This window comes from Anarhichas minor, unplaced genomic scaffold (genome assembly GCF_050575085.1).
Source record: "Anarhichas minor isolate MPS153535 unplaced genomic scaffold, ASM5057508v1 ptg000045l, whole genome shotgun sequence".
Classification (NCBI taxonomy): Eukaryota; Metazoa; Chordata; class Actinopteri; order Perciformes; family Anarhichadidae; genus Anarhichas; species Anarhichas minor.
In genome coordinates, this window is record NW_027466491.1 from 5,136,091 (window position 1) to 5,198,240 (window position 62,150).

Genomic DNA, 62,150 nt, shown 5'->3' on the forward strand with positions numbered 1-62,150 from the left:
TTCTGTATTCCTGGAGTGTTCCTGGAGTGTTCCTGGACCTCCATTTACTCTGGAACAGCTAATACTCCCTTCTCGTCAACAGTACATTGCTGTGAAGAACAGCTGTGTTGTTTGAACTGTGTTGTTCTTTGAAACGCTGCCATGGACCGTCACCATTCATCCCACGCATTAAAAAAAAACATGCTTCAAAAACATGACCATATATACAGTATAAGCAGAAAAATAACACTACATTTTGGATTGCAGATAACTCACATGGTTCCTTTTTTACCACAAATTCACTATGGGTGTCACACAAAACATAACAGAGGGGCTGATGGAAACTGTAATTAGACACACTTGGTGTCTGTTACAGATTTGCCACGGGGCTACATTCTTTTGACCAAGTGCAATGTAGAAAAGCGCACTCACACATTGGAAGCGATTAGCCATGCTGCCCCGGCCTTAGCTCTGTAGATAATCACCCCTGCATTGTGTGTTCCAGGGCATTGCAGGCCCTCAGGGAGTTTAGATAATCCTCAATCTCGGACAACGTCGTCCAGAGGTTTGGCTGACCAGTCCAAATATCTTTTGCACCTGTCGACTCATACAAGAGCTCCCTTGAGTGCATCTCTACCCTTCAAGCTACTTGAACTGGAAGCTGTCCAGTAGCTACTGTTTTGTCTTCAGTCCAAATGGTATATTCACCAACAGCACAAAGAGTTTAAACTAGGATTTTTCTTCACTTATGAACAGTGTGGACAGTGACATCCATCCAGGTCAGCCTTTATTGGTGTAATAACTTTTAACATTCATGTATGTTAATAATGTTTACACTCAATAACTGCTTTTAATACCCGGGTTGTGGACAGTTTAAAAGCCTTTTTGATGCTTTTATTTCCATGGCGTCATCGGAATCTGTTGTAAAACTGTTTATAGGGAATGTACACATAATGATGGGAGTGAGTGCAACATTATGCTAACCTCATGTGCATTGGCCTAAATGACTACAATAATAATAATTTAAAAAGATAATAATTGTAGTTGCACATGGTCAAGTTTCATGAAAAGGTTTTATTGACCTGACATGTACTCTTCAGGATTTTCTTCAGAAAATCCTTTCCAAATTAAAAAAAATTGCAGATTGTATTTTATCTTTTCGTGCCTCTAACGACTGTTTTTCCACTCTCTATTCATCTGTGTGCTTTCAGATAACAGGAAAGAAGAACTGGAATTGATGATTGTGGAGTGGAATTTAAGAAGGGGATTTGTGAAGAGAAGAAGAACTGGGTGGAGGAGCAGGTGATCGAAGGAGGAAGAGTATGGGCCGCTCTTCAGTGTGGGTCTTTCTACTGTCCCTTTCTCTCTCTCATCAAAGTGTCACAGCACAAGCTGAAGGTAACGGTTGACAATCCTACACACAAAGGATACACTCAAACACACAATTCATGAATTTGCCTCAAATGATCCTTTTCTATGTTCTTTTCAAATACCCATATAGCACCATCAAGCTTTTTTCTTTGTTTTTTCCCATTCATTTAATCAAGATTTCCGTCTGTGACTCACTCCCTCAGTCACCTTTTTCTTTGTTTCGATATGTGTTTTGTTTTTTTCTAACCACGTGATATACCACCCTATAGCACCATCAGTTTGGCACCTTCAGTTACTGAATTCTGAGTCAACACCATATGTCTGATTGTCAGCAGTGTGCACAGATCCATGAATTAGATGACTTGATTTCTCCGGCCAAAGAAAGGGCAGGTGCTCAACGAACACAGTCTGAGCGAGTGCGCCATCATTAAATCTCCACACATGGATTGATACACGGGGCAGACACTAACCCGGCTCCACTTTCCCTCCAGACTGTTAAACATCTGCTAGCCTCATGTAGAGTACAGCACTCTGTCTGCCAGCCTGCCAAACTCATCTCCCAGATACAGAACCTTAGCCGCAGGTGCTATTGGATGTCGCCAAAAGGTCAATCAGCAAAATCAAAAGTTAGATTTCCAACACATGGAGTGTCGGTTGGCAGAAAGTGATTGGTAAAGTTGTTGGGCAGAGTTATGGAAGGATATAAATAACCCAAGGACACATTTGAAGCTGCTGTTACCATTTAACTGTAACCATTGTTTATTCTTGTCAGTGTCATCATATGACTGTCTAGCAAGTAGGGGCATGTGGATCGATTTTTAAATGAATGAGCCATTAATTCAACACAATGTACGCATGTGCAGTGATTTAAAAACTGCGCTGGGCAGCAGTATTCAGCTGTAAACATCACACTCACGTATCACCTTATAAAGTTGATAGCAGAGCAACATTAGCATTCACTTGGAGTCATGTTTCTTGTCCCCCAACAAGACATTATTCCTTCTCTTCTTATCTATGTTTTGGTCTCCACCAACTTCAACTACATAATCTTTCAACTACATAATGGACTGCATTGAATTCAAATTATATCCATAACATAATGAGGAGAGTAGTAGACTGACTTACTTGTTTAAACCCCCTGACTGTCCAACAGGGCAGGTACACGTCACTAAAAACACATCTTGGAGTAATGACTGCTCCTTAGTCACATCTCATTTAACATTTATGTCCTACGCTTTGTAGCTTCTCCCTCCTGCTATTACTTTATTTCTTCTTCTTCTTAGATGAACTTTTACTTTCATTTGTCTGGATAAAATCTGATCCTGACGGCCCTTTGAGTTGTGCTCTCTGATGGTTTGCAGCAGTGCATCATTATTTCGTGGGCATTTTCTTTTCCTGGCAGAATTTTCTGCGGCATATGAGCTAGATCTAAGGCGTAAATCAATGGTCTAACAGGTGTACGCAACTTTTGAGATACCAGCATAGATAACCTTCAAGAAAACCGTTCCTAATCCCTTAGCATGTGATGTCTCCTTATCCTTGCCATGTGGTTCTCACCTGCCTGCCCAGACAGACAAACCCCTGGTTAATTTATCTTTTTTTTCCACCTCAGTCCGTCTGTCTGACAGGGACCAGCCTCCAGTCGCTTCCCTGCTCAAAGTCTCCACAATGTGGAAAGAAAATGTATCCCAATATATGGGTAGGCCACATGTGTATGCAAGGATTGTTGGTGGCCAACACAGGATGGAGATGACCAACATTGTTGAATCCTGCATCAGTGGTTTTAACCGTGTTCATCAATGATGAATCCACTATTGCTAAAAATATGACAATAAAGCTTCCATGTGGTCATAGATAGTAGCTCAGCACCAGAGAAAGGCTCCAGAATGGTATTCTCAATGATATTTTGTTTCCTTGGTGTGTGGCCAGAGATGTATAGGTGTGTGAGGGAGAACATAATGTTAGGTCGCCACGGGCTGGAGACATATGTCTCCCCCAGTGAATCCTGGGATTGCAGCCAAAGGAAGAAGGGCGAGATAATAGAGGCGGGAAAGCTCCGTAATGAAATAGAGGACAGCAGAGACGCTGAGTTATCACTTACAGAACAATCAGTGGTGCCTCTCTCTTATTCACGAGCCTAATCAATGCTGTCGTCACTGTGGGTTATTGCATATGTAATGCCAGAATATTGACTCAGAGGACGTTTTCACACGCAGCAGATTTCTGTGAGGACTGTGTACGTTTGCTGGTAAAGTACTGTACATCTATGGAATATGTGCAAGGGTGTGCATCTGACACAGAGTTGCAAGAGCTAATGTATGTGTGTGAGTGTGTGTGTAGTCAATGCATCAGCGTACCTTTTTTGTGCGTCTGGCTTATAACTACACATTAAAACGCATCTGAATCCTGCCAAACGCAGCAGATCCTTGCGTTTAAAGCGCTTGTTTGCTCGAGCGAGGGGACTGACCCTGATTTTGGGTGTGTTTACCTTATTATTCTAAGCGTTCCTCTTCGCTGTACTAAAGTTTTATTGCTGGAGTGCTCAGAATAGTGATAGTCTCTTTGGCTCACTTGTGTCTCATTAAACATTCATGGGGATTTGTGTGGTGCTCTGGCTGCCTGACAGAAGCAAGTAAAAGGACAAATCTTATCACGATGGAACATGACTGCCATCTGGTGGTCAGCGTAGGGATATTTCGGAATGACCAGCCTCACCCTTTAACCTTAAAAAAAAGAAAACTTATTTGATTGTACAAGGTTAGGGAAAGAGCATGCAGCTATCTTCATTTTTTAAACATGCATCCCCCTGCACCTCACTCCTTGGTGTTTGTGCGCACACTAATTCACACATTCTTCTTCCCTCAGCATGCAGGACGGTGGTGCAGGCAGACATAGTGTTTCTGGTGGATGAGTCATGGAGTGTGGGCCAGACCAGCTTCACCAGGGTCAAGGACTTCATCTCGACCATCGTCTCCTCCTACCAGGATAGTGTGATGGGCAATGAGGGGGTCCGCTTCGGAGTCACCGTCTTTGGCGATGTGCCAAGGTAAAACTCAAACACAAACACGCGCACAACATGTCGATGAGTTACACACACAGTACAGACCTCTTTAACTAGTCGCCATCACGACCGTCTCCTTTAACTTTTACCACAGATGATTGTTACATCAGAAAGACTTACTTTACTTTTACAAAATGTTTTGTTGACTTCTTTTATTTTGCATTATACAATGCATTTACATGCTTAGAGGCTAAGGAACTTTATTCAGAGAAACAAGATATACACATAAAGCAATGTTTGCATTAGCTGTTCCATTATTTCTACTTGATCCAGTTGTGCTTTCCCTGTCATTTGTTCCTTGTAGGATGCAGATTGCTTTGACAGACTACAGCTCACTGAAGGAGGTTCTCAGAGCCATCAAAGACCTCCCCTATGAGGGGGGATCCAGGAGGATTGGCGATGCCCTCCAGTTTCTGGTTGACCCCGTGTTCAGCCCCGTCATGAGTCGAGACCATACCCCAAAGGTACAATGCTTCAACCAGGGAGATGTGAAAACCAATCCAGGGTGACTGCGTATAAGGATTGCAGAGAAAAAGCTATCATCTACCCTTGAAACATTCCCACAAACTGACTACGCCTACTGTACTGGTCTTAACTTTGGAACCTAACCCAATTGCAATCGTCATCAACTGAATTAAACTTGTCTCATAAGTGCGTCGTCAAATATCCAAATGCTCTTCCAACAGCTCTCCATTCCTGTCGGCTACATTTCTCTGAAAGTCGAACACTGTAGTGTAGCCTCCGTATAGAAACAGCTGGTTAGCATTCCTCTCGATCTCTGAGTGTGAATCATCTTGCAGCAGCACACTTGAGCACATGCAGAAAAGCAGCTACATTTTCATATCGATCATATCGTCTTCATTGACTGAGAGGTGAACTTTGAATGAACTGAGTACATTTTTCTTTATGGGCAAATGATCCGTTTCTGTTGCAAACCAGCATCATTGAATTCCACTCTGTCTTTGGGTTCGATTTATTTAATTATGTATTCAATTATGAGTTAAACCATCTCAAGGTGGGGGCTTTTTGAGCATAGCTGTGATTGCAAGGATATGTTCTCTTTACCCAAAGGAAATGTTGTGTGGAAGGAGGATAAACCTCGCAAACCAGAGATTTGGCACAACACATTTTCACGCAATCTTTTTGTTCCTCTCTCTTTTGTACAGATCGTTGTCATGATCACAAACGGACGTTCGGACGACCAGGTCGACGCCGCGGCCAGAGCTGTGGCTGACAATGGGATTTCTCTCTTTGCAATAGGTGAGTGTGGAAGTTGGTATTGTGAATTCCTCCAACACCCTCACTGCAGTGGCCCCTCACATTTTATCCGAGCTTTGCCAGCTTATCTGCAGTGTTTGCGGTCAGAAATTCACATCATACATTTGAATTCATTGGATTCAGTGTGGGTATTTGTGAGCGTGTGAGAGATTCTTGTTTTTTGAATGCAGGTATATTATGCACTGTATATGTATTCAGCTACACTGTATATGTAAATGTTCACTGTCTGGTACCGTGTGTTGCATCCGCAAAGCTTCTTTATCCTATATAGTAAGCCTTTCCCCCACTCATGAATACACACCGCTGTTCACCCACAAGTGTACTTACACGTATCTTTCCCTTTCCCCTACACACACGCACGAGCACACAAGCCCACAACTTACTCTCCTCAGCTGGGAGCGGTGCAATAATTACTGCTCATTAGCCGATGGTGTGCTAATCGCAGCCATTATTCATTAGACGATTCAGTGTCCTCCATCTGCACCTCTGACACTGCGGCTTGCTCCTCTCGTTCATCACTCCCGCAGAGAAGCTCCGAGTGCACTACTAGTGCAAAACCAATATGCCTGTAGGGCCTGTATAGCATTGATAACACATTTGTACAGATACGTGCATCTAAAGGCTGCGTATGTCTGCAGTATGTATGTGTAGCGTGTCAAATATTAGCAGAATAAGTGTGTAAAGAGTACTGATTTTTTTTTTTACTCTGCTGTGACCAGGTGTTAGGGGAGCTGATGAGTCAGAGCTGAGGAGGATTGTGTCAGAGCCACATGAGGAGCACCTATTACTGGGCACTGACTACGCTCTGCTTCAAACCATCCTTCCCAAACTGTCACGCAGAGTGTGTTTTACCGCCTCAGAACCACCCCTTCCTGTGAAAACAGCCCCGCCTGGTGAGTCAATACACACGCAGTATGAAAGCAAAGTCTTTCATAACAAGCTCAGACATCCTTTCAAAGCTTCCCTCATACTGACAGCTGTTTGCATTTATTTATTTTGATGGTTTATAAAAGCTTGAAAAGTAAGATGTTTAATAGATTTCTTTGATTTCACTCTGCTGTGCAGTTTACTCACTAAGATGGATTTATCTCGCTAACAAATTCTTCCTTCCAGACCGACGTAAATGTTTTACATGCTCCCTGCTCCTTTTTTACATATATATTTCATATCTATTTTCCTCCCATCCCTCCTTCTCCCAATCCTAGTTGAAGAACGTGTGGTGGGTCCCAGGGACCTGCAAGTTAGCGAGTTGGCCCACAGTTCCCTCAGACTGACATGGAGCGAGGCCACAGGCGACGTCACCGGATATCGTCTCCTGGTCGACCCTCTCGGCTCCAGTGGACACCTCCCCCTACAACAGAGACAAGTGAGGCATTACGCATATGCATGATAATAATTGAGCTGGACTGTAACGGAGCGTAGTCTTATTTTCCACTACGGTACATCACTCAATGCTTCTTCCTCAGGACTGCTAATGACCAAAAACTGCATGCCACCTTTGTGACCAGCACTAAAATGCAGTGAGTCATCTCTCAATGCAGCCTGAGTGATTTGAGTGAAAATTCAATCTGTGTGGCTCTCCACAGCTGGCAACAAAGCATTAATAGGACCAGTATGATATCCATTTCTCGAACAATATCAGCGCTTCTGTGTTTATGCTTGTGCATACTGTTTTCATGATAACACTGTGGTTGTACCCTTGAAAGACAGATAATTATGTTACAGTAACAAAAGATGCATGCACACATGCACACGCTAAGCTCCTTCCATTGTCTTCCCTGTATGTAACAGGTTGATCTGAAGGCAGATGTTAGCACAGCAGTGGTGACGGAGCTGACTCCTACAACCAACTATTCCCTCACTGTCTACGCCATCTACCCCAGCCTCATAGGAGACTCTGCAACAATCACCGTCCAGACAAGTGGGTTCCACACGCCGTTGCCTGCTCATCCACCTTTAAGAAAATACACAAATACTTCTGCACATTTGTTTTAGGATTTACCTTGCTTCCCTGATCAACAATGTTCTGCCTTGTAGCCCCTTTGCCTCAGGTGTCAAACTTCCGTGTTATTGAGGAGGGCCTGTTCTCTCTGCGCCTGGGCTGGACGCATCCTCTAGGGAAGCTCAACGGATTCAAGATCTTCATCCCAAGATGTATGCCAACATTACACCGTGCAATTATTATCATTTGACACCAGACGCATTGCACAAAAGTATAGAAATGTTTTTGCAGTATTTGTAATCATAATCGTGTTTTTAAATCGTTGGTAAAGATGAATAATTCAAATTTAAAGTTGTTTGAATGTATATTTCATGTATTCTTCTGGATTTTGTTCCTCTGCAGCCAACCGACCGGGATTTACTTATGAGAACTTGCTTCCTGGCGACACCTCTTCTCACGTGATTGACAGCCTGGAGGAGGATAAGAAGTATACCATCAGTATTTATGCCATTTACCCCCAAGGACAAAGTGAAACGGTTTCAATAGTGGGCAAGACATGTAAGTTTATCGGCGTGAAAACCCCATAATTATACACCATAATTATATTAGTTTACTTTCCAACTTTCTCACACTTAAGTTAATTTCATTTACCATATATAACTCTCTACACTGACTAAACACTGACAGGAAAACAGCTTTGATAGCTGTAACTAATCAACAATTGCAATTGTAATAGAGTATGAGACAAGCTATAATACAAGGAAGCAAACGCCAAGGTGTAATACCATAATAACTCCACAACATGGTGCTGTTGTTGTAGAATAAAAATACCAGCATTATGTTTATTACATACGTAAGACTCTTCTTTATCACAATTTTAATTAATTGACATTTGTGTGCTTTTTTTTATTTTACTAGCTTACTTTCTGGCATTACTATGATTTGTTGATCACTGTATGAACTAAAGTGAAATGTTGAACTTGTGTATGTGACTCTGTGTATATGTGTGTGTGTGTGTGTGGGTGTGTGTGGGTATGGGTGTGTTTCACAGTAAAGCTGGTACAAGTTCAGAAGTTCCTGGTCCAAAACGCCACCACAGACACCGTCCAGGCGAGGTGGGCATCAGTTAAGGGTGCCACAGGATACCGTCTGACATGGGAATCCCCAGGTACTGTGGTTCACTCTTTGCCACATAATTGAATACAAGGGTGTAGCAAAAAAGAAATAACCTTGGTTTGTGAAATAAAGCCTAAAAGTGTGACATTAGAGTCTGTGTGCCTCTGTGTGTCTGTCAGACCGCCACATAGAGAACATAAACCTTGGGGACAACTTTAACTTCTACATGATCCTGGGCCTCCACTCAGCCTCTGAGTACACCATCACCATCAACCCCATCTTTGGAGACATCGAGGGGCCCATCACCTCCACCAAATTGAAGACATGTAACTAGGACGCTTTCTAGGAAGAACAGAAATACAGGCATGAGTGGATAAAGTATTACAGACCTAGACTAGGTTAGATTTGAAGATGCCCTTTCTCTCTCTCTCTCTCTGTGTGTCAGTGGAAAGCAGCTCAGTACAAACTTTGAAGGTGTCTGCTGTGAGCACCAGTACTGCAGTCATCTCATGGAACAGCGTCCCAGGAGCCACAGGATACAGACTGGCCTGGGGACCCACCCCAGGTGATTTACTATGTCCCTTTCTCTCATTTTCATCCTTTCTGATTTGTTTACATCATAAAACTATGTCCTGGTTCTTCTTGTGATACATCTCAGGACTCTTGTACACTCTTGTATATTTAAATGAGTGAGGAATAACCAAATGTGAGAAAGAGTGATGTGACTGTGCTGTCAATGTTGATGTTATTTTCAGAGTTTGTTGGTCGGGACCGTCCCAGGCAGTTGGCCCTGAATGGCAGCACCACAGAGTACCAGCTGAGGAATGTAGCGCATGATACTGAATACGTCCTGTCTCTCTATGTGCTGTTTGGACCTGTGATGGGACCCGGTATCAGTGCTACCTTCAAAACTTGTGAGTAACAATACGTGTGCCTCCCACCTGAAGTACCGCTGAGGTTTAGGAGTGATTATTATGGATTTTTACAAAGTTTTAATCACCTCTGTGTCACAAAATGTAAGTAGTGTAATATTGTATGTCGTTTTCATTGATAAAATATCAATTTAATTTGAATCATTTGCATTTAAAGTGACAGACCACAGTCGCTTTGAGTGAATTAACAGGACAGGAAAACAGGAACTTTAGAACTTACAGGTTAGAGAAACGTTAGAAATCAATCAATCAATCAGTCTGTTTAATTTGTCATGAGTATTTCTGTTGCATATCATCGATGAGATTATGTAATTAACCATGTTTTCACAAGAACATGTTATTCACGTTTCCTTCTCCTCTGTCTCAGCTCCTTTGGGCTATGTGTCCAACTTCAAGGTGTCGTCGTACACCAGTACCTCCGTAGATGTAGAGTGGAGTCCGATTGTTGGAGCTACTGAGTACAAACTCTCTTGGAACACCGGTGATTACATTTACTCAAGTTTGTCTCTGCCTCAGCCCAATATGGGGACTATTAAATATGTTTTCACAGGTCAATCAAACAAACTTGTCAGACAACCTGTCAGCAATCTTAAAGCCTTTATATCCATTTTTGTCCAAAATAATGAAGACAAATTGTGTGCGTAGATAATCCCTACTCTGTACGTAATATTGTGTTGTGTGTATGTACCTGCATGCAGGTGACAGCAGCCCTCAGTCCCATTACCTGGATCGCGGTGTTCTTTTCCATCGTATGGAAGACCTGAACCCACAGTCCACCTACACGATCACCATCTGTGCAGTTTATGGCAACTCAGAGGGACCAGAAATCTCCTTATCTCAGCTCACAGGTACAGGAAGTGAGGTCTCCCAGTTTGTTTTAATTGATCGTGATTCATCTTTAGATCTAAATAGCTCTGTGCAGCAGCTGTGCGCGCCATTGTAATTAAATGGGTAGGGAGAACGAAGTTCCTCATCCCGTACCACAGCACCCTCGTGCTGTCTCTGTTTGACTGACAAGTCATGTACTTTGGTCTTCCCATTTTAACCACAGTTCCTGTCGTTGTCACTTGTAGTGTGTGTGTCCCTGTGTCTAAGTCAGCAGAGCTGCTATCACTTCATCACTGTCAAAGTTAAGGTGTTTCACCAAGCTCCAAGTGCTACATTTACTACAACGGCAAATGATAGGGTGTGTGACCACCAGCTCATCCAGCTCAGATGAAATGTATTGATGTTTTTATACCGATTTTTGTTGCATCATGATTGGAATTGATTAGGACGAGTGTTTTGATACTGAAAAAACACATTTGAATGTTGTAAAATCACCTAACATGGTTATTTGGTGTTTATTTTCCAGCTGCTGTCTCAGGCTCACAGCCAATCCAGGCAGTGAGGGAAGTGAAGGTTGTGGACATCGGAGTCAACTCTTTCACGCTGTCGTGGAGGAAAACATCAGGGGCATCTGGGTACAAAATCTCCTGGATCCCCTTCCTCGGTAAGGGACCACATGAACAGTCAACCATGTGTGCTTACACCCTAATACTTACATACTGTACATGTATTGTCCCCACACTCTCAATTTTATTAACTGAAGATGGAAAACATTTCTTGCATAATGTTTTCCAATCACAACAAATTGTTACTGCCATCGTGCATCGTTTTGGTAATTACTAGCTCCTCATAGATCACTCTGTGGACTTCTAACTGTAACTGAGCACACAATCATATTGTTTCACGCTCTCGTTATCTCTACATGTTGGATTTGTATTATTCCCTGCTCTAGGGGGTGATGAGAAGTCCCAGGCGGTATCTGCTGCTTCCACCACCTACACCATCAACAAGCTGCGGGAGAGCTCGGCTTATAAGATCCAGGTGTCCTCCATGGTGGGCAATAAGGAGGGAAGCCCAGTCCTGCTCACTGCACGCACCTGTGAGTCCTGCCTGCCCGAAACAGTGAGGAACAGTATATGAGATGATGGGCTCTCAATCAGAGGTTTCAGGGAGATATTTATACAATTATACGTAAAGCAAATAGTACAGAGATGTCTGTAGTTTTGTAGTATAGCCAGACACATCGGATCTTTTTATTGTTTCGCTTATTTATTCATTTTTATTTCATCATTCATGCGTTTCTTTCTGTTTCAGTGGATCTTCCAAAAGTAAATGGCTTTGCTGCTCTGAACACCACAGACAGCAGCATTGTTCTGAACTGGACACGTGTGGCTGCTGTGTCTGGATACCTTCTCTCCTGGAGGCACATCTCAGGTCTGACAAAGTTTCACCTTTAGTTAATCATCACGTTGCCATCACGCAATTTAACTTCTTCTTCTTCTTCTTCTTTGTGTCTCTTTTCAGTGTTGGAGACTAAAACAGAGACCCTGGGCCCTGGTTTCAGCTCCTATAAGATCAGGGATTTGCTGTATGGAAGAACTTATATTTTTAGCATCAGACCTTTGTATGGAGAAGTGGAGGGCCCTATAAGCACCGTGTATCAGAGAATATGTAAGACACTACTTAAATGGTTTGATTAGCTCTGTGAAACATTGACAAACCTCTATCTTGCATACTTATGCTTATTGATTGTGAAGGATATACGATGTAAGTTGAATATTTTTTTTTTAAATGTAAAAGAGACTTATAAACACAATTTTAACTTTTTAAAAACACACAAGTACATCCATAACAATTCTATGTAATAACTAAAACTATTTATAATCATGAATCTCTCATTTTAGTTCCCTGCAACAATGAACACCACCTGTTGCTGAAACCCATTTGTTGCTGCAGCAACTGCTGCTGGAGTTTGATTTCGTTTTTTGTAATCAGTGATGTTATGTCTCAGTGGGACAGGAACCCCCGGTGGTAACAGTCCAGTCTGTGCCAGCCACAGTCGCCCCTCGTATCACGACCGCCTCCATCGCCGACACTACCATCACTCGCACAGCCGCGAGGACCACCCGGCACCCCATCGCTGTGCCACCAACTAAATCCATAACCACCAAGAAGCCTCCAGGTCAGCCAAGTGTCCCTGTAGCAAAAGCAGCAGAAGTCCCCTCTCTTCGATTGCCCACACTCCGTGCAGAGACAACAGCTCCACCAGGACCAGGTATTGTTTATTTTATGAAAAAATAAAGGGTGTATATAGTTTCCACATCACACAAATGCATTATAGACATTAAATGGTGAATATGTATTTACGGTATGTGTGTTTTTGTGTTTTTTCAGTGTGTGGTAAGACCAAAGCAGACATAGTATTCCTTGTGGATGAGTCCTCCAGCATCGGTGTCAACAACTTCATCAAGATGAAAGACTTCATATTCCGGGTGGCCACTTACTTCCCTATCATTGGTCCTCAGGGCACACAGGTTGGTTTCTCAGTAAAACTTTCTTTGTTTTATATTGTTCCAGCTTGAGATTCCGGTCACGATATGGCTCTTTGGCCCAAAGTGTGTTTCGAGTGGTAGGACAATAACAATTAAAAACTGGATTTTAAATGATAATAGCTGCTGCCAGTTAGCAAACTGCTCCAGTGAGACGTAAGCCAGTGCCATTAGCAGGAGCATAATGTGCCATTATTTCACCTGCCCAAGTGGGAAGAATCTGACTCAAACATTTTCAGAAAGGATAAACAGGGCACAATGCCACATGGCTTGTAATCATAAAGAGTGGCAGCCAACTAAGAGGCACATGCAGCAAATATCTCTCTCAATATATATATATATAGTATATGTGAGGAGGAGGATTAAAATGCAATTCACAATTATAGCTCAAAGTCGGATGCAATTTAGATGATGTTATGATGATGTGTATTTTCTCTCAGATAGCCGTGGTTCATTACAGCGATGAGCCTCGAATTGAATTCCATCTACATGACTATAAAGACAGAAACTCTGTGCTCAGGGCGCTCAGAGCACTACGTTACGGAGGAGGCAACACCAAAACAGGTTAGTGAAACTCAATCAAATGTGCACACTACTTTGCCACCTATCATCCGTTGGCAGGCTATTCCTGTAACACTAATTAGGTCCTGCTTTTGATGTCACAGCCTCTAACAGCTAATACACAATATTTCTGGCATGTGCATTGCTTACACTCTATATGGTGCATGTCCCTTGCAACGTCACTGCAGTACCTCAAAACAGTGCTGTTCAGACAAGTACATTTCATCTACCAGCATATAACGATGTAAAACTCCCAAAGGTTTAATACCTCTGTGCACCACCAGGAAAAGGCATCAGCTACGTTCTGCAGGAACTGTTCCAGGAGTCTCTGGGGATGAGGCAGGATGTGGCCCATGTCCTGGTTCTGATTACGGATGGCAGGGCCCAGGATGACGTGCTGCCACCCTCCAGAATTGCACGTGCTCTGGGTCTGTGAAACCATTGGAAAGAAAAATTTTAAACGCTCCAAAATGGTGTTTCCAATGAGTTTTACTGTAGAAAAAAGCATGCATATAGCAGAGCAACATTATATTTTTTTCAAATGAATATATGATGAATAGGACTTTGAAAACCTGATTACCATTGTTTCTCTCTAGGTGTCAGTGTCCTGGCAGTTGGAGTTTCTAATGCAGACATGGAGGAGCTGAATAAGATAGCTGCACCCACCAGCTACAAAAACATCTTCTACTCGCCAACCTTTGATGACTTCCCTTCCATAGAGAGAGAATTTATCAATATCATCTGCAGTGAGGAGGTCCTCTCCGAGTTCAAACTTAACGATGAGGCAAGACACAAACAAAGCAAGAATATTGTCTGTCACATTATTGTCTTTCTTTGTTATTACACCGATATCTGTTATAGGTGATACTCACTATATTAAAGCTGCAGGGTTGGAGATGTTGCCCAAACCACCACTGGAGATGGTGATGCATGAATAATCACCTTTTAATTGACTCGCAAAGACTGGAAGGAACACTGCAGCTGACTTGTCTTTATGTTGACGTCAGAGCGGTGGAGAGTGTGACTGGAGCTGCATTACACAGCCATCTCCGCCACTTAATTCTATATTCTGTCAGTTGAATATCTTTAACTAGTCCATAATTAATTCCTTTTTCCTCGTGTCAATTTGCAGTCCACTCAGTTGGACACCCCGACTGAGGACCCAGAGGAGCTGCTTAAGCCTCAGGGTCCCTGCTCCTCCCAGTGTGTGAAGGTTGGTAGAATCACATTTTTTTTTTATTCCCTCGTGCATTCAACAGCAGCACAATGTGTCGTTTCTGTGTTTGCATCCTGGTTTAAAGATCACTGATTTCTCACTTAAACAATAGTTTGATTCTTGAGTTCTTCTCTTGATTAACCAACCATCATTTCTTTGTTTATCCAGGGTCAGAAAGGGGAAAGGGTGAGTGTACTGAAATGCGTTATTACAAATTACAAATATACCCAAAAGCAGTGTTATTTATATTTTGTATTCTTGTTCTTTTTGTTCAGGGAGATGGTTCTGGTCTCGGCGGTCTGGTATGTTTTATCAAGTGTTCTTCTCAACATTATGACACCCATTAAGTGATAATACTTTGTTGCCACTATGACTGTCCCCTCTCTGTCCTGCATAAATGTACCCTCATTGCTATTAATTCAACTTTTAGAATAACTTGTAGTCTTTGTTTTGTTTATGTAGAGATTTCGGCAAAGCCCTGGACAGTATGATCCTTTTACTTCTTCCAAAGGAGAGAGGGGAGAAAGGGTAAGAATCAACATCCAGTAAACACAAACACACCCAAAACACACTACCACCATTGTCATCATTGTCGTCATTAATTGTCGAGATTGCCTTACCTGTCTGCTGTCTTTTTTTTAGCTTCATCTATTATACATTTTGTCATATACGTATGTAGCAGTGACAAGCACGGAAACAAACAAAGATGTAAAAGTGCTGTTTATATATATATATATTTGTATTTTTTTGGTTCCCCCATTTGTGCATTGTGCGCTGCAACAGATATTTACTACAAAGCAAGGGCGAGTTAGCCAGTACAACAGCATTAGTCACAGTCAATGACAGGGATGCACAAAAATGAAATAAAATAAAATAAGATGGAGACGCAGCAGACTCAATTTCTTAAATTAGTCCAGTCATTTTCAGTCCATCTAGAGCTGAATGTCAGTGTTGTTATGGCTTTTACTAAAGTACATTTTCATGTTGTGTTACATTTTTTGATTTTTTTGTTATTCGTTCTTTGACTCAGTTACAGTGCATGTTAACACAACTGCTCTGTCTCCATAGGTCCAGTATATCAAATCATTGTTGTAATTACTTTTTCATTTTCATTGTATCCAATTTGATAGCAGTGGCTGTGTGGGTGAGTGTGGCTTTGCTGTGTATGTCTATTATTCTATTTTCCAGCACAGACCATAATGTTTTGATATGACAGGGGCCTCCTGCAACAGATGGTATACCTGGATTGCCAGGACGACCAGGGAGACCCGGATCCCCAGGTTCGGCCGGCCAACGGGTAACTTAATTCAGAAAAAAACAAAAACTCACACTGTGACCTGGTTAAAGTTTATTTAATTTAGGTCTGCCTCTGAAAATGTTTATTGTTGTTTATCATTTTTCAGGGCCCTCAAGGCCTACTCGGTGATATGGTAAGACCGACATGACGAATACATTTAGGGGACAAAACCTTAACCCCTAAACCACCATTAACACCATTAAACAATCAGATTTTCTACACATCTATCAGAATAATGACTTGTTCAATATTGTTTATTCAAATTCTTCTACTAATCACTCTTCCTGTGTCTCTCCGTGGCAGGGTCTACCTGGACTCACTGGTTCAAAGGGACAGAGAGGAGAGAGAGTAAGTCTAACATGTGCAGTTACTTTAGACTGATTGCTTCCTTGAGCTCATAGGATGAAAATCATCTGTTGTGAATACAGGTTCATGCTTTCTTTACTCTTGTTACCACTTAGGGAGAGGCTGGATACGTTATAGCTGGCGCAGATGCAAATTTCGTTCCTGGTCGAAAAGGAGAGCCAGGATCGTCAGTGAGTCCTTCAAAAAAAACGAATTTGGAGTTTTCCAACAGTTAACTTCAGGACAGTTCAAATGTTTCACACTGCATGTTACAGGGTCCCCAGGGGCCTCCTGGCGTATCGGGGGTCAATGGAGCTCCAGGCCTACCTGGCCAGTCAGGACCAGCAGGCTCACCAGGAATATCTGTTAAGGTAACTTCAGAGTGATCGTTTTTTGGGGCCTTAACCCAACATTGCAATGATGATCTGGTGTTGTTTCATGGTATCATATTGCATAACATAAAGTCATTCTAGAGGAAGCAGTATGAAGTGTCACAGAATGCACCAATCATCGACCAGTTATTTCTACTGTTTGCACTCCGTAGGGAGATCTTGGGGAGCTGGGAGCAAAAGTAAGTATCTATTTATTAGTCTTTTTAAAAGGTTGCACTGGAAAATGTGATTATAAAATGCACCATACATGGTGTCTACATGCATAATGGGCCTTATGCCCAGTGATTTAATGAATCAGATGTTACCAGCTATGAAATGTTCATTGTTTCATTTTTATCTGATAATTATTTTTGAAAGGGCTTACGTGGGAAGCAGGGTGTGAAAGGAGACAAAGGAGAGTCGGGAAGAGATGTAAGCACATTGTTGACAATATTATTTGAAGAGGCAAAAGACATTGAAAGATAAACCAGAGTTGCTTACTGAAAGTGTTTTTCTCTCCTCTTTGTTCTTTTCTCTCTCTCTCTCTCTCTCTCTCTCTCTCTCTCTCTCTCTTTCTCTCTCTCTCTCTCTTTCTCACACACATGCATGCAAACTTCTGTAGGGTATTGCAGGTTTGCCTGGTCCCATTGGCATTGATGGGGTGCTAGGATTACCAGGCCAGAAAGGGGAGACGGTAAAAGTGTTAATGATTTTTAAAAAATACACATTTTGAACCATTAAAAATACTTAAATATCAAAGTAGTGAGTAAGCAACTGGCTTATAAATGGCTAATACATATTCTTTTTTTTTTGCAGGGTGAAGACGGAATTGGTATACAAGGTATTCAAGGTCTTCGTGGAGAGCCGGGAGAGAAGGTACTTTGCAATGGACTTGCAAAACTAACCATAAATATGGACTATTATAATTTTATTTAGGGTAGAATATACTGTTCAGTGTCCACAACGCCACATAGCGGTTTCTATCAACTAAGATAATGAGAACAACAGGCTGATTGTTTTTTATGGGGAAGATTGTTAAGGTGGGGCAGGACGCAATAATATAAAATCCCATTTTCGTTTCAGTGTTTGAACTGTTTTTTTGCAGGGATATATTGGTTTAACAGGAACAGCTGGCCCAAAGGTAAAAAAAAACATGAAAAAAAACACATTTGAACACTCTGAGTGTGACATTATGGTTAAAAGCCAAACACCTGTTTGTAAAATAACATTTGTAATTCATCTTTTAAGGGTGATCGTGGAGAGCAGGGCCTCCAAGGAATCATCGGACTTCGGGTGTGCATTTCATCACTATGTTCTGTTCAATAGCTAGCTATGAGTTCATGCATATTTTGCCTTCAAATGCATATTTTACAGCTTAGTCTAATGAGAGCAAACCTGTTTAAGGGTGAATATTGTGTAAGAATCGATGATGAAAGAATTCAGAACCAGTGATTTTTTTTTTTTTGACCTGCAGGGAAAGAAGGGATTCAATGGGGAGCAAGGGGTCAAGGTGAGTTCATCCCACACACGTGTCCACTCTCTCTTCATCAGTCTGAACATAATTGCTTTATAATTAATATGATAAAGTAAAAGAATCAATTTATTTCAGCTAGGAGTTATGCTTGCAATTGATTGTGTGCATCCATATTCATGCAGTTTTCAGTGTTGCATACCTATTTCTTTTGTCTTTTTAGGGAGAACGAGGAGAGATGGGACCGATAGGAACACAAGGACCCACAGTGAGAGAGGATTACATCTTGACGATACACATATATACACATGTTGAAGTGCTAAGACAAAATGTTGCTTACAATGTCTTACAACTTGCATATTGCCTGCACACTGGAGCATGTCATAATGTCCCACTAAACCAACATAATCATATTTGCCACTGACTCACCTGAGCATATTTAAATCCCCTTTTTAATTCGTTTTTGATTAGAAATAAAGCCTGAGTCAGAAGCAATATATTTATCAACTGGGACCAAATGGCGGGAAATGCTGTCGATACACCATCTATTTAGACGATCATGCGTCAAATTCTCATACCTCAGTGGGTCTCTTTATCAAATGGGCCATTCTGTCATGCATCGCTGATTTTTAATTTGATGCAGTTCGTCTTTTGGAAGTGACTATCGCAAAAGTATTGGCGTCATGAGGACCATGTTCCTGTCCTTTGTAATACAGCTTTGAACAGAACAGCTAATAAAGTGCTGGCTAACAGAAGATAGCAGGGAGTGATAGTTTGTTTATATGGCGTTTTAGAATTGATTAGAGCTGAAAGTAAGTCGAGGAATAACAAGAGGTTTGATGTGTCGATAGGCACAACATATAAAGTAGCAATCGTAATAGAAACGCCAATATAGAATAAAGAAATATTTTTAATTGACCTCGATCTTTCCAGGGACTGACGGGGCCATTGGGGTTAAAAGGAGACGAGGGTCCGAGGGGAGCCGCTGGAGATCCTGCCAAGGGCGTAAGAACACTACTTTACTACTTTACTTTAGAAATAGAAGAACTTTAGACTCACAATCAGTCTTACTTTTTTCATCCCAACAGATAATTGGCCCAACTGGAAAAAAGGGTGCCAGGGTAAGTAATCAAAGTCCACTTTGGTTATTAATCCAGGAACACGTTTTCTGTTGTACCATGCATCACCTCTCTTTGTTTTTTAAACACCTCTGTGCTGTGGAGCACATCTACATTCTTCTGTAATGTTGTTTTCCGCAAAATTGACCACGAATTTGGGGTTTTGAGAAGTTGTTGGAAAGTGTTGCTTGCTGGTTAGGTTTTCCCAATTAGTCCAACGATTTAAACTAGTGACATCATCTAACCGTGTTCAATTTAGTCACAACCTTAGTTGTTTGCCAGAGGGAAGTGATTCTGTTAATGTTTTATTCTGTCGAGACATTGTTAATTAATTGGTCGGGGCATTTCTTGCACACTCAGACTCAGTCCTCTGGGTCGACTTATCAAACACAATTAAGATTTTCTCTCATTAGCTTTTGAAGTGGGACTGAACACTCCACTGATTGGGACCCCTTTACTCTCTCAGTCTACAGGGTGCCATTTAAAGTGAAGAGTTTTGTTTGGGAACTGTTGTTTGTTCTGGTAACAAGAGTCATGTTGACTGATGTTCCGTGTTTGTGTCCGTGTGTGTGTATTTTTCCTGTCGGTCAGGGAGACATTGGTCCAGTCGGCTCCACAGGCCCCCAGGGAATAAAGGGTGAACAAGGAGACAAAGGAGACAAGGTTAATAATGAGAAATAATTATCATAATTTCAGCATGTTGTCATTTTTCAGATTTACTAAGAAAATATTTAATCAGTTCGAGCAGAATAACTGTTTTATAAATATATAGGTATGGTTTGTGTTAATGTGTGCAGGGAAGTCCTGGTTTTGGGATTCCAGGACAGCGGGGACCAAAGGGAGAAAATGGCGAGAGGGTGAGTCACCTGAAAAAGTTAAACCTTGTTCTCGTCATATAACACTGAAGCAGAAAACAGCTGGTCATTGTATTCATGTTTAATCCTTTTACATTTCATTTACAGGGAAATGTTGGTTTGTCTGGAAAACCAGGACCTAAAGTAAGAGAAAATACTTCTTTCTTAAAGCTGCTCCAATCAACATTTTATATATTAAAAATGAGTCAAATGCAAAATGAATGTGAAAGCATTCGCGAGTACCGACCCTACTAGTGACCCTAAACTCTTCCTTTCATGTCATTGTTAAAATGTTGCTGTTTTGGTTCACTTTGACCGCTCTCATCAACCTCATTGCAGTCACAGCAGCTGTGTTCTATAAAAAAGCTGTAAAAGCCTAAACGTGCATTACTAGCTTAGCACTAAGTAGCAGACGGGCAAAGTTGGAAACTAGCTGGTGAACAAAGTGGAGCATTTAGCGGCTAAAGAAACAGATTTTTTGGGGTTATAGGAGAACAAATCGAAGCTAAAATAAGATTATATATTCGATTTTGTCAGGTGGTCAGTCACATGACTCTAAATTAATGCTAATGTTGCTCCATGTCTGCTCAAGGTATAAATATTGTGGGAAACTAATGCCCAACAAGGGTTTACCTCCTAGTGGCTATTTTGTTTTTAACTTTCGGTATATGAAGGATTCCATTGTAACGATCAAAATCCTTAAAACCTACTTAAAAAATATTTTCATTTCATTGTTGTTAATGTTACTAAAACACAAGTCATCTGTTTGTCCAGGGGCGCGATGCCTCTAAAGGTGACAAAGGCACCATTGGGTTAGCCGGCAATCCTGGAGAAGCAGGATTAAGAGGTAAAGATGTAAGTAAATCCTGAGTGGCTGTTACAGCAATGATACAAGTTGTTTGTACTCTAGAGCACATTTCATATGTATTTTCCTAATGAGGTTTTTATTTCGTAAACACATCAGGAGAAAGTATTTATTAAAATGTGAGACAAACACAATATGGGATACGTGTGATATGTACGGATGAGAACTGGAGCAGGGAAATTTATTGAATACAAGTATTAACAGTGACGGTTGACTTTGTGTGTAGGGTGCACCTGGAACTGGAGAACAAGGAACTAAGGTACAGTCAGGATGTTTAATTGATGCTTTAGTTTGGTTTGTAGGTCAGCGATGTTGCTCAGGAGGTTAGCTAGTTCCATGGTGATCCATAATCAATGCAGTCGGATACTGAATTTACTTACTTTAAGTGGTTACGTTGTTTTGTCTTTCACAGGGAGAGCAAGGATCACCTGGAGAGCCTGGTGACAGAGGAATTAGGGTATTTATTTTGTATTTTCCAAGATTAAAGGCAGAATAATACACATATTTTACATGTTTGATTTTGTATCTACTAAGACTTTTGATACAAACAGCAATATGAGGATATGCTCTTTTTAATTGCTGTTGATCAGGGTCCACTGGGGTTACCAGGTCGACCAGGGGACCCAGGAGGCAAAGGAGACACTGGGACGTCTGGCCTGTCTGTAAGAGTTTCATTCGACTTAAACTCATAATGTCACTTCTGTGGAAGTTGTCTCTGTTGAACCAAATCATTTTTCCGTGAAAAAAATCTGCCTAAACAGCAATGTTTCAAGATAACTTTTGATTTTCTGTTCTTGAAGGGTACTGATGGAAAGAAAGGCGACAAAGGGGAGCAAGTATGTTATTGATCAGCATGTTCATTGTTTCTCCTGGTTGATCATCCTTCTGTTTCGGTCACCATCTTCAAAACTTGCTATCCCTCTGTGACTTGATGATTTCTATTTCGATATGTTTACTAATTAAGTTGGGCTCTTTGTGTCTGCCACCCTTCAGTGCACCTACTGCTTTTCCTTTGTGTTGCAAATATGGACCGTGTTTAGCAGTGTGACATGTTAGATTTTTAACTCTTGTTTTATTGTGCTCTTCTGTTGATCGTGCTGCCATTGTCACAAAGGGAAAACCTGGACCTCCGGGAGGACAAGTAAACAAACCTCTATTGTCTTTTTTTTTTGACAGCCTCTCATCAGTTCAGCCATGTTTGACAAGTGCATTCGTTGTAACGAAGCTTATAAAGGGAAAAAGAAAAAACACCAATCTCCCATAAGACCGTGCAAAATTAATCTCTGTTCTCAATCTGCTGAAATTGTCCATCAATTAGCAAGTTAACTTTTTATTTATGATTTTTTTCCTACCAGATTGTTGCAGACAACAACATACTGACCAGCATTATTAAGGTAGCGTGAAGAATAACTATGCTATATTCTATTTAACTTATTTTGAACTATTAATTGAACACCTCTTCTCTTATCTTTGCTTCAGGGTGAACCAGGAGAGCCTGGTCAGCCTGGTTTGAGAGGAGAAACGGGTCTGCTTGGACCAAGAGTGAGTATCCCACAAACATAGAAACTGCCAGTTCAGAATCCTGCTGATCCCGATTACCATCGAAAGCTGGGAAATCTTTTAAAGTATGAGATAGTACTGAAACAATCAGTCCATTAACTGATTAGTCAACTTGCAGACAATGAATCTGCAAATATTTGGATAAGAAAATAATTGTTAGTCATTTTTCAAGCAAAAAAGTGCCATTTTTTCTGGTTCCAGCCTCTTAATTGTAAGGGTTTGCTAGTTTTCTCTGATTTATATAGTAATTTGAATACTTTTGGGAAGTTATAGTTGGTATTTTTTGTATTTGGTAGGAGACAATTATAGTTAATTACCCCAATATTGATCTCTCTCCACAGGGTCCAGAGGGGAAACCTGGACAACCAGGACCATCTCTGGTACGTTTATTTAAACTTTATTGTGATACCGTTTGTGTCAGCGATGATGTGTTTGTCTTGATGTAAGAAACTGTTTGTTTTGCAGGGTGGTTCTGCAAGAAATGGACTTGATGGTTTATCAGGGACACCTGGAGTGAAGGTAATACCAACTTGTGCTCACAGTTTTACTTGTATCATTACAATCTGCCCATGATAATTCCATTGAGCTTTGTGCATTTACAGTATGCGCTTACACTCACAAGTTGTTTCATTATAACTACAGGGTGACCAGGGGAAAAAAGGAGAGTCTGGTCTGGTGAGTAACAACAATGTTTTATTTGTAACTTTATATTGTTCATACATAGTTAACCATGACAAAAAAGGTTTTGCTCAAATCAGAAATAGATTCTTTATTTTGACGGATGTGTGTATGGATATGCCATTTGTGAGTGTTTTGTACCAGTACATAATACTATTTAATTAATACTGTCAAGAGTATATTGATTAATTAAAAGGCTTGTTTTTTGTATGTGTGCATGTGAACAGAGGGGAGATAAAGGAGATCAAGGACGGGCTGGGATTGCTGGAATGCCTGGTTTACCGGGAACTCCAGTGAGTATCACTCTGAATCACGGATCCTGCGGCTAAACATTACAAATCCATAGTTTACATTTCTAATGGTGACATTAAGCCAATCTAACATAATATATTGTTGTTTCAGGTGTGTAATTTGCACAAGCCTTCTGCTTTTCCACCATAATAATCCATTTAAAAAGCATCTCCAGAGATTGTGATTGCTTTTTTTCATCTGCTCTACAGGGGAGACCTGGCATTGACGGCAAGAGAGGCCTGTCAGGAAAAGATGTGAGACACATTTTCATCAAACGATTACAGCACTGTGCTGAATGATACCCACTGGATTACTGTTACACTTACTGACTGTACTATTTTGACTTTTCAGATGTTTTAAATGTGCTGCTATTGTTCAGTGAATTATGAAAATCGAAAATGTATTTTCTTCTCACAGGGAGAGCGAGCACCGAAAGGAGATGACGGCGAAAAGGTCACTGAAATTTATTACAACGAACTTAAACATTTATGAAGTTTTTTTTTTTTTTTTATACAATTGTAAACTTTCCTCTCATTCCAGGGGGGCCATGGAGACACGGGTGCAAATGTAAGCGGTTTTGAGATAAGACAAACAGACATTTATGTTTGTGAGAAAACTGAGTGTTTCTCTTCCTTCTCAGGGTAAAGATGGCAGTAAGGGGGAACCAGGACCTCCAGGTCTGCCTGGTAGGCAGGTGCTTGTCACATCCGAGGTAAAAATCACCACCTTGATAACATTGATAAATCAGGACCACCTAGACCTGCCAGACAGCTTAAAGTTGACTGATTTGTACATGAATCCGTTCTCAGGGCGCCTCCATTGATGAAATCCGAGAAGCATTTCCAATCCCAATGGGTCCTCCAGGAGCTACTGTGAGTTTTGATGAGAACACAGAACACATTTCTGAATATTTATAGCTCATGAATAATGGCACTTTAATTCAGCTGTTGCATGGCGTAATTCATATTTTGCCTTCATGGCATCTGAGTCATCATTCAGCGATGACTTTAGTGCTTTCATTGTGGGGTGCAATGAATCGTGCCTTTATCTGATATGGCAAGCTTGATGTCATGTATTGTAGATGCATGTTCCCATGTCTCGCTCCTCTGTTTCTGTGTGTTTAGGGTTCACCGGGAATGAAGGTAAGATGGTTAACGTGGCTCATACTCAAACTGAGTTCTGAAAAAACTTAAATGTTGGCTCTGTTGCTCATTTGTCTTTTTTCATTTTTTTTTTTGCAGGGTGATAAAGGAGAAACGGGCCTGAAAGGAAACACGGTAGTGTATCATTGTTAACACACAAAATCATACGTATATGGAAATGAAATTACATTATGATCATTTAATTGAATGTCTCTATAGGGTGATGCTGGAGCTCCAGGGAAATCTACTGAGATGAAGGTAAACACAGGGTGTACAAATCTCTCCTCTGGGATACATGTTCCTGTTTTGCACCTTGAACATATGTTTCCCCTCTTATTTAGGACATTGAAGTGATGTTTGATGCCTACGGTATAAGGGTGAGCTCTGAGCATTGTTTACATTTTCAGTTTGATAGAATTTGTAACCGTGTAGTACAGTTTGACCTTCTCAATGAACACTTTCTTTTCCCCAGCTGCCTTTGCTGAAGGCTTTGATTGACAGGCTGCTGCAGGATGGAATAGAGGAGCTGCTTCATGTGCTTCGCAACTCCAAGAAAACAAAAGAAAACACGGAAACTCACACCTCCAACGTCATCACTGAGTTCACGGTACGTAAACAGCCGTTTTCAATCCCGAGTCCTTCGTGTCATTAAAAAAACGTCCAAAACAAAAGAGCAGTAAGAACAAATTGATACTTGTTTTTTTTTATTCATTTGTTTCAACAGAGTTCAGTGAAGTTTGACCTCACCAGCCAGCCGCTGAAAGAGTTGGACACCATTGAGGATCCTGATTTAGATGGACCGCCTCCAGAGTCTTTGACAGTTGTGAGTAACTTAAAAATCTTCGTCTTGAATCTTTGAACCCTAAAAAAAATCTAAAGAAGTCTTTCTGTAGGATGAGATTATTAATCTTTTGTCTCCAGGATTTTAAATAGGAAATAAATAAATCTTTGAAATTGCAGCCAGATGTTCACCCACTGTGCACTGTATATCGTGACTCACTTGCTTTTAGCTCAGGCAGACGCTACTAGTCCAAAATATTCTGTCTTTTGGTTTAAAGGACCCTTCAAGTGAAACTGCAGAGGGTCCGACATTATGGACCGGGTCCACCCTGAACGGAGAGCGGGAGCTCGACAGGATTCACACCAAGTTAAAGGGCTCCAGAGAAAAGGAGATGGTGGATGGGGACAGTGGAGACATATCTTCCCTCAAAATGAATCTGACACTAGTCAACTCGACGTTCAATTATACTGCGACACAGGAGGTGAGGGCATTTTACAACAAAGTATGCTAACTTTAAATGTACAATTTACTAAACTGTTGAAAACATGCTGAGTACATTAAACATGTTAATATTTTTTTGTTTCCACAGAGGTAGTTTAAGATCATTTTTCAGCAACATGGGATTAAACCAAGTTGTGCATATTCACACCCGGCAGTTTCTGGATGTTAGCGCAGTGGGATCTCAGTGTTTTACATTACTGATAACATTATCATTGACATAAAATAATAATCATTATTAGCATCCTTGAAACCAAAAATTCGATTTTCATGAAAGGTCTCTCCCTGTGCTTAGCTCTCACATGCTTTGCCACGTTTTTGATTAAAAAAAAAAATTGAAGTACTGAAAACCTGACAAACCTCAGATGTCAGATACAGTTTATGTTTATGTTCTGTTGATTACAAAAGGATCAAAACAAAAATGTGCCTGTCAGACGGTTTCAGGGTTGCCAGAAACTGTGGCGGAGACTGTCCTCCTCGCTCAGGAAGACTCCCTGAAGAAGAACTCGGGACAAAAGAAGAAGAACAGGGAACGTGGGAAGGTAGAGCAAACATGGACATCTTATTGGTGACTGCGTTTGACACTGACTGATCAAAAACACGCATGAGTATTGTTTCATTTATTATATTTAACATAAAACATATTAGTTTTTTTTAACAAGTTGTAATAATGTTTCTTGATTGATAACTTTAATTTATAATATCTAAGGACCATAGTAGTATTTCATGTTTTTGCTCACCCTTCCTACTTTTCAAGTATTTACCGATTTCAGTTAATGCCACTAAAGTATGACAATCAACTCACAGAGTATGCTTCAACAATTTCATGAAAAAAACAGAAATACTGTCATGACCTAAGATCAGTATCTGCCTGGAAGGTAGGAAAGGCCTTTATATTCATACAGCACATTTCATTACATGTTAACTAAATGTGCTTGACATGAAAGTGCATACAGCAACAAGTGACATTAGAATATATTAAAAACGAATGAGATAATCTAATCAATTTATGGAATGCCTCCAAGTATATTTGATTTGTAGTAAATGGGTAGGAACCGCCAGTATGGTCCTGTACAAATAGGTCTAAACCGTTTAATAACTTTAACACGAAGGCCTTCCAAACGTCTTTATGTAAAAGTGTTACAATTTTTGACATTCATTAACTACCTATTCCCTTTTTATACATCACCCTCAACTTGCAGTATCAACCTCATAGTTTCATGCTTGATCATAAACGTCTTAAGCATGAGAAACCTTTCATTTGTTTTTCTCTCTGACTGTGAACTTCTTAACCAGGGCAAAGGAAATAAAGGACGACATAAGAGGCAGAGACAACGCCTGGTAAATGTCCTGGAAGGGGTCCAAACTAAACCTGAAAACTTAACTCATCTTTTGCCCCAACTAAACAAAATAAAAACCAACTAACACAGCCATTAACATAACATTATTTGTGTGTAAATAACAGCTTTAGTACTTAAACTGTTTTAAAAAATCATAATAAACTAACATTTTTAAGATATAACAAGCAGAATTTTCATTTCATTGTATACACGGTGTGGCTGGTAAAACTAAAAGCATGCTTTTGGCTTAACGTCCTTGTGCTTCTCATTATATTAATAACAGATTTGAGAATAGTTTTCTTTTGTAATCGCTTGGCATTGTCGTCTTCCAGCCATCGACGCACATTATAAATGATGATGTGTAACAGTATCTTCCTGTAATTATTGTCACTTCTCTTTTATCTGAAGACAAGTGATGAGGACAAGCAAGAAGAAGAAGAAGAAGAAGAGGAGTTTTATAACAGCGAAGACTACAGTTATGAATACGAGGTAGGCAGCTGCTGCGATGAATGACTAATTCATGAACTGTGGGAAACTTCAGTTTGAAGTGATGATCGATGACGTGGGGTTGGTACAGATTTGGAGCGATGTCGTGGTGGGTGGCTTCTTCCTAACAGACCTGTCATCATATCAGGTTTTTTTTAATAGCAGCGTATCATTTGTGCCCACGCTAAACACTGGAGAGAGTTGATTAATGACACACCCACTACCTGAATTAATCATTAAGAATAAATTAGTTTGTCATTACAGCTTACCTCATCTGCTCTGCACATCATCCACTGGGGTCTCTGGAGGTTGGGAATGTTTAAAAGTTATAATGAAATATTTTTTTTCCCTTTTTTTTTTAAACAGGAAGAACTTTCCCCAAGTGACTCTTCAGTTTCTAAGGAGAGGAAAGACAACAGACAGGTACATGTGCTTCATACAACATCTGTTTTAGCTGGATTGGGAAGAAAATGTTTTGCAGCTCACCCTCTTCCAGTGGATAAAAAGGTGGAGGATTATTAATCGGTAGCCCAGATGATAACAAAAAGTAATTTACTGTTGCACGACTGCACTCTGATAGAAAGGAAGCGGAGACAGCTGAGCTCAGTTATGAGCAATAGTAACATATGTATGCTGATTTTATCTTTTGTAGGAGGAACAATTACCCACACACAGTCCTGCTCAGTTACAAACAACGGCGGGAGCCTCCAGTCGTCCTCTAACATCCTCCACAGACAGACAAATAGATGCACAGGTGAAACTACACTCAATGTCTGATTTATTTCTTAAAATTGTTCTCAACATTTACATATATATTTTATATATATATAATAAACGTATATTAAACGCAACCAAATACCAATAAAACAGGTCAAAATCCCTCATTCCAATCTATCCGCTGACATACACGGAATAAAGAAGTGTAGCGGTGTGTGTATATAATGTGTTTTTATTTCTCAATAACCTTTTTTTCAAATCCCCTAGGTTCTCTTGACAACCACACAGCCACTATCTCAACCCACGGGTGGTATAGAAAAGGTAAGGGGGGGGGGGGGGGGCAGCTGGACTTGTTGGTGTCACATATAGAATTTCTAATCAACGCGGTGCTTCACTCTTGAGGCGCTATTGCCACTGTCACATTCTTATCTGTCCTCTATTGTTATGACCAGGATGAAGTGTCACTGCCTACGCCTCCCGTCACCACAGAAGAAGCAGACAAGGTAGAGCTTTGATTTGATTTGAAAAGGCTTGAATCTTAACTGAATGTGTCTGAAGACCCTTGCATGCCTTGGAATGCGAATCTCTTTTATTTACGCTAAACACAAGACGCCTGAAAATGATGGACAAGTGCTGAAGAAATGAAGGATGGGCTTCACTTTCTCCCTGTCATAATATATGTCATAACATGCTTTAAGTAATAAGCACTTGGCATCATATTTCAAGACCTTTTCTTCTTTCTATTTCCTTTAAAAATTTCACCAGTGCAAACAAGGTGCACATGTTTGTACGAGGCTAATTTGAATAGAGTGGGAATGGAAATATAGCATCATAGACATTACCGAAGCATGAGACAGGAGAGCATTTCTGAGCGGCATGCTTTGAGCATGATTTCTCTATCTTGCCTGAATGGGAATGAGCAGAAATAGTGACCTAGTCTCTTCTGGAATGATTTACTGGCAAAGAAACACCTCCAGAGAGGTATACTTTTAATACTTTCTCTGTCTCATTTTTTTTTAAACAGGATGTCTCTTAAGTCCCAAGACACTGTGACTATAGGGTGTTAAGCATAAGAAAGCACACACTACGTGGAGCGTGTGAATAAACTGTGAACTGTTTTGCTGGTGAGGAGCCCTGAACCTGACCAACGTTTCATGAGGAAGGACTTCTTTCCACACAGAGACCGTGTCACTCACACCAAACCTATGGCCATACCAAAGTTCATATCTCGTATGGGGGCTTTTATTTTGAGTAGAGCTATAACGAAAATCAGGCACTGTTAAAATATATGAATTGTTTCCCCATGTCCAGTTTATTCTTCACTTTGTTCAATGTAAACGCCAGTGTAGCCTAAACCTTGTCTACAACTCCTAATTTATTTATTTAGACAAATACTTCTCTGTAACAAATAAGACATCGGATAAAACACAGAAGTTGGTGCCAACAATTTCAATATATATATATATCTCCTTTTGACAAGTTGTACTGACATTTTATTTATTAAAACTTGGAAATGTGTTGTGTTGTTACTTCACCAAACATCTTTGAACGCCAGTGATGTCATTCAGAATGTAGTGGTACTATAATCACATCTGCAGCCAGGTCAAACATTCTTTTCACTGGTGAAATTTTTCTCTGTTAATACATTGTTTTGTCTGTGTTTTAACCTCTCTGTGCATGTATCCTTCAGTAAAAAAAAAAAAAATATTGAAATGACTTTCTCAGCGAAATTTGTGTCTTCCTTTCTTACATTTGAACCACGAGCACACACATTACCACAGCTGGTTGAAAGGAAGCATCACAATGATTGCGCTTGATTTGCTCATGAGAAGCTTTTGGGGGATTTCACAGGTGCCTCGATTCCAAATCAGGGTGAAGAAAAGCGCGCCTTGGCCCGACACCATGGTAAGTGTCCCCTGGTTTTGTAGAAAACAGATTGATATATATAATAAAAAATGGCAGTAAAAATCTTTTTGTTATTTTAGGTGTTCATGCCAGGTGCCCCAGGTGGAAGAAGCCATTTCAAGAAGGCACAAAAAGTAGGTTTTTCCAGTCTTAAAAATTAAAATGTCCTACATTTCAACAAATAAAGTATGAAAATACAATTTCATGGTAACCATCCGTGGAGCATATGTGATTGCCCCTTCATTTTAATTTCAGCATCTGTCCTCTGGAGCTCAAGGTTACAACAGCTGGAATGTAAGTCTGTCATCAACTATTAAAACATATATGTTAATCCAAATTAGGATGTTGCGACTTATATATATAATGGTTTGTGTTATAAAATGTGTTTCTCCAGCAAAAGATGCAAGAAAACTCTGACCTCCAAACACATTCCAGGAGGCAGATGCAAGAGCGGAGGGAGAGGCAGCGACACAGTGATGCAGAAAGAGAGATTTATACAGGAGCACGAGGAGGAGAGGAACCGACTGAAGTTGAAAAAGTGGAGGAGTGGGAAATGGAAAAAGAGAAAGGAGTAGAGACGGATGGAATTGCAGAAACAGGACCTGGTCCTGTCTATGGGGAGGAGGAGAGGAGTGGAGACTACGACTGGGAGACGGAGGAGGACGTCGATCGAGAGAGAGGAGGAGAGGAGGAGGACCTGGAGAGGGAGAGAGAGAGGGCAAGGATGGAAATGGAGAGGGAGAGAGAGGAGCTGGAGAAAGAGAGGGAGGCCGAGTTGGAGCTGGAGAGAAAAAATATGGAGAGGGAGAAAGAGCTGGAGAGGACAGAGCAGGAGGGTGAGAGAGACTTGGAGAGGGAGAGGCAGGAGTGGGAGAGGAGGAGGGTGGAGATGGAGAGGGGGAGAGAGGGGGGTTATGATGAAGAAACTGGACAGCCGTACCCTCCAGAGTATTTTTACCTCAAGGTAAGGGCACAACGTTTTAAAAACACGCTCAACATTATGAAATACTCAACTTGTGTTTTGCACATTGAAAAGTAGGCAGTATAAATGTCCTCTTTAATCATACAATGCCTCTAATGTACTCTACGTTTCTTATGCAACAGGGACATCCAGGTGAGAATGGAGCACCGGGACGAAAGGTGACTAGCGATATTTTAAATACAACTTTATTGAACAGGGTCAACCTTGTAAAGCAAGCAAAATCAGAAATGTTACATTATGAAGAATTGAACATCATGTTAATTCCAGGTACTGTCATATTACAGAGTCAGTCTTAATGTAATTTAAAACACGAAAAAATGGTAAGTGTTTAAATTTTGGGAGCGTTGATTTAAAGGCAGGATTTACCGAGTCACTCATATCACCTCACTTATTATACTAGTTTAAAGCATCATTGTCATCATCGTGAGATCACAGAGCAAGAATGACAGTCGCCACACGAAATGTGTCACCAGTCTATAAAAATGCCACCGCTGCTCTGCCCACCTACCCACAGTGCATCAGTAAATCAGCATCAGAGCTGAGGGAGAACTTCTCTCCCGTCACGCCTGTCAGTGAAGCCATTTGAGTGCAGGCCTTTCATGTCACCCTCTGCTCTGTTTCTGTGTGACTGGGAGACAGTAGATTAAAGCAGACGTTAATAATTCCCCTTGTTAAACATGCTGACAATTCTTTTTTTATTATTTATTTACGCGCATGAAGAACAATGTGCTGAGGTGCACTTTCTAACTGATATTTGCTCTTTTTGTCCACACTTTTTAGGGGGAAATTGGTGAAAACGGACACAAGGTAAATACTCGTAATCTGTAATTAACATCGTTATTTAAGTTTTTAACAGTGAAATCTGGTATAGTTGTGCTTTTAATTAAAATAAATGCCAGTGAAATATGTTATCGACATGATGTGTTGTGGTTTCAGGGAGAGCCAGGCATTGGCCACAGAGGTCCAGAAGGCCAGGCTGGTCCTCCAGGACATAAGGTTCAAGAAAAAAAAAAACCACAAGCAATCTCTTCTTTACAACATCCCTTCTGAATCAATTAATCCCCACAGTCGTTTCCATCACTCTCTCATTGATTGGCTCTGCTTCTCATCGCTGTTTTAATTTAGCAAATGTAATTGGCTCGGTGACTCACTCACTCATTTAAAATTGTGTTTGAGCATGTAAATTGCTAAAGGAAAATAATCGACTTTATTTGAAAGCAATTATTCAAAATGAATAGAAGAACTGATTTTTTTACATGACATGAAACAAAGTGAACTTTAACTGTGTGCTTGTCTCCCAAACATTTAATTAGTTTCTATCTTTCTCTCCCATTTCCTCTTCCTCAGGGTGAACCAGGCGAGCCAGGGCCTCCAGGTGCTCAGGGCATCCAGGGTATTCTTGGTAACACGGGCATTCAGGGCTCCTACGGACTTAGGGGTTCCCCGGGGGACTCGGGAGAGCCGGGCAGGGAGGTACATCATTAAATATCAACGAACAAGTTGCCATTTAGCTCGCTTTGGTGTGAATGAATGCAGAAATGGACAGAGAAGGTTGTGCTTCTGGTGTTTAAAATAGAGACATAAGAGGTTTTGTGTGTTGATGACGCAGGGTGATCGGGGGAAAAGGGGGAAGAATGGATCGCCTGGAGCTCCTGGACCTCGAGGAGCAGGAGGACCTCACGTAAGAAAATACAAATAGATACATTTGCAAGCTTTTCTGATTTGAGTGATTTTTCATGGGGCTGTTCACTCAGTCCAAGAAATACACTTATAATGTAACCAACTTAGCATCATATACAGTGAAGTTTTCTATACGAAGTTTAAGTAAAACTCTTTCAAAATTTTTTTAATCATTCTTTGATATTAGGGACATTTTATCTGATCGTATGTCAACTGGAAATGATGATATTTTCTCTTTCTACCACTGCATCGCTCTAATAAAGGGTCCTTCTGGTGTGCCTGGAGTCAAAGGAGAAAAGGTGCAAATACTGCATATATGATATTTGGGTCGAATTTACTTTTTACTTTGATCGGCCCACGAACGTAATATTGTGAGAACTTGATTTATGTTTGTAGCAGCAGCATACTGTTTACATTTGTGCAGTGTAGAAAAACGTTGATCATTCTTTATAACCCTATTCTGTATCCTCACCAGGGTACCAGTGCCCCTGGCGAGCCTGGTGCCAGAGGGTTGCTTGGCTTCCCAGGCAGAAGGGTGAGTTAAGCTCAGCCTATTCATCACAGACAAACCCTGTGACGGGGGACAACACTTTGAAACATGTTTAATCTATTTTTAGCTTTGTTTATGTCATGTAAACTATCACACACTGACTTTGTTCACCAGTTTGTGTGACAGCTTATCCGATCCTTCTCCGGTTTATACCCTTACTGTATTTAGCAGACTCCTTTCTTTTCTTTCCAGGGTGAAAAGGGCACTCTCGGCATTAAAGGAGCTCCTGGGTATTTAGTAAGCAACTTTTCAAAACCATACAACTGAGTAACAAAATTTCATTTAAGACGATCAGAGTTTCACTTTTGTACAAAATCCTTTTATTTGAACCTTTTTCACTAGGGTCCAAAAGGCTGGCATGGCAGCAAAGGTGAAAAGGTGAGCTGTTATTTGACATGACACTTTTAAAATTGATCTTTTTTCACTTATTTTACCAACTTAATTAATCATATACTGGAAATTATAACACTGGAATACTATGATGTTTGATGCCAATTTGGAGACTGATTTAAGCAAACAAGACTTTGCAAGTTGATAGATGTTTGGCTGAAGCAGGCAACATACATACTTTGATACATTCATGCGGTTCTCTGACCTCTGTCAGTGTGTTCTTCCAAAGGACTGCTTCTAGTAACTTGATGTTTTTCTATTTATGATGCAGTTTCTGTAAAAATCTACACACTATGGTGTACATACTGGTGCTGCAATGTCTGAGATGCTAGATGATCAATGTACTTCTCGACCTCTTTGTACTTAATATTTACAGGAATAACTATGAAGCAATATATGTACGACATTCGGAATTGAAATAGTGTATGTATGGGAATTAAAAACATCTTTCTTTGCAGGGTGATCATGGGTTACCTGGAGTCAGAGGAGAAAGGGTATGATGATTTCCATGGTTCTTTGTGGGGCTTTGCATGCAGTTTGTTTGCTTGACAGTACACCTTGTGTATCATAGAAGAAGTACACCATATTCATGGCTCCATATATATCCATTGGAAAACACATTACTTGCTTTATCATTTATTGCAGATTACATTTATTTGCAGCTGTGTTTCACCATTTAATCACTTCCTACAGGGGAGTTCGCTTCAAATCCAAGGACCCCGTGGATTTAAAGGTTCCAAAGGAGAGGCTGTGAGATCATCTATTATATTAACACAAAGTAACACATTTCAATGCAACTTTATTTGTTCTTACAAGGGTAATTGTACTCCTTTCGCCACCCAGCTCAACAAATATACACACAATAAATAAGAAAAGAAGAAAAAAATGACCTTAATGTCAAAGCTAAACAAATCAAATGCTGCACACTTGGAATTAGAAAGAAATGCTTTTAATAAACCTCCAAACATATCTAAAGCGCTCACAAAGTAAACGCATAAAAAGGCCGATGAAGTATTGAGTAGATGTTTTGTTTCAGGGTGAGCGAGGCCTACCGGGTTTTGATGGCGATAAAGGAGAAAAGGGCGAGGATGGTCCTCCTGGAGTCAAGGTAATAAATCCTGATGTAAACATTTAAAAACCACAAAGAAGAAGAAAACTTTCCAGAAGATATTTCGAGCATGGATATGTGATGTCAACAGTAGTGTTATACAGGTCATCATCAAGTCTCTGATAGACAATTATCAGTTTGCTTCATACTTTGATTTATAATAAACGGCACTGCAAAAAATACATAATAATGGAAAGTATTTTAAATGTTTTTTGAAAGGGCATAAAGGGTGATGCAGGCACCAAGGGGGCATTGGGGCGCTTTGGAGCACGAGGACCAGTAGGCCAGAAGGTAAATAATGGTTCATTTGAATATCTTGGCACTGCTACAACACTAGTTTAACCATTCAACACTTTTATGTTAGTACTGTGTGTGACATGTTCCTCTTCTCCTACAGGGAGATCCAGGAGAGCCAGGACTTCATGGAGTGATGGTAGAGCTACAGTACAAACACGAGCAAACACGCATTCAGTAATCGTAAATTGAACCAAAATTCAGTTCAAACTTCAGGGAATCACACACAGTAAAAACACACAATGTGATTTAAGGGTCGCAATGGAGATCACGGAGATGATGGGGCCAAGGGGGACACGGGAGACAAAGGACTGCTGGGCGAGAAGGGCAATCAGGTACATTGATAAACAATATATAACCAATTGTGATCCTTTCGATTTTTAAAGAATCAACCTTTTTTTTTTCACAGGGTGATCCAGGAGAATCAGGCTCACCAGGAGACCATGGGGAGAATGGAGAAATGGTGGAAGCAGTTATAATTTGTCACAGTTTTCCCACAAATAGTTTTTTTCCCCCACCTCAGCTCCGTATGAATCTTTTGTTGAGTTTCAGGTTCTCTATTTGCATGATATCACTATCTTGTCATTTCTTTTACCTGCTATTCAAGGGCTTCAGAGGTTTACCCGGACGCACTGGGAATCCAGGCCTGGATGGAGAAAAGGTTAGGCCTAAATTAGCATCTTAGACCAAAGTTACACGTTCCATAACAATGTCATGTGAAGAAATTCTGCCGGTAATCTACATTACCTTGTCTTTGCAAAACAGGGAGATATGGGGTTACACGGAATCCCTGGTGTACCTGGGCTGAATGGACTCACAGGGCGCAAGGTAAGCATTCAAGTGTTTCCTCTTTTCCCCAAATGTATACAAACTCACAATCACCCTTATCACTTTAGGCCAATAAGGGACAGGGAGGCATCAATGGTGCTGATGGTGCTCCAGGAGTGAAAGGAGACAAGGTTAGTAAATTAACATCAACATCACCGGTCATTATCCATCTCATTTTACTGATTATCTGCTTGTCACAGTTGTATATTGTTAAATTCCCAGGAAAAAACGATGATGTGTTTTTTTTTATCTTCCCCTGTACACAAAATACGTCTTAGTGTGTTAATGCACTTCATTACTCCATGCAGGGGGAATCAGGCTTCTCAGGTTTTCCAGGGTTTAAGGGGTCTTTAGGGAGTCCAGGAAGGGATGGAGATGAGGGACCACCAGCACCTCCAGGACCCCGAGGGGTCACAGGACCTAAGGTACCGTGTTCCTGCTCCCTCAGTGTATTTAGGAAATATGATAATGACTTGTATATTTTGAGCTGCTGATGAATTAAAAGAAAAATGGAGGAAAAACATGGGCTTGTTATCAACGTCATAGATTAATTACCTCATTATATCAGGTTATCAAGCTGTTCTCTTGATCACAACGTCACTGCATCATTTTTCTCAAGATAACAGATTGATAATAGTTCCCTCTAATCCACCGTTAATCTCTGTTTGTGTCACGTCCCCTTTTTTTTTATCAATAATGGCGTACTTAAATTATGTAATTTATGAAAGCACAGTTTGATATGACAAGAACATAACTTTTTAAACGCAGGTAAACCCAGTATATGCAGCCAAGAACATTCCTAACTAACTACATTTCATGAGGATTCAGGGTCTGAATCTGCTTTCAGGATTCAATAAAATCAGTTTGGATGCCAGTTCAATGCCCTCGTGTTAACTTATCTGTGAGAATAAATGCATGTATGAGTATCTACTTGCTTAAATGCCAATAATCCTGTATTTATTTGTTAATGCTTGTATGAGACAGAGCAGGTACTTGTGCACAAACACAGCCATCTGTCAGTCTTTAAAAAACTTTATATTTTTGTCCAAAAAAGTCCAAGTTACAAGAGGAGACTTGAATGTGACAGAGCACAATGGACAGGATGAGCTGAGCTTCATTACAGTCATCACCATGTCTGTGTCTTGTTCAGAGAGACTAGCACCATGTGCTCTGTATAATGCAGCAGTGGAGACAGCACAGTCATGTCCTTAACATGCATACACATACGTAGAGGTCTATTTCCGTCTACTGCTTTCAAGTAATATCTTCCTCAATTAGGTCCTTTCAGCAACAGTTAGCAGACTTTCAGTGTTGGCAGAGAGCTGGAAACTTATAATGAGGATATACAAAGGGTGTAGCTAATTGGTCTGTCTTTCATTATGCTCAGCAGGTTTTTTTTTTTTTTTTTTAATAATCTTAAAACTCACAATGTGTTTTCTCTGGACACACTTTGATTTTTGTCAAACAGGGGGACAAGGGCAGAAGGGGCAGATCGAAGCAATGTCAGAGGGGAGGACCCGGTATTCCAGGACTAAGAGGACAGAGTGTGAGAGTCTTGCATGAACACACACACACACACACTTTTTGTGTGTGAAAGGGAAATTGGTGGATTTTATCTGTCATTGTTTACGGTGATGTAAACTACAATTTCTGTTTGCAAGACTTTTTGCGTTTCCTTGTTCACAAAGTCTTTGTGTTTCTGCTGAGGGCAAGATATCGTAGACATCAGAGAGTCTTGTGTGACTGTTTTCTCACTTGGCTGTTTGTATTTACGCTACAATGTGACATGAATGTGGTATTAATCTTGGTTATAGATGCTGGTTGTTAGCAGGGTCGGACTCTATACTCTTTTTAGTGGTTTTGTTCAAATTAAAATGCTTTGTACAAATAATTATAGCTTTAAATGTAACTAAGCTCATACATTTGTCAATGTGTTTTTGCTGTAGGGCAAAATGGGTATTGAAGGAGGAAGAGGGGAGAAGGGGGAGCCTGGACTCTCAGTACGTGTTTATCACAATCACAAACACAAAGACGCACCTTTAAAATGCATACTGTACATATACAGAGTTAGCTAAATGGATTAACTTGCTTTGAATCTTGTCATTCTCTGTGTCAAGGCTGAAGAAGTGAAGGAGCTAGTCACCCAGCAGGTGGTAGAAAAGTGTGGTAAGATGTGTGTGTGTGTGTGTGTGTGTGTGTGTGTTTGTTTGTAGGGTGGGGGTGTCACATTATTCACTTGTATATTTTGAACCCTCTATGTGTGCTTGTACTTTTCTGTACATTTGTCCAAGAGTGAACATTCGCGTGCCTCTAGACAGGCCACATATTGTGTGTGTGTGTGTGTGTGTGTGTGTGTGGTTGTTTGTTGTGGAGCTCCCGTGGCAGCAGCATGGCACCCGTGTGTGTTTTGCCATCTGTTATGTTCTCTCACAGGAACACACACCATGGTGCAAGCAACAACAGTAGAGCCATTCACAAGCACGAGACTGCCATTAGGAATCCACTACACACTTACAAGACACTTAAAGGACAATTCTGTGTATTGTCGACCTTTTCCACTGAAGACATTTTGACATTGTAGATACATGAGTTTCCCTGTTTGCTTTTCAAACACTTGATTTCGGCAACATGATTTCAGCAGAGAATATCCCAGCAGTAACTAGTCTAGGTGTTAGCTATTTGTTGCTTGTTGATACCACATGTCTACCACAATATATTTGGTGAAAAGATGTTTTTTAACATCTCTTTGTGTTTCACTGCTGTGGTTGTTTATAAAGCAGCAGCGCTTCCAGCATACAGCAAAAGGAAGAGTGAAGTAAAGTATAAAATAATAAACAAAAAGACCCAAACTTTACCACTGAATACTCCACTATTTATTTACAGTACAAGCATTATTAAAACAGTGTTATTATGTGGTTTTCATGATTGTGTGTATCATGTTTGTATCATTACAGGGTTGGAATACAAGTTCATGGTAAAGTCTGTGGATCCAGATGGAACAACGGCAGTGATTGAGAATAGAAAATTGCCAGATGATGTAGTGATATCCCTCCACCGTGACCTCCATGAAGGAGGAATGGAGGAAGAAGTGGAAGAATATGGAGACAAACTGGAAGAAAACACTCGTCCTGCCCCTGTGATCCTACCAAACCGCACTGGTAATAACAATCATTTCCATGTTACACATCGAAACAAGTAACTGTCCAAGCCCATGGGCCAAACACACAGATGCCTGGGATGTCATCATTTTCTAATTTTAAAGATTTATAGAGTATGACCGAGTGTGTGTCACAGCTAAATGATTACATGTGTCATAATGATGTGTAACAGCTGTGGTTTTCTACTGTGTTAGTGGGGATTTTGAATCAGTAATAATGTACTCTGAGGTGTTGGGACACGATTATCACCAAATCATCACCTCCATCTCATCTATTGTTACTTATTGTAAGAAACCTCAGAGTATGTTATCGCGCTTCTATTACGGTCATTCACAGGAATAAAGAGGTCGGATTCAACACTGAGTTCAATGATAATGTAGCCTGAATCATGCTGCTATGGTTACCTTCCATGGATAAAACAAATGTACCAAGTAAAGAAGTGTTTTTAAAGCTAAGCTAAGGGTGTTTTAGTGCAAGCCCTTTGGGGTTTGTGGCAAGATTTCTTCCATGTTTGGTGGATTGGTGTCACAGTCTAAGACTTAAAAAATGTGCTATATTCTGCAACAATGCTTTGGCCTCAACTATATTTTGCATAAAATGGTAGAAAAACGATCAAGTTGAAAGTTACTACTATCTGCCAATCAGAAGATCGGCGGTTCGATCCTTGCCTCCATTGATGTGTCCTTGGCCAAGGGCAAGGATTAGCCCAAATTGCTCCAGAATGCTGTACCTTCGGTGTATTTTCAGTGTTGTGATGGGCAGGTGGCCACTTGCATGGTAGCCCCTTCCATCAGTGTATGACGTGAATGGGTGAATGACATGTAGTGTAAAAGCGATTTGAGTGCGTAGGAAGACTAGAAATGCGCCGTATAAGTCCATTTACCATTTACCATGTACCAAGTAATGACACAATATTCCATGAAGCTCAAAGCGAATACAGCCCCCAGATAATAAGAGATCTGTGCAACCCAATTTATTTTAATTCTTGCTTCAGGTAAACATAACCAGAAAACCCAACCGTTTGCTGCTGCAGCGTCTTTATTTGCTATTTGCTTTATTTGTCAAACTTGTCATTGATGTTCAGATTCTCTTGAGGGAGGGACTGCAGAGTGGGGACAGAGGAAGAAAAGAAGGGTGTTTGGAACAAACACTGCTGGTGAGTGGCCAAGATAACTGATTTTATTCCTTTTTTCCCCTTCTTTTTTAATCTAATTTACTTGCTCTGTGTTTGTTTCTCTTCACATTTTCACAATACATTAGTAACTATGAGTAATGAGTTGCTTGAAATCCCTAAATGCACAAAGTTTGGGAGAATATGAGTAAAACTTATGTAAAACTTCCATGAACGTTTGACAACTGGTGCTGGATTTCATGAGGTGCTTTCTTCTGCAGCGAAAACGGAAGAATATGGTTTTACACAAAACCTTGTGTGAAAGACAGCAATACATTGATAGCATGCAGCAAGTCACAGTTACTTATTCATATTAAAGGAATGATCTGATGTTTTGGGAAGTTCACTTATTCGCTGTCTCTTGAGAGTTAAATGAGAAGATCAATTTCAGTTTAGTCTCTGAGTTCACTACAGAGAAGTTGGAGATGATGGGTGCTAGGCCTACCTTAGCACAAATACTGGAATCACAGGAAACCAGTACATCCAAACGAAATCAGCTGGGTGTGACTACATAACACAACAAAACAAGCAAGTATCCCTTTTACACAAACATTGGTCTCAATGGTACTGCAGGATTTTATCATCTAATTTGTGAAATCTTGTCAGACGTACTCTCATATCTCCCCTTTTTAATCATACCTGCACCAGGCATTTTGCACACTATAGTGTCCCCAAGTGGTCTCTACACATATTATTTTCAGAGTGTGAAAGACTTCATCGTGCAGGGGGGGGGGGAGATAGTGAATGTACAGCATCTCAGTTTGTTTGGTATTGTTAACCTTTTCATTTTTCACCTCACATGCGACGTCAGCAGCAGACCGCTGCCTGGAGCCGATGTCAGAGGGGGCCTGTTCAGAATATGTTCTGCTCTGGTACTTCCACCCTCGCTCAGGGGAATGCAGGCCGTTTGTGTACGGGGGCTGCGGTGGCAACAGGAACCAATTCTCCTCAAGACAAGAGTGCCAGAGTTGGTGTGGGATGGAGAGGAGAGGTAGGAGGAACCAGTCAGATGAAATATAGCCTACATTGTAACAATGTCAGATAAGTTAAAAAAAAAAAAAAATCTTTTGGTTGTACATTACTGTATAGTAAAAATGGCAATACATTATTCTGGTATCCTTTTAATCCTAGTAAAAACAATGCATTTACACGTCTACAGGTACCGAGCCCTGGGGAGGAAACTAGCAACCCACGTCGAGAAAAATCATTTTTGTATATAACTGTGTAAAATGTCATAATTTTGTGTTTTGTATTGGATTTATTTATATATTTCAACAGATCCTGATTTGTTTTATGGACAAATTGTGTTGAAATTCAAAATGTGAATTTTTTCATTTTTATACATGTTTCTGAAATAGACTGACTTAAGACTGAGTGTCAAAAGTGATCAATATTTTACACTACTGAAAAATTAAATCTATCTTTTTGTGTGTGTCTGTGTCGTGCTCGTCTCATCTCTCTCTAGTCTCTCTATGTAACACTCAGTCACCTTTCTTATGTTTTGTCGATTGCCCTGCATCCTGAGCGGGGAGAAAAAAGAAGAAGCTGGTGGCTGATGGCCTGCTGCCACTTTCATCACTACATATGTTCCTTTGGCGGGGGGTGTTATGGGTCAGGCTGGGAGCCTGATGAGCGACCAACAGGGGCCCAGTGAGGGAGATCGCATAGGGACCGTTTTAACAGACACTCTCATCAGACCAACGCAGCAGTAGCAGGGGATTCCTACGTGGGTGTTGACGTGGGGGCAGCACACATTCACGTTTTTTTTTCTGGCAGTGTGACATGTGAAAATACACGACACAACTTGGATTCTCAGGGTGTCATTGGTTGATGTTTTAAATATATATTATACTCCCACATGCGAAAATGCTTCATAGATCTGCAAGATGTGGTTACGTAATCCACAGTGACAGGTTGTTCTTGCTAAACCACACCCCCTGCCAACCACAATTACTCAAACCCTAAGATAGAAGCCACACTGCAAAAAATAATGAACACTTATAATTTTAGCTTTCAGGTCATTTGCAAATATCTTTATATACTTTTTTAAAAGTTAAAATAGATCTACCTCTGCTTGAAATCTCACTTGTTTCCAAAGAAAATAGATATTAAATAATGTTCTTAAAGCGCTAAATAATTTTAATCAAGAGTGCAAAGCAAACTTAAAACTGTGCATTGTTTACAATTGTTTGTTTGCTAGCTGGCTTGTTAGAAATAAGTTAGAAATAAGACTTAATACCAAACTAAATCATGTGTGGTCAATACCCCTTCACGTTTAAGCAGAGCAAAATTCTTAACATATCCATATGTCAAGTGACTAACAATGCAATCCAGCATAGTAATGAAAGTTGGGATTTTTCCATTGAAGTTGAAGAGGAGCAATTAATTCCGTTTCAAAGATCAATTGCAGTGCGCAAGCAAGAGTGGGAGGACATCTTATCGCACAGTGTGTCACAGACTGTGATTACTCCTGCGGTCGAGACTTCTACTCATATTTATCCTACAATGAAGTTGCTCATTAGAGCTTGACCCGACGCTGTTTGATCCTCTGCCACATTGGTTTTGACATGCGGTAATGTATCACTGCAGGTGGTTCCCATGGGGTGTGTTGTGTGAACACTTTTAATTGAAACACGGTGTTCTCTGGATCTCTGGTTTCACTCTTCTTTTGAAATGAAATAGCCATATAAACAGCATGTAAATCATACTGTGAAAGCCTTGGGGAACATTGAACCTGTTATACACGTCAACTGACTGAAAGAGGTGACAATGTACCTTTTCTGTTTCGATGCCATGTTTGAAGTGCTATGCACGAATGATTAATATCAAGAGCGTTATGCCAATAAAAGGCATTTTGAGTTTGTTAATTAAACAGAAAAAAAATATATATATATAGAAAGGTGGTTAAAACAAGTGATACCACGGTCTAATGAACCACATTTTAAACTAGGCTTTAAAAACTGTAACTAATTACTTTATTTATGGTTAATACCTTATTTACCAATGCGTTTTATTGGTAATTAATAGACATGTTTGGGTTGTTCCAGGTTATGAAAAATCTCATTGACTGTTCTATATTCTCCTTCAGCATGACACTATCTTTGTCTTCTTTTAGCAAATTCTTTAGTAAATCACTCCTTGATGGCCCATTTACTATCTACTTTCAACATTTAAAACCACAGACTTTAGATTGTTTATTCGACTTTGAGATGTCCATGGGCATGTACTGACTTAAAATGTATTATTTAATGCAGACTTGATGGCTTATTAAAAAGTGATAAACTTGCTAAAAGAAGAAAAACCAATATGCTTTCTGGAGAGGATAAACACCAGCCACATCCAATCAATGCAGGAGTTATTAACTTATCAACACATAATGAAGGGTGTCAAAAAGTGTTACCAAATTGGGCTGCATGTAATATTTATTTTAATTGTTGATTAATCTGCTGATTACTCCCTTGACTGATTGTTTTTCAATGAATTGCCAGGAAATAGTACATTGTAAAAACTCACACCTTAAGATGATGTATTTAAATAGCTTGTTTTGTCCGACTATCATTGAAAAACAACAATATATTCAATTTACTATCATATATGAGAAAGAAAATGATCAAACACTAATGTTTGAAAAGGTTGAAAACAGAAAATGTTTGACATTTTCTATTGTAAAATGTCTAGAAACAATATATTGCTTATCGGAGTAGTAGCTGACTGATCAATTCAATTTGGTGTAAAAATGTAGCCTTTAAGAGGAGACCATTTCTAATCACTGTATCTGCAAATACATGTCACAATAAATCATTAAACAATGTATCTTTCATAGAGAAAGGAAATCCAATAAGTCTTCAGCGACTTTAGTATGACAAGTAAAACGTATTAGAATTCTTCTGTTTTATGTTATACATGATTTATGTTTAAGAAGGTGCTGCCCGAATGGTGGAGCTGTCCATGGTTCTGAATAGGAGCTGTCCATGGTTCTGAATAGGAGCTGTCCATGGTTCTGAATAGGAGCTGTCCATGGTTCTGAATAGGAGCTGTCCGCGGTTCTGAATAGGAGCTGTCCGTGGTTCTGAACAGTGGAACTGTCCATTGTTGAGCGGTATACGGCATCTCTACGTCCCTCCTCTGCATTTTAAATATGTTAACCTCCGTTCAGCGGTTGCAAAAAAGCATGGCGACGGCCGTAATTCAGGATGGCGACGGCGAAATCGTCGAACTTGAGGCTTCAAAACGTCAGTCCACAAACCAATGGGTGACTTAACGATGACGTCGTCCAGTCTATGGTTCGGAATTATGGAACTGTCATTGGTTTTATTGGAAGCTGTCTGTCATCCTGAGCAATCAAATCTTAAAGACCGTGTATTTTTTCTAAAAATGTATTTAATTGGCCAGCAAAGTGTTAATATGAGGATCGTGTGAAGGGTAAAACAGACACACACAAAGTCTCAGACTTCATGAAAAACAAAACAAAGTTTGTCTTTGTAAATATGGTGGTGATGTCTGCTCACCGACGGGAAGTCATATTTACTAACTTTTTTTTATTTATTTTTTATTTACCATACATCACTGCATCACAACCAATGGGCTACTTCAGAGCAAACCGAAATGTCATCGGGATGACGTTGTTGCTGGCGTAGGGCTGCAGTTTGATGGCTCCTACTAAATGAATGCAGTGGGAATGGACGAGCAAGACACGCTGCTGGTCAGACAGTGCGCGCTGCTGACCTCCGCACACGTTATCAGTTCATCAGGATTTCTTATCACATTTTAGCTTCAGAGGATTTCTGCCTGATTGTTTTTTCTTTGCAGGGATACGTGTTGGGTGATCCTTCTTAGCCTACTGTATTCTTTATTGTAGGACGCGAGTGGTAAGTTTTACGAAGATTATTACTTACATGTTTGTGCCTTTAAACCTTTGCCCTGTGGTCCAAAATAGACATGAAATGTTCTTGTGCAAAGGCTTAAACACTTTTCTGAAGACACAAGCTGAACTTGCTTAACTATCGATCTTGAAACAAAATCGTACCCTATTTTCCCTAAAGCCCTATTTTTAATGAGAGAAGGGAGATATAAAAGTGTTATGGAGACCATTTCGCTCAATTTCAATGTAAGTTTCTATATTTAGTTATTGTGAGAGCAGACTGATTACACACTATTTTGAGAATCCCTTTATTCTCACCCCGTTTCTGTTACTTACTTTTAGATGAATACACGTAGGACTGTCAAAATAAAATAGCTTGTGGACACTGAGATGTTGTAAAGATGTTAACGGTAGAAATAAAATGGCATAAAGTCAACATTTTTCTTCCCTGTCCCTCTTCCCATGTGTTGGTCCCAGAGGGCACAGCATGCTATCGTCCCTGAAGACCCTGCTGCTGCTCTTGATCCTGTGCACGCCGACCTCCAGTCTGTGCCTGCGCCTCTACCAAACCCGCGACGACTTCGTGTGCGACGACCAGACGGCAGTCGGTGTCCGGAACGACGTGGACGGCTGGGGGTCCCTCCTGCAGTCCGCGGAGTATCTCTCCTCCTCTTCCTCCTCCACTTCTTCTGCCGAATCCAGTCGGGAAAAAAGGACTTCAAGTCCCGCAAACTACCGCTTCGTGAGCCGGACGAAGCTTAGAGGGCAGATGCTCCGCAACAACAGCAAAGGGCACCGGAGGAGCAGACTGACCCTGTCCCTTGACGTTCCGACCAACATCATGAACGTCCTCTTTGATGTCGCTAAGGCCAAAAACTTGCGAGCCAAGGCGGCCGAGAACGCGCGCATGCTGGCTCATATTGGACGGAGAAAGTGAACATGTTGGGCAACTTAGATGGACCAGCCATGACCAGTGTTGGCCTCCTCGATACTCAAGTGTAATGAATTACTTCGTATTGACTTTTACATTATAGGCTGTTGGTATTAATTTGTTTCTCCAGGGGAAGATTATTTTATTTCCACTCACACATTACAGGTAAAAGAAGCATGTTTGCATATTTGAGTTGCTCTCATGTTAAAGGTGCTTCAAAAGTCTTCTATTATTATGTTTTCCCCAAAACACCAGAAACCTCCTTTTCGGACTGGGAGCTGTTACTAAAAGTTGAATGATGAATTTTTGGTTTATGTTTTCGGACAACTCAGCATTAAACTAATAAATGATACACTATTTGGCTGCATACATGTAGTAAAACTATAACATTTACAAAGTTCTTTACTCTTAACTTCACTTTTAAAGTTTTATTTATAGTCTACAGTTTTGGTTAAAACCATATTTGTGGTGGGAATAATACATGTATTTCTCATCACTATCAGAAATGTTGTAGCAACAAAGTAACTATCTTTAATCAAGAAATAAGGTTAAGAGCAATACGGAGTTATTTTACTTGTATCAAGATTATGGACATTTCCGTCAAGAAAACATGAGACATGATTTGCATTAACATTAATTACATTAATTGTCTCACCCTTTGGCAGATTCCTTTCAAACCTGAAAAGAAGATTTTAAGGCTCATGGACTTTTACATTTTCGCTGTCAAGATGAGCATGAGCTGCAAAGCAGGACTGCTTTTAGTGAAGACAAGCCCTTAGATTTTTGTTGTCACATTTTAAATGTTGGACTAAACAAGAAGATCAAAGCACAGTTGTTCAGAGGGTCACATGGGAGCCTATGATGGTTCTAGATTCTTGTTTGAAACATCGACAGTGGCAGAAACACCACACTGAACACTGACTCAAATACTGTACAAACCAACTGCAAGATCCTAAAATACAGTAAAAATGCAAGTGCATGAGAATATATGTGTTCATCAGATGTCTGTTATTTTTGTACTCAAAATAAAAGATTATTTTTCCGCAAATAAAGCAGATGTAACTAACGACATTTGCCCTTTTTTATATACAGTATTTTGAACCATGGTATCCATACAATATTCCTGTATATATAATTCCTCTACTATCGTTAAGGCTAATATTAGAGCCTGAATGATACATCAGCATGTCCAGTTTTATTGGCAAATATAAGCCTATCATATATATATATATATATTTTTATTTTTTATTTTGTTTATGATGATTAAAATATCATACAAGTTTTATTGCTTGTTTATTGCTGCGTCTGAACATGTGGTCATGTCTGAGACAAGACACACTACTATGTCGACATCTTGTGGCCATTTGACCTAACAACACACCAGGTTGTGCTCGGCATGTGTGCATCTGCTGATCTGGTGAATACATTTAAATGTATGTTATGTCTTCTTAATACCTCTGCATGTAAATAATGTCCTCCTCTGGCTCACCAACCAGGCAAAGTGGGCAACAGCTCTGGCACCCCAAACAATCAGGGGTCCGAAGGCTCCAGGTTCACTGTGGCTTTTAGAGGACTTGCAAATTTGTTTTGGCCCCATGACGACAAACCAAATGAAACAAAGCAAATTTGGGACATGCGTATTGCAGCATATAGCAGTAGTGGTTGGTTTGTAAAGTTGTTTTTCAAATCAATGAAGCTGACATGCTTTGTCCAATATGTGCTCTGTACCTGGTTGGTACTTAGATGCAGCACAATGCACACATGCGCAATGCAGAGAGAGAGAGAGAGAGAGAGAGAGAGAGAGAGAGAGAGAGAGAGAGAGAGAGGGCATTCAGTGGGAAAGAAAACCTTAAATCCCTTTTTCTAAATCCTGATAAATTATTTTCTGATACATTCAATGTTTGTATGCTGTTCACTTGCTTTAATTTGAGCTATTGGATACCCAAACAACTGCAATATGTTGCCCTTTTTATTCAATTAAAATGACTGAATATAATAATGTTTTTATAATTGTTACCAATCCTAACGAAGGACTAAGTAGTGATTCAATAACGTGTTGTACTGGATTATGTTTCTTGGTTTCTTGTCAGCAGCGACCCCTGCTGGCCGTGGCGCGGAATGGTTTTGACGTAGTTCCGTTGACGTGGACGCATTAACCGGAAGTGAGTTTTCATTTTGGCTACGTGGAAGTAGCTTCTCTTATGATCAAGGCTGAGAGCATCCGTTGCCCTCATCGGTCTGCTTCATACCGACATAATGATTAAAAAGTTTGACAAGAAGGACGAAGAGTCTGGTAAGATTGGAGAGCTAGTATTTTAAAAAATTGACAGCTTTTGAAAAATGGAAATAGTGTCTGTACTGACGAGATATTGGACGCTTTGGAAGCTAACGCGGAGCTAGCCTGTTAGCTGACTAGCTAAAGTTACGTTAATACCTGCTCGTTAATCGTGGCTTGTAGGCTAATTTATATTTATTTAACCGGTTGTGCAGGTCAAATGTTACCCAATTTGCAGTGAATGTGTAACCGGTTGTGTTTAATGTCACGATAATGCTAACGCCTCACTTCAGCAAAGCTTAGCGTTAGCATTGCAAGCTAGGCAGTGTCAGCTGGATGTTGTGATGTTTTTTTTGCTCGATATAAGAAGTGTCCTCTCCGAACTGGAGCTCAAAATATAGATGGATGAATCTTGCTGCAGTGGTGCTTTGGTTTAAAGGAGATCTGCCTTCACGTTTACTAGTGTTGCTTAGCCTTCATGTGTTTTAGTTATTGAGCCATCTGTATTGAATGCACGTAGCATAAGCTGGTGACAAAGTCGTTTCCGTGTGTGGGCTTTGAATAACACGTCAAAGGGTTTAGCGTTAACTGAACGTCTGACTCTACTGTTTCGACATTTAGGAAGTGGGTCGAACCCTTTCCAGCATCTGGAGAAGAGTGCCGTGTTGCAGGAGGTAAAGTCTGCACTTGATCTATTACTTACAATCTGCACGTATAGAAGACAACAAGTACCAGCTGAAGAAACGACATCCTAACCACTGACATGACATGATTGTGTCCCTTCTCGTTCACAGGCGCGTATCTTCAATGAGACTCCTATCAACCCAAGACGATGCCTCCACATTCTCACCAAGATCATCTACCTCCTCAACCAGGTAAGACGTTGTTTGACAAAAATGTGAAGTAGCTTTTTAATGGCACGTGTTTGTGTCTGCTCACTCACACGTCTTTGTTTATTAAGGGAGAGCATTTTGGGACCACAGAGGCCACGGAGGCCTTCTTTGCGATGACCAGGCTCTTTCAGTCCAATGATGTAAGTTATTATTCATTCATTAGTTAATGGGTTAGATACTTCATGTTTTTTGTTTTTTTTAGATTACATTTTAGCTCAAGTTGCATATCATCAGTCAGTAGGAATCAAATAGAACTACAGTAAGCTTATACTCTTTCTGTTTCACTCAGCAAACCCTGAGAAGGATGTGTTACCTGACCATTAAAGAGATGGCCAACATCTCTGAGGATGTTATTATTGTCACTAGCAGGTTTGTACCTTGATGTTAAATATTTTTGAGTATCACCTGTATGCAAATACTGATATTTCTCCCAGGAAGTTTATTTGTTGTTGTACTGCAGCTGCTATTACCCAGTATATACAACATTTAGATTATATTATGAAATTTGACTGTAGAGGAGAAGAACTCTTTGTAAATGTGTGTTTGTAACTGTTTTAATGTGTTCCATTTTCTTTTAAGACACACTGTCTTTAACAAGTCTTTGACTCCTTGTGTGGTATTTAACAGCTTGACCAAAGACATGACAGGGAAGGAAGATGTTTACAGAGGACCTGCTATCAGAGCCCTCTGCAGGATTACAGATGTGAGTGCCCTTATTGTCTCCCCTTCTCCTCCTTCACCGTGTCATCTCATGCAAGAAAGAAAATATCCTGAGTATAGTATTTCATTAATATCATTTGTTTGTTATGTTGTCCTCTTCTTTTCCACAGACAACGATGCTGCAGGCCATTGAGAGATACATGAAACAGGCTATTGTTGACAAGGTGCCCAGTGTCTCCAGCTCAGCCCTGGTCTCCTCACTGGTAACACATGTCACAGTTTCATATTTTACTTGCTCATCTAAAAGTATTTGTATATCATATCATATGTTTGGTGGGTGAACCTTTGTCTTCGTGCGTGTTCAGCACATGGTGAAGATGAGCTACGATGTGGTGAAGCGCTGGGTGAATGAAGCCCAAGAGGCTGCTTCCAGTGACAACATCATGGTCCAGGTGGGTAATACAGACTTGCATAATGTGAATTCATGGTATTTTGAAGTTATCTATTATGATTGTGTAGAGGGGAAAAAAATATGTCCGGTAAAACTTTATGGACTTCAATTTCAATGCCGTTTCCTGTGTGTGTCCCGTATTCCAGTACCATGCCCTGGGCCTGTTGTATCACCTCAGGAAGAACGACCGTCTTGCTGTCACCAAGATGCTCAACAAGTTCACCAAGTCTGGTCTCAAGTCTCCCTTTGCCTACTGCATGCTCATCAGGATCGCCAGCAAACTGCTGGACGAGACGGAGGGAGGGTGAGTAGACCTTCTGGTGCTCAAGCAGAAAAACACACAAGGACATCTGGGTACTTGCATTTTTTTTACAGCGCTGTATTCTGTCTCCCATGTTTTCAGTCACGACAGCCCCTTGTTCGACTTCATTGAGAGCTGCCTGAGGAACAAGAACGAGATGGTGGTGTATGAGGCTGCCTCTGCCATTGTCCATATGCCCAACTGTACTGCTCGGGAGCTGGCCCCTGCTGTGTCTGGTCAGTAGTTTACTCACTCCTCCACACTTTTTTCATGTCTAACTGTCTAGTTGACCAGAGAATAGAATGACGTGTTGGCGAGTCCTCAATGTGAATGTATTTGTCTTCCTGCAGTGCTGCAGCTCTTCTGCAGCTCTCCCAAAGCAGCCTTGAGATACGCTGCAGTGAGGACCCTCAACAAGGTACAGCGTCACTCTCCGTCCCTCCTTCACCTGGCTTTTTTTTCACTGTACGATTAAACCAGACTGTTACACTGAATGAGCTACTCTGACATTCTCCTTTGTTGTCCACTAGGTGGCCATGAAGCATCCATCAGCCGTGACTGCGTGCAACTTGGACCTGGAGAACCTGATCACCGACTCCAACCGCAGCATCGCCACACTGGCCATCACCACTCTGCTCAAGACCGGCAGCGAGAGCAGCGTGGACCGGCTCATGAAACAGATCTCCTCGTTTGTCTCTGAGATCTCTGACGAGTTCAAGGTGAGTCACTGAACCAGGCAGAACTTAAACGTTTAGAGTGGTCCTGTCCTGTGTCTGGATGTTGTGTTGGCTTTGTAACGCAGTGCTTGTTGAAAGGTTGTTGTTGTTGTTTTTTTAATCACCCAGGATGTCAGATTCTGTGACCCCAAAATATTAATTTCCAACAGGAATATTCCCTGCTTCGTCTCCCTTTTTAATCCCGTTATTATTATTTTTTCTGTGTCCTGAATCTGTCGCTGATGCTTGTTTATTCCAGGTGGTGGTGGTGCAGGCCATCAGCGCTCTGTGCCAGAAGTATCCCAGGAAGCACAGCGTCATGATGAACTTCTTGTCCAACATGCTCCGAGATGATGTAAGTTGATCATTAACAGACCACCGACCGTAACACTTTGGACTTGAGAGCTTCTTCGTCAGTGATACCCTTATCCATTAAGAGAAATGCTGAAATCACAGGTGGCCTTTTGGGAGCTTTCCTGCTTTTCTATATGTTTCACAAAATATTTAGTATTTCAATTACTTAAATTTGGTTTATAAGTGCTGACATTAGTTGTCACGGAGTTTATGGTCCAACAAAATGAGTGTTTAGCAAAAGATAAATAAGACTGAAATCTGAAAATACAAATAGGTGGATGATTCATTCCACCATACTACTGTGTGTGGATTATAAGGGTTCAGTCCACCGTTTATGTGGGTCAAGCATATACTGTATGTAGCTTGTGTACTATTAGTCAGTCAAAGCCTACTTTGAATGTTGCAGTTGTGTTTAAGACTCGCAGTGAACACGTCTCCTCTCCCCGCAGGGTGGTTTCGATTACAAGCGGGCCATCGTGGACTGCATCATCAGCATCATTGAGGAGAACCCAGAGAGCAAAGAGACGGGCTTGGCCCACCTGTGCGAGTTCATCGAGGACTGCGAGCACACGGTGCTGGCCACAAAGATCCTGCACCTACTGGGCAAAGAGGGCCCACGCACCCCCCAGCCCTCCAAGTACATCCGCTTCATCTTCAACCGAGTGGTGCTGGAGAGCGAGGCTGTTCGCGCAGGTGAGACGGAGCAGGACACTGTGTGAGCCTCGATATGTACCACCGAGCTGAGTTTTGTGTCAGACCCTCTCTTACTTTGGCAGCACATTTGTGACATCTTGGTTATTAATATTCCCCTTATTTTCATGGCATTTTACAACATGTTGAAACATTTGTTTCTTCTTCCCCCCTCAGCCGCAGTCAGCGCTTTGGCTAAATTTGGAGCTCAGAACGATGATCTGCTGCCGAGCGTCCTTGTTCTCATGCAGAGGTACTCATTTACTTTCACTTGCTCTTATGTGACTGTGTACTCCTACATTTCATCTTGGTATTAAACAAAAACATACATTTGTTTTCTAATGAAGACATAGTCTGACTTTAACACACGTGTCTGTTCTTATAGGTGCATGATGGACAGTGACGATGAAGTGCGCGACAGAGCTACTTTCTACATGAACGTGCTACAGCAGAAGCAGAAGGCTCTGAATGCTGCTTATATCTTCAACGGTAAACACACACACACACACACACACTCGGGGCTAAATGCGGTTCATAGTGGCTGCTGGTCAAAATGTACACACCATGCGTACTAAGAGAGCAGCTCGCAGGGCAAACGCTCTGCAGGTGATGTCAGAAATGTTAAAGTTAACGTCTCCTCTTTTGTGTGTTGCTCTCAGGTCTGTCTGTTTCTATCCCCGGACTGGAGAAGTCCCTCCACCAGTACACTTTGGAGCCCTCAGAGAAACCTTTCGACATGAAGAGTGTCCCTCTGGCCACAACTTCTATCTCAGAACACAAAACAGGTACAACTACATAGCTGTTAACCAATCTGCCCATGGTTTTATACTCCGCTGAGAAACTATTACTGTCAAATATCAGATTGTTAATGTTTTTTTTTCTTCCCAGATAACACCCCTATTGCCACCAGCAAACTGCCAGATAAGTTGACCCCATCACGCCAGGACATCTATCAAGGTAAGATTGTGAAATGTCTGTCCGTCCTCAGATAGACACTGATGCTCACCTTCATACTCCGGCCTGATATAATTGAATAGAATTACAGTCTCGTCTGTCGTCTCTTTGTTTTAATCGCTCTCTGCTTTTCCTCCCATTTACAGAACAACTGGCAGCCATCCCAGACTTCCAGGGTCTCGGGCCGCTCTTCAAGTCCTCTGAGCAGGTGCAGTTGACGGAGGCCGAGACGGAATACGTGGTGCGCTGCGTCAAGCACACCTTCGCCACGCACATGGTGTTCCAGTTCGACTGCACAAACACCCTGAATGACCAGCTCCTGCAGAAGGTACCGGTTGAGCTGTTTCATGGTCATTCTTGTTTCATTAAACTTGGATTTTATCTGAAGATCCATTTAGATATTTTTCTGATATTCTGTAATTTCTTTATTTGGACTATTTATCAGTTTTTTGCTGCGAAAAACAAAACAGTCGACACATCGGGAATACAATTGAAACGAATGTATCGTGTGGTTTGTTTCAGGTCGTAGTGCAGATGGAGCCATCGGAGTCCTACGAGGTGATGGACTACATCCCAGCTACCAGCCTCCCCTACAGTCAGCCTGGTTCCTGCTACACTCTGGTCCGCCTGCCTGAGGACGACCCCACCGCTGGTAGGAACACTGGGACGTTATTGGGCTAGTGGGAGCAGTGACAGATTGTCAAAGAAACTGATAGTTCATAACATTTAGATCACAAGTAGGTTCATCTAAGTCATTCACCAGCCTTTTGAAGGTTTTCATGACTTTTTTTATGACTTGTACAAGTTCCTAAAATAACAGTTTTTGAGTAGCAAATTTAAATCGATACCGAAATATTATCGATTGAATTTAAGAGGATTTAAGAAAATTGTGTTTAGATATATCTTCTCTGTCCCCAGTGTCTTGTACGTTTAGTTGTACGATGAAGTACTTGGTCAAAGACTGCGACCCCAACACAGGAGAGCCTGACGATGACGGTTATGATGACGAATATGTGGTACGTGATCAAAGCACACGCACAAACTTTCAACACAAGGACAATGAGCGTTGTTTTTGTTTTTTTAATTTTTCATCAATGTAAATTGTTTCTTTTTAAAAAGCTGCTCTCCTCGTCCTTCCATCTTTCTTGTGTTTCTTGTCCTCCTCTGCCCTGCTCTTCATTAGCTGGAGGATCTCGAGGTGACGGTTGCAGACCACATCCAGAAGGTTTTGAAACCGAACTTTGGAGCAGCGTGGGAAGAAGTAGGAGATGAATTTGAGAAGGAAGAGACTTTTGCTCTGGCGTCTGTACGAACTTTAGACGGTAAGTCAGAAATAATGAATGCACATTAGAAAGTCAAAGGTCAACTTACAAGAGTTTGTCGTCCAATAGATGCAAGTTTGTTTTAGTTGAATATAATTTTCAGCTTTCACTAATAGTTCACACTGGGGGCTCATGCGTTCAACTGAGACCCAGTGTGTTACTTGACTCGTCTGTGTTTTCTTTCTGTACAGAGGCGGTGGGTAACATCATCAGCTTCCTGGGAATGCAGCCATGCGAGCGCTCTGACAAAGTCCCCGAAAACAAGAACTCGCATGTCCTCTTCCTCGCTGGTGGGTGTTGAATGTCAGGATGGTTTTGGTCACAGTTTGGTCTTTTAAAAAAAAGATTGCTTCATTAAAATTGTTATTTTGTCTCTCATGCAACTTAAAGATATTTTTAGACATCATTTAGATTTTGGTGGATTCCAAATGTTAAAGAATGTCATAAAAAGTCATCCCTAAATTTAAATGCCAGGTGTGATTTGATTGGCTTCTGACAGCTCTCCCTCCCTCTCTTCTCAGGTGTGTTCCGGGGATGTCACGATGTGTTGGTTCGCGCTCGCCTGGCGCTGGCTGACGGCGTCACCATGCAGGTGACGGTACGCAGCAGTGAAGAGACGGTCGTTGACGTCATCCTGGCCTCGGTGGGCTAAAACCCCCGCGGTGGCGCTTCCTGTCAACGAACCACAGGACCTTTCATCTCTGCACGACAAACTCTCTGAGACGCCACTTACTTGTTTTACACAGCTCTAAAAGTAAAATATATAATGATATTGTGTTTATTATGCTGACACCATCCAACCTGAAAAACAACATGTTTTATTACTTCTAGAAAGTGTTTCTTCACTCTGTCTTTATACTTTCTGCTGGTTCTCGTGTTTTCTTTGCAGTAAGAATATTGTTCTGTCAAATCTTCAATAAATTCTGACTGTCAAAATACATCAAGTTTTACTCATTCAGACACTTTTTTTATTTTACAAAACTAGTTTTATTTAAAGAAAAGCTGATATTTAGGCATTTCATTGACAAGAGAAATGTAGAAAATCATTCAGAATGCAGCTGTGCAGGACAGATGTGTCCAATAATCACACAACCCAACATAACTTTCAGTATCATGCTGAAAGATGATCCATAAATTAACACTGTCACCATCAGATTAGTCATTCACTTGCAATAAGTACAATTATTCATGTTTCTAGCTCGCATTGGATGTTTTCCATGGTATTAATTGACAATTTAGGAATTGATGCTGGTAAATTAGCCCATGATGATGATTAAATCTCAAACTGATGCATAAGTCGCAGCTTAGTGACGGCATGACCCCTAATTAAAATCATTAGGAAAGGTCTTGGCGTCACGTGTGACCTTTTATCACTTTGAATAAGTGCTGCAAAAGCACCAGACGGCGTGTTAAGAGTCTGAATTCATTCACGAACACGGGGTGTTTCGCATTTGGTAACCTCTCAGAAAGAGTGGATAAAATTGAAATATGCATTGAGGAAGCCGGTGGGATCTTCCAGCTGAGGATAGTGACTGATGTGTTCATCCAAGATGGTGATCGTCGACCTCTGGACCAGCTGCCTGCAGGAACAAGATACATATTTAAGCTAGACGATATTACCGCAAACATAAAGAAGATCTGCCAGGAGATGAGAGTACTTCCGTTTAATCTGAATGGGGTCTAAAGACTAAGAGGCGGGGGGGGGGGGGGGGGGCACTCACTGGTAAAGACGGATGAACTGAGGATGAGGGTTGACAGGGTCCAGGGGTCCGTAGATCATGTGCACTGAAAGACAAAGGGGGGCGTGAGAGGGTCACAGAGGAAAAGATGGAGGGAAGAACACTGAAAAATGGAGGAGTGATACAAAAGGGGAGGGCGGATCGTTCTGAAAATGGAAGTAGGAAATAGTAAAAGACAAATTCTAGATATGAAAGTTAAACAACATATATTCAGATCAGTTGTTGAGGCAGATATACACTTATATACTGCAGGATGACACATTGTTTTCTTAACCACCCTCATCATTTACTCACTGACACAATGATTCAGAAGAACGCCTTTTAGCTGCATCTGACATGAGGTCTGTGTCAGTAGCACACACACACACGTCCTGAGCGCATGATCACAGATGGATGACGAGGCTTCTCCTCATAGGGTAAGCAGCTTAGAATCAGCGGCTCTCTGGCCGAGGCTGCTGGGTTAATACACCTTAAGGGAGTGTTTGGCCTCCACGAAAGAGCTTCCACCCTCTGATTTATCAACAAACATGCCACGATGACACTGTGAACTCACGTGGGACGATGGTGGAAGTGAGGGTGCCCACCCATCGCTCTCTGTGTTTTAATCTCTGGTTGATGAACTGCAGAATACTGAGAGAGGCAAAGAAGACAAAACGAGTGAACAAAGATGAAGAGCAACAAAGATAATTAAGGCCATTTGAATACAAAGCAAACACACACACACACACACACACCTGTCTAACACTAAGTTGCCATCGTTGTAGCGTAAACCTGTCCACATGTCCCAGAACTCAGCGTCTGTGGGCTGCGTGTACGGACCGAACACGTCTCCGATCCTATCAGTCAACAGAAAACAAAACAATACGTTTATGCACTTACATACTGGTACAAACATATATTTAAGTCTCCCAATTTTTAAGAAAACTCTGGTTCTCTTTACCCTTTTTGGAAGATCTTATAGTTGGTGAGACGCGTCAGAAGTGGAGCCAGAAAACTAGAGTCCTTCAGTAGCTTTTGGAGGCAAAACAAAAAGGTCTCAGTGAGAACTTTGACAGCCAAATCAACCAAGTTTTACTTTTTTAAATATAACAAATTGGCAGGATGAAGAAAACAAAAGGTGACTCACTGTCTGCAGCAAACGTGGGTAATGTGTTTCTGGGAATAATCCTGTTGGAAATAAAAGAGTCAGCACTGACCTGCTATTTACAACATGACCCGAAGACAATAGGCGGCACTGTACGGCACTGTACCTCCATTGGAAAGACACAGGCTGTTGAAGATCAGGTGACCTGTGCGGTTTTGGTCACTTCTGTTTGGAAGAAAAAGAAAAAACAACAGACAGGAGGAGTGGTTAGCAATTCATCATTTATACTCTGTTTTTGACATTTGCATGAATATAGTGGCGCACACACACACACATACCTGTAGAGCAACTCCAGGGCCACAGTGTCTCCATAGTCATGGGACACCAGATTGACTCGCTGGTTGCTCAGACCCAAGTGAGCCACCAGGGCCTCCACCACACTGGCCTGCTCGAAGATGGAGTACCTGTGGGGTCGCTGGGATAGGAAAACATGTGTTAAGAGGAGTAACAGAGCGTCATGCAGGACGTATAAGAAACAGTGTTTATCTATAAAACAAAGACAATTAAACTGGCACAAAACGAACTCACTGGCTTGTCACTGAAGCCAAAACCCAGGAAGTCCAGTGCAATGACTCGATGGAAGCGCTGAATGAGTGGCTCCCAGATCTGTATAGAAAAAAGAAAAATAACCCCGTCACATAAAGACGTCTTTTGGTTTTTTTAATGGTGCTTAGCTGTGTACTGAGCGTGTGCAGTGGCTACCTTGTTCCAGTCGAAGCTGGACGTAGGGAAGCCATGGAGCAGAATGATGACATCAGAGCTTCCCAAAGCACCATAGGAATCTAGTTTGAGGAGAAAAGAGAAGCGCATGTACGATAAGCACATGTGTGGCATGAGGACGCCACTGTACTGTACTTCTGTCATGTTGTTGCACTCCCCGTTTGACTGTGTTGTTGTACTATTGTCAGCCCTAGTCTCAGCTGACTACCATTACAAGACCCGTGACAACCCATGCATGCAATTTAAGCAATTAACCTCAAATCCCCCCCTCTTACCTCTGTAGAAGATTTCCCTGCCTCTGAAGTGAAACACCTCACCGGCACTGTGCCACTTCTGCAGGGAAGGTGACAGTTGAGGGGGCGGGATGTGAAGGTAGACGGCCACCAGCGGGATGCAGATCAAACCCACGTGAACCCACCACTCTCTCATCTTGAGCTCAGGGGTGACGGAGTCTCATTCCTGCCTCTGAGAGACGGGGTTCACGAGCAACAACAAAAGACAAAAGTATAGTAAGTGGAGGCGTAATCAGGAGTGATGCTGCCTCCAAAACCTGCGGTGTTGACAGTAATACATTAATATAGCGTGATAATTGAATGTGCATCTGTGTGGGCTTCTCACTGACACTCGATTAGGGATTCAGCGATGCATGAAGTTTGGCTAAAAAAAGAGCGATTTAAGGGGAATAACGTCCAATTTACGAGAGCCAAACACGGCTTTAATCCTCCATTAAACTGGTTCTACTGCAGGCTATGTTTGTTTTGTGAGGCTGACACTGTAGAAGACTGCAGCACTTACAGAAATGTCGCGACTTGTGGTTAGCGGACCTTCGCCCAGTGTTTAGAGTCCATTACTGCAGAAGGAATACATGCAGAGCGGAAAGGAACGACAGTTTCCGACAAGGAGGAAGAAGAGCACGGACGTCTCACTCTGTTGCAACTTCCGGGTTCCGCACGCGTTTATCAAAATTGACCAGCGATAAAGACGTTAAGTTATAATTGTCGCCAGACTGAGACGTCCCAGCAGCGTACGTACCTTGTTGAGGTTTTTACCAGCCGTCAAGAAGCCAAGACTGAGCGACTCACCCCAACAATACACAATCTTTGTTAAGAGAGCTACAAGCGGAGTCCACTGCCCTCTGCTGGTGTGGATGTGAAATGACATGTAATGTTGTTAATCTATTGCACATTTTATCTAGAGCTGAAATTATAAATCGATTATAGATCGTCAGAAAATGTAATGGCAATATTTTTGATAATCTATTAATTGTTGCAATTCTATAACTGCTTTTATTGTTATCCATACTATTTTTCCTGTGCGAGTACATTGAGAAAAAAATGCAAATGCATGCTATAGTATGACTTCATTATGACTTTTTTCAACATACTATACAATTTCCTTTTTCGACATAATATTATGACTTTTTTCGACATTATACTAGGACTTTTTTTGGACGTTCTTCTGACATACTATACTATGACTATTTAATAACTTTTTGCGACATAATATTCAATTACTTTTTTCGACATACTATACCAGGGGTGTCCAAACCTTTTTCAAAGAGGGCCAGATTTGATAATGTGAAAATGCCCAAGGGCCAACAGTCCCTGCTGACATTATTTTAAACAATACAAGTAGCCTTGTAGATAAATGTAGATGAATTCATATCATTGTATAAAGAGAGTGACATGAGAAGATCAATCTCATGTCTGTAAGTTAAATCAGCTATAATCACTCTTTTAAAGTGATTAGTGACTCGTCTAAAACATTTTAAAAAGGAATAACTTCAATAGAATCATTCTAATACAATGTAACTTCTTTACATTCTATTAGAATGTAAAGAAGCTACATTGTTGCCTTTTATTTTATTTTCTTCCCACAAGAACGTAATTTTGTCAGGTTGATAAAAAAATGTCACTTTACTTCCTGACATTGTTATTTTACCACAGGGGTGTCCAAACTTCTTTCAAAGAGGGCCAGATTTGATAATGTGAAAATGCCCAAGGGTCAACAGTCCCTGCTGACATTATTTTAAACAATACAAGTAGCCTATACATACATTATTTAATCATTTTATTTTCAATGACAGCAAATAGCAATGTAACCAAATGTAAGCATTCACGTGTGAACACATCTCAACAACTATTCTGCCTTTCTTTCACATCTTGAAAGTCAGATAACACAAAGAACAAGCCATCTAAAAGCTAATTACATAGAAACCGATCAATGTTCTCACCTCAAGACAATCTTAAATATGACTTAGTGAGGGTAATGAAAAGTTGTCTCACATTTAAGTTCAACACACATGAAACAGGCTAACGAAACAAATCAAGTTGTCTCTTAATATCTGATGCTAGCTCTTCAGTGTTACGAGCCAGGCAAACATTAGCAAACTCGGTCTTCTTCTCGGGGCAATTATGTTTTCTGCTATTTTCATAACACAGTCTTTGATAAACTCACCTTCCGTAAAAGGTTTGTCATGTTTAGCAATTACCATGGCCACTTGGTAGCTTACTTTGATGATGTTTTTATGTGAAAAGGACCGCTGCTGTGTGGCCAAGTTATCTTGGAGTTGCTTCACTTTTCTAGCTCGGTCGCGCTCTGATAGCTTGTTGTAGCATTAGCATGTTTGGTCTCGTAGTGTCTCTTTACATCATATTCCTTAAACAAGGCAACAGTCTCATGACTAATTAGGCAGACACAGTTGTTTCGGTTTTCGGTGAAAACAATATTGCGATCTCCACCTCTCCTGGAAGCGGCGGCCCTCATTATCGACTTTCCTTTTTTTACTTGCCGTAACATGACAGTTCAAGGGTCAGAGCCAATTTCAAACAGCCAGACAGTTACAGAGTGGTGCTGCCACCATGAGGTAAAAAGAGGAATTGCATGTTGAATTTGTATGATTTATTCATTCCGTTTTGACTGTGCTGGCGGGCCATAAATAATGCATTTTAAGACAGAAGGTGCGGGCCATATAAAATCTGACCTCGGGCCGTGATTGGCCCGCGGGCCGGACTTTGGACATGCCTGTACTATACCATGACCTTTTTCAACACAATATATACTATGACTTTCAGTAATAGTTAGTTTAAGCTTTTTCAGCGTCCCCCCACTGGGAGGCGCTACAGATACACTAAAACAACTGAACTGGTAAATCAGTTTACAACTTAACAAAAACTTCACTTGTATATAGATGTTTTATTTCTTATTTTATTGTTGGTTATTGGTGCTTTTTATATATAAACCTATAGTATTTATATTAACACCTATTTTTGTTCACTACTTATGTACATACCAGTTCTGTCAATTCTCTACCTTTATCTGTCTAGCTTTGTCATGGTCAATAATTGTGCAAAATAAATAAATAAAATGCCTATGAGACTTTGAAATACACATTTTTCCCTTTATCTTGGAGATAACCGAGGATAG

The 62,150-nt window shown here is 40.8% G+C and overlaps 4 protein-coding genes across 4 annotated transcripts; 3 read left to right on the forward strand and 1 right to left on the reverse strand.

Moving 5' to 3' along the window:
* Positions 1 to 1,301: 1,301 nt before the first annotated feature.
* Positions 1,302 to 41,900, forward strand: col7a1l (collagen type VII alpha 1-like). Its single transcript, XM_076111915.1, has 106 exons — positions 1,302 to 1,377; positions 4,216 to 4,396; positions 4,716 to 4,875; positions 5,578 to 5,671; positions 6,409 to 6,582; positions 6,895 to 7,055; positions 7,481 to 7,610; positions 7,727 to 7,843; positions 8,034 to 8,189; positions 8,683 to 8,799; positions 8,927 to 9,073; positions 9,193 to 9,312; positions 9,503 to 9,661; positions 10,047 to 10,160; positions 10,378 to 10,527; positions 11,034 to 11,171; positions 11,460 to 11,606; positions 11,822 to 11,941; positions 12,032 to 12,178; positions 12,519 to 12,782; positions 12,902 to 13,041; positions 13,497 to 13,620; positions 13,902 to 14,045; positions 14,214 to 14,401; positions 14,750 to 14,830; positions 15,002 to 15,019; positions 15,109 to 15,135; positions 15,296 to 15,361; positions 16,050 to 16,130; positions 16,237 to 16,263; positions 16,434 to 16,478; positions 16,592 to 16,666; positions 16,751 to 16,846; positions 17,020 to 17,046; positions 17,225 to 17,278; positions 17,469 to 17,540; positions 17,663 to 17,722; positions 17,952 to 17,987; positions 18,095 to 18,139; positions 18,321 to 18,356; positions 18,541 to 18,585; positions 19,251 to 19,322; positions 19,406 to 19,438; positions 20,027 to 20,098; positions 20,233 to 20,292; positions 20,398 to 20,433; positions 21,064 to 21,144; positions 21,381 to 21,413; positions 21,567 to 21,611; positions 21,745 to 21,816; positions 21,955 to 21,990; positions 22,269 to 22,295; positions 22,510 to 22,548; positions 22,634 to 22,696; positions 23,056 to 23,094; positions 23,180 to 23,233; positions 23,357 to 23,389; positions 23,620 to 23,685; positions 23,893 to 23,937; positions 24,101 to 24,136; positions 24,224 to 24,250; positions 24,324 to 24,395; positions 24,493 to 24,555; positions 24,808 to 24,825; positions 24,925 to 24,960; positions 25,045 to 25,083; positions 25,167 to 25,202; positions 25,298 to 25,432; positions 25,550 to 25,648; positions 25,884 to 26,087; positions 26,539 to 26,646; positions 27,401 to 27,445; positions 27,853 to 27,933; positions 28,297 to 28,353; positions 28,583 to 28,684; positions 29,100 to 29,150; positions 30,499 to 30,552; positions 30,633 to 30,686; positions 30,808 to 30,846; positions 30,947 to 31,516; positions 31,657 to 31,692; positions 32,315 to 32,341; positions 32,471 to 32,530; positions 32,882 to 33,007; positions 33,144 to 33,215; positions 33,478 to 33,513; positions 33,690 to 33,749; positions 33,957 to 34,001; positions 34,107 to 34,142; positions 34,613 to 34,648; positions 34,848 to 34,904; positions 35,191 to 35,262; positions 35,482 to 35,553; positions 35,660 to 35,695; positions 35,811 to 35,891; positions 35,966 to 36,019; positions 36,164 to 36,217; positions 36,322 to 36,384; positions 36,453 to 36,515; positions 36,693 to 36,809; positions 37,853 to 37,930; positions 38,331 to 38,384; positions 38,502 to 38,550; positions 39,339 to 39,542; positions 40,627 to 40,698; positions 41,525 to 41,900. Exons 1-106 carry the CDS (start codon positions 1,302 to 1,304, stop codon positions 41,731 to 41,733), a joined length of 9,060 nt encoding a protein of 3,019 aa, XP_075968030.1. The 3' UTR covers positions 41,734 to 41,900.
* Positions 41,901 to 46,061: 4,161 nt separating this feature from the next.
* On the forward strand, positions 46,062 to 46,511 carry ucn3l (urocortin 3, like). The gene has a single exon (XM_076111334.1). The coding sequence runs from the start codon at positions 46,062 to 46,064 to the stop codon at positions 46,509 to 46,511; it is 450 nt and encodes a 149-aa protein (XP_075967449.1).
* Positions 46,512 to 48,657: 2,146 nt separating this feature from the next.
* Positions 48,658 to 56,061, forward strand: copg2 (COPI coat complex subunit gamma 2). Its single transcript, XM_076111730.1, has 24 exons — positions 48,658 to 48,798; positions 49,402 to 49,454; positions 49,575 to 49,655; positions 49,742 to 49,813; positions 49,963 to 50,042; positions 50,301 to 50,376; positions 50,504 to 50,596; positions 50,699 to 50,785; positions 50,931 to 51,088; positions 51,188 to 51,321; positions 51,436 to 51,503; positions 51,616 to 51,804; positions 52,061 to 52,156; positions 52,605 to 52,848; positions 53,023 to 53,098; positions 53,231 to 53,334; positions 53,505 to 53,630; positions 53,734 to 53,802; positions 53,946 to 54,127; positions 54,322 to 54,451; positions 54,718 to 54,815; positions 54,983 to 55,121; positions 55,313 to 55,411; positions 55,643 to 56,061. The coding sequence occupies exons 1-24, from the start codon at positions 48,762 to 48,764 to the stop codon at positions 55,771 to 55,773; spliced, it is 2,622 nt and encodes an 873-aa protein (XP_075967845.1). The 5' UTR covers positions 48,658 to 48,761; the 3' UTR covers positions 55,774 to 56,061.
* Positions 56,062 to 56,084: 23 nt separating this feature from the next.
* On the reverse strand, positions 56,085 to 59,821 carry mest (mesoderm specific transcript). The gene is made up of 12 exons (XM_076111731.1): positions 59,520 to 59,821; positions 59,000 to 59,189; positions 58,707 to 58,786; positions 58,533 to 58,610; positions 58,283 to 58,419; positions 58,111 to 58,169; positions 57,987 to 58,027; positions 57,801 to 57,871; positions 57,595 to 57,696; positions 57,414 to 57,490; positions 56,843 to 56,906; positions 56,085 to 56,701 (listed from the first exon to the last, which is right to left on the reverse strand). The coding sequence occupies exons 2-12, from the start codon at positions 59,151 to 59,153 to the stop codon at positions 56,584 to 56,586; spliced, it is 981 nt and encodes a 326-aa protein (XP_075967846.1). The 5' UTR covers positions 59,154 to 59,189; positions 59,520 to 59,821; the 3' UTR covers positions 56,085 to 56,583.
* Between the last annotated feature and the right edge of the window lie 2,329 nt (positions 59,822 to 62,150).

Coding starts and splice junctions, on each gene's coding strand:
- col7a1l (XM_076111915.1), top strand. CDS start 1,302: ATGGGCCGCTCTTCAGTGTGGGTCTTTCTACTGTCCCTTTCTCTCTCT. Junction 1,378..4,215: donor TGTCACAGCACAAGCTGAAG/GTAACGGTTGAC, acceptor TTCTTCCCTCAG/CATGCAGGACGGTGGTGCAG. Junction 24,137..24,223: donor AAGGAGATGACGGCGAAAAG/GTCACTGAAATT, acceptor CTCTCATTCCAG/GGGGGCCATGGAGACACGGG.
- ucn3l (XM_076111334.1), top strand. CDS start 46,062: ATGCTATCGTCCCTGAAGACCCTGCTGCTGCTCTTGATCCTGTGCACG.
- copg2 (XM_076111730.1), top strand. CDS start 48,762: ATGATTAAAAAGTTTGACAAGAAGGACGAAGAGTCTG. Junction 49,656..49,741: donor TCATCTACCTCCTCAACCAG/GTAAGACGTTGT, acceptor TTGTTTATTAAG/GGAGAGCATTTTGGGACCAC. Junction 55,412..55,642: donor GCATGTCCTCTTCCTCGCTG/GTGGGTGTTGAA, acceptor CTCTCTTCTCAG/GTGTGTTCCGGGGATGTCAC.
- mest (XM_076111731.1), bottom strand. CDS start 59,153: ATGAGAGAGTGGTGGGTTCACGTGGGTTTGATCTGCATCCCGCTGGTG. Junction 58,611..58,706: donor CCAGCTTCGACTGGAACAAG/GTAGCCACTGCA, acceptor TTTTCTATACAG/ATCTGGGAGCCACTCATTCA. Junction 58,420..58,532: donor TTGGCTTCAGTGACAAGCCA/GTGAGTTCGTTT, acceptor TTCCTATCCCAG/CGACCCCACAGGTACTCCAT.